Source organism: Palaemon carinicauda, chromosome 31 (assembly GCF_036898095.1).
Source record: "Palaemon carinicauda isolate YSFRI2023 chromosome 31, ASM3689809v2, whole genome shotgun sequence".
Taxonomy (NCBI): domain Eukaryota; kingdom Metazoa; phylum Arthropoda; class Malacostraca; order Decapoda; family Palaemonidae; genus Palaemon; species Palaemon carinicauda.
In genome coordinates, this window is record NC_090755.1 from 78,284,644 (window position 1) to 78,345,163 (window position 60,520).

The window sequence follows — 60,520 nt, forward strand, 5'->3', positions numbered from 1 at the left end:
TTTCCTATTTGCACACAGTAGTTTCAGTCAGCCAAGTAAGTTGTCTTTTAGGTATTCAAAAGATTGATTTATGATACCGATGGACCGTAGATCATTTAGTAGTAGTTCATACACAGCTGTATAAAAAAAAAAAAACAGCACTGAGATCAAGTAATATTGAAAGAAAACATCTATTTTCATCCATCATTTCCATGTCATTTACAACAAAAGAGATATCCATCTCTGTAGAGTATGATTTTCTGTAAGCAGACTGGTTGTCTGGTAAAGCTCCTATTTCTTATAGCTAACCAGTTAGTTGTCCAAGAATTGCGTATTCTAAAACTTTTGAAATAAAGGACAGATTCAAAATAGGTCTATACGAACTTAATTCCTGATAATCTAGAACACTTTTCAGAACTGATGTAACTATAGGCATTTTCTCGGATTTGGAAAACTTACACTCACCGATGCTTGTATTTGTTATTCTTGTAATTATCTTGGGAAGAGTAGAAAAAACTTTCTTTCTCCAGCTACTTCAGATATTGGTATTGGTTTTATCACACAGTTTTTTTCTCTCTCTCGATAATCCTGGTGACTTCATCCTATGTGATATTATTGAATCTCATTCATTTTATATGTGTATCCGGTATAGCATTAATCTGATGTTGAATATTTGTAAATGACCTAGTTATATTTCCTTTTTTGTTTTAAAGGTTTCAAGAAAATTATTTGCTAGTTCCTGGTCACTTTGCCCCTCTAGCAGCCTTTTTTTTCATTTACATTTCCCATTATACCATTTAGGAGACGATATAACTCATTCATGTCTGCTTTTCCTATGATAATCATCTCAATGAGTATACTGAATCCTTCAAAGAAAATGGTATTTGTTCTCGGAGGTTTGTAAACTGTTACAATTGATATTGTTCTTTTATATAAAGTTTATCTTTATATACAGTATTCAAAGCTTGTTACGCTAGTTCTCTTTATCATCTTGAGATTTGAGGAGCTCTTAAGGACGAAGTGCCAACTCACCCACCCCAAACTTGCCCTTCCCCGGAATATGAAGGAAAACATGTGTGCGGGGGGTCATTTCCGCGATCTTAGCTTTGTCAAAGTTATTTAACTGTGTTTCAGATATGCTAATATGTAAAAACATTTCTTATTTATCAATTCTTTAATCTGAATAACCCCATTACCAACAGATTGTATATTTACATAGTCACACCCTTAGTATCCCACGATATATAGCCTACTGTATATATCCAGGCACCACTAAATTGGAATTTCGTAAGTAGGTCTGGCAATAGTCTCATTAAATATTCAATTATCACCCAAAAGAAAGGTTGCTAACACTTTGATAGTGGCCCTGAATTATAAAAAGATATAATGACTATACTTGGGGGCTATAGATTTGTTGATTTTCACTTTCCAGTTGTGTAAATTCTTGTCAGATAGGAAATGAGTAATTATCCCCACGCACCTTGACTCCAATATGTTCTTTGAACATTTCAAGATATAAGTTCCATATTATGACCACTTGAGGCCATTTTTATTTCATGGAAAATATTAGTCATATGTGTGACAGATTGTATCACTAATATTTATAACATTCTTCTATTAAACACGAGTTCACAATAAACCACAAAATTCATTTCAAAACATTTTTTTCACACATATGAAGTGTTTTTCTACATAAATGTTTATTTTCATTACAGGGATCTCTCCTATATTCATACTGAAATGTGATTAATTTTCTCATTGCCTTATCAAACTGCATCTCCAGATTAATGTTAAATCATGATAAAGGTACCTTGTTACTAAGAGCTAAAAGTAAGGTAACAAACTTCACGGTGAATAGAAGCCGTTTTGGTAATGAAATGTTTCTATATAGTCTTTATATTTCTTACATGTCGAATAATTGACAAAAGTGTCTAAGAAAAATATCTCCAGGGTCATTTAGTTAATTGTATGGAACGTCAATGAAAAATTAAAAGGAGCCATTTGACATAAATAATACTGTACAATAAGGATTAACGCTGATGGTATAAAAGATAAAAGTATTTAAAGACTGAATGACTTTAAAAGAAACCTTTATAGCTTGTATAATCATAATAAGCGTTTAAATATAAATAATCATGAAATAAAAGAAAAACTAATGGATTGAAAATAAACTTTGGAACTAGTTTTCTTCGCGCAATGTGAAAGTCATCTATCAACAATCATGGCGGATAACCATTGTGCATTGTGGCCCTAGAGAAACAAATATTCTCTTGTCAGTGATTAAGAGTTTCTCTTATCAGCATGACCGTGGAAATAATTTGTCCATGAAGTATTCATTGATACAAATTGCTATCTTGACAAATATAAAGATGCCATATATGAGTTGGGGACAGTGAAATGTGGATGTTTTGATCGGGATTTGGATCTGGATTTTTCATAATTGAAAAAAAAAGTGTCAAGGAATACTGTTAACCATAGCTTTGCGAGTGTCCCGTTTGGATTTATAAAGCCAGCAAGATGTCTTCTATAAAGCCCACCAATAAGAAGGAACACCAAAAGATGAGGATTCGGGCGTTTCCCGTAAGTATACTCGACGTGGGTTGACCAAGTAGGCCATTGGAATAGCCTTGGCAGAATTTAAATTTCTTTGCGATCACTATTTTAGCCTCTTAATTAAATGGCCCAGACGTTATCATTTACCTTAGTGGGTTAAGTTACTCGAGTTTAATGATACTTCCGCCCATTGACATTATTTAGGGCTGGATATTGCCTATAGAATGATTTATTAATTTCTCATCTTTTATTTCCTTAGTTCCTTTCCTCACTGGGCTATTTTCCCTGGTCTTATTGCATCTTGCTTTTCCAACTAGGGTTGTAGCTTGGCTAGTAATGATAATATAGAATTTTATTGTACAGTCACGTTCATAAGTGATGATACTGTGTACTCTTACTATTATAGTTCTGGTCGTGATACCTGATATGTCTTTATCATATATAAAGTTGAAAAGGGATAACTAAAATTATATAAATGCTTTATTAATTATGAATGGTTTCAGTTGTCAAGCGCTCTTTAAGAATCAAATGTTAATACTAGGTCTGGGCCCATTGGTCGGAAAATAAGTAATAGTATAGAACACCACGCTCTCCATTTACTCCAATATAATGCAATCGTGCAGTTCTCACCTTTTTGCACAGTAATTTGGTGGTTATTTAAATTCTGGGAAAGCAATAATTAGCAAGATAAGTTGAAGACGGGAGAAGGGGTTATAAAAAGAAAATAGCTCTGTTTCCTCACTAAACGACATGGAACTGACGTCAACATAGTCAACCAAGCAGATCGTGATGCCAGCGTACATAAACAGAAGTTCGTGATGCCAGCGTACATTTGATACACTGTACTGTATATTCAAAATATACTTAATCAAGAATTGTGATAACTCAAAAGTGTCACTATTTATAAATTGCATATTTTAAGGACACTTTTGAGTAATTAATCCATTTTTAATTGTATATTTTGAATATACAGTAAATCAAATGTACGCTGGCATCATGAACTTCTGTTTATGTATGCTGGCATCACGAATTCTGTTTGGTTGACGATGTTGACATGTCAGTTCCAAGTCGCTTAGTGAGGAAACCGAGCTATTTTCTTTTTATAACCCCTTCCCCCCTTTTCAACACATCTTGCTAATTATTGCTTTCCCAGAATTTAAATAACCCCCTAATTACTGTGCAAGAAGGTGAGAACTGCAGGATTACATTATATTGGAGTAAATGGAGAGCGTGGTGTTCTATACTATTACCGGAAAATATTTTACACAAGAACCTACGTTACTTGCATATGATGATTATTAATGAAAATATATTTCTAACTTAATTATAAAGAATAAAAGGAATAAAGACTCGATAATTCACTTTAGCAATGATCTAGTAATCTTTTTTTTGAGTAGTAATTTGTGGTCGTCCGTTTCAAGGCCCATTCCTGAGATTTGTGTCTCAGTTGGAATGTTTGATCCACCTGAAGGCTGTTGTCTGACTGGTCTTTGGTTTATAGCAAATTTTAACGGGAACATATTTCTTTGCATTTCTATCATGACTTCATATAGCTACTTAACCCTTTTACCCCCGGGGTATTTGGAAATTTCCCACCCTTGACCCCCAGGGGGTTATTTTTTTTCCAAGCACATTTTGCAGTATATTTTATTTAAATTGCTCTAACAACCTTAATTTTTGTCATAGAGAGGTCAGGTTGGTCTCATTCTCTTGGAAAATGCCTGAATTTTCTCAAAAAATTATCAAAAAATATGAAAAACTAATTTTTATAGCATTTTTTTGCAAGGACGTACTGGTACGTCCATGGGGGTAAAGGGATGGCTTTTGTGAAACGTACCAGTACGTCCTTTGGGGGTAAAAGGGTTAAGTATCCTGTCCTATTGCTGTAGAATTGATGTGGTGTTGCCGTGATGTGCCATTATCCAAATATCAGCCATGCGAGAAGTAGACTAAATACTGAATGTTACTGTATGTCAAGTGACAAGTTGCAGCATTGTTTCACGGCTTTTCAGGCCTGCCAACCTTTCGGAGTCAGGGAGGCAAATTTTTTTGTGTTATTGTTTAGGAAGATTGTGTTGTTGGCTGTATTGGTTTTAATGTTCACATTTCAGAATGTTTTGTTTTATTTCATGGTGCAATATCGAAAATGGTGAAGTTTTTATCGGTGAAGATTTTTCTGCATTTCACATTGGATATATTCATGATATATGTACTGTTTTGGTGCTCTTGTAATTCAAAAATATTATAATAAAAAATAGGAATAATTCTTTTCACGTTTGAACAATAATTAAAGTAGACAGTCGTCACCCATGAATATTATTGTACCATGACACAAGTATTCAGATAAACCATGCAGTGTTTAGATATACGTGGATATATTATGAATATGGGTTTGTGCACCATGGAATAGTTATATGGCTTTACCCTTTTACTGATTAGATAGACTTGTCTAACTGTATTATGAGTGAGGGTTTGCACAAGCTATGGGAAAAAAATTACATTGTTTAACCTGTGCACTAGATATACTTGGATATACAGTGCTGTATTATGAGTATTGGTTGTGTAAAGTGCGGGAAAAGGATTACATAGTTTTACCAGGGCACATTGTAGATATACAGTACTTGGATATATTATGAGTAAGAACACTGTTTCCTCTGTCAGTATAACTAACTTCAGAGTGCTGTCGGCGAGTATGTAAATATTTATTAAAAGATGAAAATTTTTTTTATATGTATTTATTTTTAAAAAGAGGGAAGGCCAAGGTTTCTTTTGATATATAAATCTAAGCAGTGCTAGGTATAGAAGTGGTTTAAAAATCAAAATTAAATTTGACCCGCCAGAAAAAACTAAGCCCCTCGACTTCATAATTCTCAAATTCCTCTTCAGACTGAGTTCTTATTTGTACCTTAAAAACATAGATTATGTCTTATTACATCATCGACTGTATTCTACATAGCAAGACGTCACCCAGAGGTCATAGTTTTTAACATATGATTATCCATATTTTACTAGGACTAGCATTTTAACAAAACTAGAATCAGGTGACAGTTTTACTAGGAAACTAACACTTCAACACTTTTCACATAATTTTCACTGCTAATTTATTCAATATTTTGGGAGCAGTGGAGGCATGTGAACCTTCAACTTCTAATGCGGTTTCTCATTTACCATCTACTTTGACATAAATTTCTTTGGATTTTCTCTCAAGTTCTTGTCTCAATTGTTATTTAAATTAGAAATATTTAGTTATGCATTATTGTGATAACATCTAAAGAATAATAAACACTGCCAAGATCACAGTGTTATCAAAAGTGAAAGTGACTATTTGCCCCACCTGTGATTCCAAGTGCCGACTTGATATTAATGAAAAAGCATTTTGGTGTGACAGAAGGCATGTTGCATTAAAAAATAAGAAGAAAAAAGGTGTAATTTCTACGATTCCATTTTTAACGGAACTTGGTTTGAAAAGTCTGATATAGAATCTAATTTGTTTCTTGTATATGATTATGTGGGTGTTGAATTTAGTTATAAATTTGTTGAAAATTATTTAAGAATTTCTCACAAAACTATAAATGATTGGTGCTCATTCATCCTTGGGGTTATTGTACAATGGGTATTGTGTCAGAAAGGTGAAGCTCACCTTCACCCTCCAACCTAAATAGCCTAAGTACAGTACACAAAGGGTTTTAGGCTGTCATATTTGACATGGCTGCGTAGGGGGGTGTCGCAGGAGCGAAGCCCCCCGCCCTCCCTGCTAGGTAAGGATACGGCTACTAGGTTAGGTTAGGTTAGGTCAGGTAGTTTGGTTAGGTTATCTGTTGGCCTTGTTTATTGCTAATTCTACATGAGCCATTATTCGTATGTTAACGTATTCTTTAATTCATTCCCCACCCGAAAACCCTGTTTTCCCACTGGGGTCCCCCAAGATTGGAAAGTTAACAAATAGGCAAATAATACTGTTCCTTCTTAAAAAGAAAGGTCAGCTTTAGTTAAAGCACTAAGTAATTCATCAGAAAAAAAAAAAAAAAATATCAAAATTATTAGTGGCGGAGCTAATGTATAGAATTGCCAACAAACATTATTTGTTAAACTAGTTAACTTGGTTTAAGTCATATCATTTGATCAGTGAAAAGTGTACTTGCAGTAAATTCATAGAAAAACATGGGGACATTATTTTTAAGAGAAAAAAAAACTTTAGATACTGTAAATGATATGCTTCATACAAATTTAACCTTTATTTCCACTGAAAATAAGCTGTTCTACCGTTATGGGCCCCCCTTCTTAGATCACTAACAAAAGTAAATCACAATAAATCCTTACATTCTGTTGTAGTAAATCACAAATAATTCCTTACATTATGATTGAGACGTGGAAGGTTGGGGTTCATCGGGGTTTCCTGCCACCTGGTGTTGATGTGGAGGATAAAGGCGACTGGTGGTGCTGAAGAATTGGTGCAGTAATGAGGCCTTTGGGTAATGTTGGAGTGAATAAAAACCTGGAAAAATACTGACGGAAATGATTCGAATTTATTACCAGGCCTTTCGATCCATTCCTTCACTTCCCTCCACAGGCGTTCTATATTCTGAGTATGGGTACATGTGTCTGAGGGGTTGACAAAGTGTTCCGAGTGATACATGGTCTTGTGCTAGTAGCTCAGCTCTTGGAACGAGCTGTAGGCACCTCACTTGTCACTCATACTGATAGGCCTACTACCTACCTTAATATATATTTGTATCCAGGGAATAAGGGTAGCAGCATCCTTTTTCCAAAGTAAAGGTTCGAGTAAGGAAAATAAAAATAACTATTTTGACATAAGTTCGATCCCCCCAAACACCCATATCGAAATCAAACGGCTTCAGCGGTCGTACTTGGCCTTAAGAGAGGGAGATTTGTCAATCTCCACTATTAATCATCACCAACAATAGCCTCTTAATTATTAAAAAAAAAAGAAAATGTTACCTTAGAACTGAAACTCGTCCGGTCAACACTCGTATTGGGAGAAATATGGAGGCTTTTGTTGATTGTTTCATGGTCCGAATGTTTGCTGAGCCAGTGGTTTACAAAAAGAATTGGTTTTCATGGCTTGAAATTGGCTTTATTGAGGAACGTTCCTTTATACGCACTAACACTATACCCACACCTATGTCTCATTTTTGTCTTGGCAATCGCACTTGAGACACTAATCTTTGTGGGATAACACAATGAGCTTTTAAAAGATTATCCTATATACAGTACCATGAGTGCCATGATAATCGCCATGAAACTTGGCTATAGCATCGAAGTAGCCAAAAGAGCAGCCATTACACTTTGCTACATTGGACTCCATGACTGACATCCAACAGGTAACAGGTACAAAGCAACTAAAATCTTGTGGTAAGTAAACTGTTGCGTCACCACTGTCTATATCACACTCGCATACATAATTGCCAAATATGGTAAACATCGCCATATGTGCGCAGAAAGTATAAACTCTTAATGGAGCAACAAGGAGGAGGGTTTGTGCGCAGGAAGTATAACCTCGTAACCACGCAACCAGTAGGATAGCTTGTGCGCAGAAAGTATCAACTCCTAATCGCCCAAGAAACCAAGAACAAAAGCACAAACGGGAGCAGAAATATCTGACTCGCAATAAGTATTTCAAGGGAAGAGGATCCCCATATTTTGTGCAATTTTTCATGGATTAATTATGCGTCCCAGAGAATAAAGGGATTTTGACGAAGGAAAAATCTATTTCTGGGAAGAGGCCTGTGACAGCCGGTGAAAAGGTCCTTCTTTACACTTTTCTAATATAAATCTTCCAAATATACTAGAGAAAGATAAAAGCATGGAATGCAGAGGTTACTACCCTCGCTCGATCACCTTGGGGGTGTCGTGTATTTAACAAGGGCGTGTGAAAACCATTATTCACAGGCTGTCTTCCATTTAGATAATCCCTTCATCAATGGGGAGGGCCGTGACAGGCCCTAGAGAACACAATTGGACTACCCCACCGACACCTACCACGCGCGCCCTCTAGGACATCCTTCTGTTTTGAACTTGCCCGCTAAGTCGATAAGTGTTTTGCTCAGTGTTTTTCGCAAGTGATTGTCGTTAATTCAACATGACTGACGTTGCTACTTCACCTTTACCAATGTTAAGTACCATAGAAGAAAAGGTTTGCTTCACTATTATTTATTGGTTCGCCAGTAAATTTTCCCCACCTAAAACCCCTGGTTCCCAGTGGGTGGCCGCATTACTGTAAGGTATATTAGGGTACAGTATATCTTATCAACTTCCATTAACTTCATTTGCAAGGGAAATAAGGGTTGTTTTTGAAGAAATGGAGTTTTTATATAAATACCCCAACTTTTTATCAGTAAAGTTCGTCCCATGTATTTTTATAATAATACTGTACCGTACTTACTACTTACCTTTTTATCATTCATGAGGTTTATATGTCAGAGTGCAAATCATAACATTTCAATGATTGCTAGGAAATAACGTGATACTGTACTTAAATTTCCTTAGATGACCGTGGAGGTAGCAGCAGTAGGGGATTCAGCATTATGAAGCTTCATCTGTGGTGGATAATGTGGGAGGTTGGGCTGTGGCACCCTAGCAGTACCAGCTGAACTCGGATGAGTCCCTGGTTAGGCTGGAGGAACGTAGAGAGTAGAGGTCCCCTTCTTTGTTTTTGTTTTGTTTTGTTTCATTGTTGATGTCGGCTACCCCCCAAAAATGGGGGAAGTGCCTTGGTATAGGGATGGATAAGACGAGACACTTTCTGGGATGTGTCAAGGGATTAACTTTTTTTGTAGTTAGACTAGTTAGTATGCCATTGCTTCAGGATTTAATGCATTTTGACTGCAAAATTAAGTCGTCCAGTGAACTGTCAGTGTTGACTAATAGCCAGTGGTCTATAGGTATCTCCAAACTCATGTTTTCCTTAAGGGCTCCATAATTTTTAGATATTAGAATACAGTATATAATTTTTAGATATTAGAATACAGTATAGGAAGCATACAAAATAATTGTTTAAAGGCCAGAGGCAAGGGACAGTGACAATGCCCTATATAGTAGGACCATGCCATAGATACTGACCACATATACATATGATCAGCAGCCAAGCCCCTTCACCCAAGGAAGGACCAGGGTGGGCCAGACAATGGCTTCTGGTGACTCAACAGGGAGACCTATAGCTCACAAGGATGTTGAGGTTGCAGACACTAAAGAAGTTATCGAGTTTGAACGGGGTTCAAACCCCAGGCCGGCGATTGCCAGGCAGGGAACTGTCCAATAGGCCACCACACCTATTATTAATGGGGAAAATGCACGATAAATGTACTTGGGATATCAATAGTTTATATCATTATATCGCCTAATTATTCTACTGGTTAGTCCTTCTAGATACAGCTATTTTGATGCTCAAAATAAAACTTTCCTGTCATCTAGGTTAATGTAATCTTTGGTCTCAGACGTCAGAATCTCTATGTTGAACAACTTGAGAAAAATTGTTGACTTGACTATCAGCGATGGTAATTAAATTTATAAAACTAAAATAACGGTTATAAAATAAAATGGTTTTATATTTGGGAGATATAATTAAAGAAAGTCTAGTTTCTCCTCATAGCCTACTTGGAATTGTACAAAGCTTGTCAAGCATGCTATGGTTGCTGACTGTTGTGGATTAGAGTAAATCTATTGCAGAAGTACAGTAGCTTCCAACAATATGTTAGACTAGGTTAGGTTAGGTTTCCAATCCAAATAGGCTAAGCTTAAATTTATTTTCCAAATCAACTGGGATAAGCTATACCAGCCACAGCAATCTAAAGATTTTGGGTTGGGGGAGAAAGAGAACAAATGAAATCAGTGATATCTCCATACTTTAATTTTGTGATTGTACCAGGGGCTACATCCCTCTCTGACCCTTTCCCCTTAACCTAACCTAAACTAGTACTCTCACCTTTTATGTTCTTACATGTTTGCTGGACATGTTTTTGTTGTGGGAGAAATTGCAGGAATTAGGAAATTTCAAAGTTGAATGACATTGTGTAATGAATCAAATGAAAACTTAGAGGGAAAATGTGTATTTTTTTCAGCCTGTGGTATTCTTTAAATTGTTCCTGCACCAGTTACAAACCTTTCCGCTCTTTACTATGGAGATAAATTTCGACGGCAGCTGGAACTAGTTGTTAAACTTTTAGCGAGGTCTTACTCCTCTACGCTGGTTAGCAGTTGGGCTAACAGGAAGTAGACGTACCACCCTGCTCACACATGCAGTACAGTAGCCCACACAAGCCACTTTGCATTTTGGCGCGGAGTAGAGCAGATGTTGGTTCTCCGCTTTATTTGGTGTAACAACCATTATAAAGAACCAACTGGCCTAAAATTTTTATTTTCCTTTTTCTTCAATACCGAATGGTTTCCGTAAGTGTCACAGTTTACTGTAACTTTACTTCTGCTCTCCGTTGTTCGTATAGCTTTGGTGTACAGTAGTAATGTGAGGAGAGGCAGATTGAGGTCCTTCGGGGTTTCCAGTCAGGGGAAAATTCCTTCAGGGAACCCAGAAACTAGCTTCTGCTAAGTTTCACAGGCAACACTAGATGCCAACCTTCAACTTGAGCTCTGGTTGTTGACCGGAGGCATAGAGCGTTGCTCACAGTTCCCCACCAATTGTTGGATAACTTCCCCTTCTCATGGAGAATGAACCCTCACCAGGTGTTGGGCAACTTTCCCTTCCAAGGGAGAGTTAACCGTCACCAACCATTGTCCAGCAATCTCCCTGCATATGGGAAGAATAGCCGACGGCAACATAGAGGTTAATCGCCTTTTCTCGCCTGCTGGAGAGATTTCCCACTTGATGGTATCCCCTCCGAAGAATTCCTCCAATGGGATTTGTTTCGTCCATTCCCCACAAGTTCTTCGGAGCTTGACAGAGAAGGAGTTAGGCGATTGCTTAAAGTGTCTGCTCTTTGCCATCATACCCTCAGGGTACAAATCAAGTCTTGTGAGAAAATTCCCTTCGGCGTCATTGCCACAGATACTAATGCCTGCTGACTGCTTGCGGTTTCTGCCTCTCCCATCGTGCCCCAGGCTATAACAAAGTCATGTGAACAACATCACTTTGGGGTCATTGCCGCAGTTGGTGATGCCTGCTGACCGCTTGCGGTCTCCGCCTTTTACATTGACGAGTCTCGTAGACGCACAACAAAGCTCTTGGAGCTTTATGAGGCTAAACCCTTTTCAGATCTGTGCCTCATGGTTTGTAACTTCTTACAAGGGAGAAATCTCTCGTAGGATATATCTCTTTGGGGTTATTACCTACATGGTATCTTTTAGAGACAAAAAATCTCATGGAGCTTTACGAGGCCAGTCCCCTGGAAACTTGTGCCTCACGGTTTCAAACTTGTACGAGGGGGAAACGTCTGTTCTTTAACAAGAGAATGACAACTTAATGCCCCAGCTCTCTTAATCCCCTTACTTAGTGAGGTTAGAGGGCGAGGAGCTCAGAGTGCTACATTTACGAGCTTACCTACTCGCTCGCCCTCACTGGGAGTTGAGCTCTCTCACACAGCTACGCACTAGAACCATCTCACCATAACGAACAGTTGATGGAGTATAGTGCTCAACCACAGCTACACGCTATTTCCCCCTCTCATCACAACATACAGTTAAGCGAGTTCAGTGCACACTCATAATTACATGCACTAGCCATCGTAGCACTTAATACTTCACTTGCCATCCTAGCGTCTAATATCTCACTCACCCACGTGGGACTTTTTGTACTGAATAGCACTCAAGTACAGTGAGAACAGTGTAAATCTCACTATACAATACATCTTATTATAAATGTCATCTTACTATGAGTACTGTTAATTAGTAACTGCGAGTGTTAGCCCACTAGACAAAGAGAGATCATGCACAGCCTTTGTTGCAAGCACGTGCTGATGCGCAAGCTTCCACATCTACGCAAGTGTCTCGTCAGCTTGCTAATGTTCACCAATGCTCACTAACGTTTGCCAGCAATCGCTAACGTTCACCAGCGGCCCCTATGCTCGCCAGCGTTTGCATCGCTAGCCCTTGCCTCTAAAAATAAGGAATGCGCAAAACCTTACTTGCCAACCTCAGGGTTCCTTGCAAGGGTTTAGGTTCTTTGCATGCTTAGGCTAATAACCCTAACATGCAAGGCTATTCATTTCGTAAGAGAAACCATACCCGACACTAGGGAAAGGTGCTCGGGGAACTCCCCCTCTCTGCCGAAGTCTGCGCAACTATATGTACTCGCTAACGACTACCACCACTACTACTACTACCAACTAAGTACCATGTCATGGGCGTTAGCGATCAGTCGCCTCCATCTCTCTGTGTCTAACCATTTGTGTCTCTTGATTTGGTATATAATTATCCTAGAAGCTAACACCCTCATAATAAATGGTAAATGAAGGACATGAGCTACTTTGGTTGCGCATGCGTACTCGCCATACGCCGAGCCTCATTAGACGAAACCCTAAGGGGTCATTGCCACAAGTGAGGATGCCTGCCGAATGCTTGTGGCTGACGCATGGCGCCATTGTGTCCCTAGGGTACAACGAGTCTGGTTAGACATAGTCCTACCCAGCTATTGCCACATAAAAAGATGCTTTTTGACTGCTTGTAGCCTTCACCTCCCGCCATTTTTCGGAAATGAGACTTGGGAAACATAATTCTCTGGGCTTTGAGGTTTTATCTCTGACTTCTCTCTCCCAGCGAGTTAGAGAGCTCAATAGTATGTGATGTCAACCTCACCCTCTCAGGCCCTCAAGGCACAGCAGTCTCGTGCAAAACAATTCTTCGAGGTTATTCTTTTATTCCCTTACAGGGAGGTTTGTCCCACCCACAAAGTGGGCGGGCTAACATCTGTTGTTAACAAGACCTGATAGCTACTCTAGCTTTGCATATATATTTTTATGTCCTTGTTCTCCCAGGAAGTGGGAGTTGGGGAATGACCAGGTACAAAAAGCATAGCCAAGTGAAATCTTACCTAGAGGAGTCACATTGCATAGTTTCCACACCTTCGCACAATTGCTGCGGCCATCATCTCTCATTGGGAGTTAGCGAGGTTGTACGGTTTACTCTTCCACAGCTCGTACAAAGCATAAGAGTCACACCCCGGGTCCATTATCCCTTATCACTTAATCAATGTTTGGGTTCCCCCAGGTCCCTCAGTGTGAGGCACCTCGTATATCCACCAGAGAGTTGCTAATGCATCTTCCAGTCTTGGATGGTCTGGGATGCATCTATTTTTGTTAACCATACAAACCTAAACTTCTTTATACTGTACATGCTGGCCTGCGGTCATCTACGCCCAGGAAGTCCTACCTGTAATTGCAAAATGGCTCGTGTGTGCCACTGCGTGTGTGAATTTGTTGGTGGGGTTACCTTTCCGTGAGGAAGATCTCTGTATTCTCACCCTTGATGAACGAGCTCATTGCTTGAGGAAGAGCTCGTGGTCTCCTGTGATGAGCTTGATTTGCTCACCCTTGCAGAAGACCTCATCGTGCGTACCTTTGAGGAAGAGCCCATCGCTCTCACCCTTGAGGAAGAGTCCATCGCTCTCAACCTTAAGGAAGAGTTCATTACGCTCACCCTAGAGGAAGAGCTCATTATGCTTGCCTTTGATGAAGAGCTCGTTGCACTCATACTTGAGGAAGAGCTCATTATACTCTACCTTGAGGATGTGCTCAATTCACTCACCCTTAAGGAAGAGCTTATTATGTTCCTCCTTGAGTAAGAGCTCATTGTACTCACCCTTGAAGAAGAGTTCGTCCTCACCCTTGAAGAAGAGCCCATCGTTCTCGCACTCAAGAAAGAGCTCATTACACTTGCCCTTGAGGAAGAGCTCATGACACTTGCCCTTGAGGATAAGCTCATTACACTCACCCTTGAGGAAGAGCTCATTACACTCACCCTTGAAGAAGAACTCATTTCACTCACCATTGAGGAAGAGCTCATTATACTCGCCTTTGAGGAAGATCTCATTACGCTCACACTTGAGGAAGATCTCATTACGCTCACCCTTGAGGAAGAGCTCATTACGCTCACCCTTGTGGTAGATCACATTATACTTGCCTTTAAGGTAGAACTCATTATGCTCGCCTTTTAGGAAAACCTCATTATGCTCACCCTTAATAAAGAGCTCATCATACTCGAGCATAAGGAAAGGCTAATTATGCTCTACCTTGAGGGTGAGCTCAATTCGCTCACCTTTGGGAGAGGGCTTTTACACTCATCCTGTAGGAAGAGCCCATTGCATTCGCACTCGAGGAAGAGCTCATTAGGCTCACCCATAATGAAGAGCTCATTGTAATCATACCCGAGGAAGAGTTCATTATGCTCTCCCTTGAGGATGAGCGCAATTCGACCACCCTTGAGGAAGAGCTCAATATGCTCTCCCTATACAAGCCCAATTTGCTCACCCTTTAGGAAGAGCTCATTGCAATCATTCTTCAGGAAGAGCTCATAACACTCATCCTTCAGGAAGAGCTCATTGCACTCGTCCTTCAGGAAGAGCTCATTACACTCGTCCTTCAGGAAGAGCGCATTGCACTCGTCCTTCAGGAAGAGCTCATTGCACTCATTCTTCAGGAAGAGCTCATGGCACTCATCCTTCAGGAAGAGCTCATGGCACTCATCCTTCAGGAAGAGCTCATGGCACTCACCCTTCAGGAAGAGCTCATGGCTCATTGCACTCTTCCTTCAGGAATAGCTCATAGCACTCATGCTTCAGGAGGAGCTTATTGCACTCATCGTTCAGGAAGAGCTCATATCACTTATCCTTCGGGAAGAGCTCATTGCACTCATCCTTCGGGAAGAGCTCATTGCACTCATCCTTCGGGAAGAGCTCATTGCACTCATCCTTCGGGAAGAGCTCATTGCTCTCTTCCTTCGGGAAGAGCTCATAGCACTCATGCTTCGGGAAGAGCTCATAGCACTCATGCTTCGGGAAGAGCTCATTGCACTCATGCTTCGGGAAGAGCTCATAGCACTCATCCTTCGGGAAGAGCTCGTTGCTCTCATCCTTCGGGAAGAGCTCGTTGCTCTCATCCTTCGGGAAGAGCTCGTTGCTCTCATCCTTCGGGAAGAGCTCGTTGCTCTCATCCTTCGGGAAGAGCTCGTTGCACTCATCCTTCGGGAAGAGCTCGTTGCACTCATCCTTCGGGAAGAGCTCATTGCTCTCTTCCTTCGGGAAGAGCTCATAGCACTCATGCTTCGGGAAGAGCTCATAGCACTCATGCTTCGGGAAGAGCTCATTGCACTCATGCTTCGGGAAGAGCTCATAGCACTCATCCTTCGGGAAGAGCTCGTTGCTCTCATCCTTCGGGAAGAGCTCGTTGCTCTCATCCTTCGGGAAGAGCTCGTTGCTCTCATCCTTCGGGAAGAGCTCGTTGCTCTCATCCTTCGGGAAGAGCTCGTTGCTCTCATCCTTCGGGAAGAGCTCGTTGCTCTCATCCTTCGGGAAGAGCTCGTTGCTCTCATCCTTCGGGAAGAGCTCGTTGCTCTCATCCTTCGGGAAGAGCTCGTTGCTCTCATCCTTCGGGAAGAGCTCGTTGCTCTCATCCTTCGGGAAGAGCTCGTTGCTCTCATCCTTCGGGAAGAGCTCGTTGCACTCATCCTTCGGGAAGAGCTCATTGCACTCATGCTTCGGGAAGAGCTCATAGCACTCATGCTTCGGGAAGAGCTCATAGCACTCATCCTTCGGGAAGAGCTCATAGCACTCATCCTTCGGGAAGAGCTCGTTGCTCTCATCCTTCGGGAAGAGCTCGTTGCACTCATCCTTCGGGAAGAGCTCATTGCACTCATCCTTCGGGAAGAGCTCATTGCACTCATGCTTCGGGAAGAGCTCATAGCACTCATGCTTCGGGAAGAGCTCATAGCACTCATCCTTCGGGAAGAGCTCATAGCACTCATCCTTCGGGAAGAGCTCGTTGCTCTCATCCTTCGGGAAGAGCTCGTTGCACTCATCCTTCGGGAAGAGCTCGTTGCACTCATCCTTCGGGAAGAGCTCATTGCACTCATCCTTCGGGAAGAGCTCATTGCACTCATGCTTCGGGAAGAGCTCATAGCACTCATGCTTCGGGAAGAGCTCATAGCACTCATCCTTCGGGAAGAGCTCATAGCACTCATCCTTCGGGAAGAGCTCATTGCACTCATCCTTCGGGAAGAGCTCATTGCACTCACCATTGAGGAAGAGCTCATTGCGCTCAGTCTTATGGATAAGTTCATTGCGCTCACCCTTGAGGAAGAGCTCATCTCACAAACACTTTAGGAGCAGGTTATTACGCTCCTCCCTTGAGGAGGAGCTCATAACACTCTCCCATAAGGAAGATCTCATTTAACCCATAAGGAAGATCTCATCTCGCCCATAAGGATGATTTCTTCTCACTCACAAGGAAGAGATCACATTCACCCACAAGGTAGAGCTCACTACACTCGCCCTTGATAAAGACTTCATCGTGCTCACCCTTGAGGTATATCTCAGAGCGCTTTCCCTTGAGAAATAGATTATTGTGCTCATTCATAAGGAAGAACCCATCTCTCTCACCCTTGATAAAGAGCTCAGTGCAATCACTCATAAGGAAGAGCTCATTATGCTCACCCTTCAGGAAGGGCTCATAATGCTCACCCTTAAGGAAGAGCTTATTATGCTCATACTTGAGAAAGAGCTCATTATGCCCATCCTTGAGTAAGAGCTCATTATGCTCATCCTTGAGGAAGAGCTCATTATGCTCATCCTTGAGGAAGAGCTCATTGTGGTCACCTTTGAGGAAGAGCTCATTATACTCACCTTTGAGGAAGAGCTCACTATGCTCACCTTCCTGGAAGAGCTCATTATGCTCACCTTTGATGAAGAGCTCTATGCTCAGCCTTGACGAAGAGCTCATTATGCTCATCCTTGACGAAGAGCTCATGCTCTTCCTTGACGAAGAGCTCATTATTCTCACCCTTGACGAAGAGCTCGTTATGCTTGTCCTTGAGGAAGAGCTCATTATGCTCAACATTGAGGAAGAACTAATTGTGATCATGCTAGAGGAAGAGCTCATTGCCATCACCCTAGAAGAGCTCATCACAATTTCTCTTGAAGAGATCATCGCAATCACCCTTGAAGAGCTCATTGCACTCACCCTTTATAAAGAGCTTGTCATGCTCACCCTTGATAAAGAGCTCATTTCACTCGCCCTTGATAGAGCTCCTTGCACTCGCCCTTGTTAAAAATTTCATTCCACTCGCCCTTGATTAGGAGCTCATTTCACTCACAATTGATAAAGAGCCCATCGTGATCACCTTTGAGGAAGAGCCCATCGTGATCACCTTTGAGGAAGAGCCCATTGGACTCACCGTCGATAGAGTTCATGGCACTTACGCTTTATTCAGAGCTCATCACTCTCACCCTTGATAAAGAGCTCATTGCACTCACCTTTGATAAAGATCTCATCATGGTCACTCTTTTTAGAGAGCTCATTGCCCTCACCCTTGATAAAGAGCTCATTGCACTCGCCTATAATTAAGAGCTCATTGTGCTAACCTTTGAGTAAGAGCTCATTGTGCTCAACTTTAATAAAGAGCTCATTGCAGTCCCCCTTGATAGAGAGTTCATTGTGTTCATCCTTGAGGAAGAGCTCATAGCAGTCGCCTTTGAGGAAGAGCTCATCACGCTCTCCCTTGAACTCGCCTTTGATAAAGAGCATATCACCCTCACCCTTGATAAAGAGCCTATTGCACTCGCCCATGATAAAGAGCTCATCACGTTCAGCTTTGAGGAAGAGGTCTCAGCGCTTCCCCTTGAGGAAGCGCTCATTCCACTTGCCCTAAGGAAGAGCTCATTGCACCCACCCTTAATGAAGAACTCACCGCGCTCACCTTCAAGGTAGAGATTATCGCACTCACCCTTGGTAAAGAGCTCATCGCACTCTCCCTTGAGGAAGAGCATAGCGTCCCTACCCCTTATAAAGAGCTCATTACACTCACCCTTGTTAAAGAGCTCATTACACTCACCCTTGTTAAAGAGCTCATTACACTCACCCTTGTTAAAGAGCTCATTACACTCACCCTTGTTAAAGAGCTCATTACACTCACCCTTGTTAAAGAGCTCATTGTGCTCCCTCTTCATAAAGAGCTCTTTTCACTCCCCCTTAATAAAAAGCTCCTCATGTTAACCCTTGCGGAGAGCTCATCGTGCTCTCCCTTGAGTAAGAGCTCGTTGTGCTCTCCCTTGAGTAAGAGCTCGTCGTGGTCTCCCTTGAGTAAGAGCTCGTCGTGCTCTCCCTTGAGTAAGAGCTCGTCGTGCTCTCCCTTGAGTAAGAGCTCGTCGTGCTCTCCCTTGAGTAAGAGCTCGTCGTGCTCTCCCTTGAGTAAGAGCTCGTCGTGTTTTCCCTTGATGAAGACCTCATCATGCTCTCCCTTGAGGAAGAGATGATCGCACTCACCTTTGATAAAAAGCTTATCGCACTCACTCTTGATAAAGAGCTCATTGCACTCACCCATAAGGAAAAGCTCTAAGTTCTCCCTTGAGCAAAATCTCATTGCACTAGCCCTTGATTAAGAGCTCATCGTGCTCACCCTTGAGAAAGAGGTCATAATTTTTCACGCATCGCACTCACTCTTAAGGAAGAACTTATTGCGATCACTCTTAAGGAAGAGCTCATCTCAGTCACCCTAAAGGAAGAGCTCATTATGCTCACCATTAAGAAATGGCTTATTGCACTCACCCTTAGGAACTAGCATATTGCACTCACCCTTAGGAACTAGCTTATTGCACTCACCCTTAGGAACTAGCTTATTGCACTCACTTTCAAGGAAGAACTCATCATCATCAACTTAAAGGAAGAACTCTGTACTCACCATTAAAGAAGAGCTCATCACCCTTACCCTTACGAAAAAGCTCTCTATATGCTCACAATAGTAGCCTTAACCTTATTAGGGTCTCTTCTATGTAAAACACCTTAGGCCCTTTATATGCCCATAAGAATGTTTTTAAAATTCCAGAATTTCCGGGGTAAACTATAATACCTATGAAGCACAACTGGCAGGTTGATAATCTTCAAGAATCTACCAGTTACTCTTGTCTTAGAATACAACGATACCTTTCATTTACAATTCATTACAATGATTTATTTTTTATAACATTAACATTTACTATTCTAAAATAGACCTTATTCATAGGCCCTATTACATATAGATAAATTTAATCTACATATACCAGCACACCCTGGTGTTATGACCATTCTCAGGACAGGAATGTGAAGGTAGCTATGCACTTTGTGCCACCTCCAAGGAGACTTAGAGATGAGTTCTCAAACCTTGTGTTGGCAAAATAATGAATAAAAACCATTGGTTTCCTAGTAGCAGATAAAAGGCCCCACTGGCTCTTGGATCTTCATGTACCCTGTATGAGGCATCTCCAACCTAGCTGGATCTTTGCCTTCACAGGGACTGTGGTTTTCATCCTCTTAAGCTTCAATAGCTACTCTTGTTTCTTGTGATTAACCTAATTTCTTACAATGTACAGGTACATTAATGTAATTATTACACAAAACCATTTTTTATTCAGATACAAACCGATAAGTCATAAGTGGACACTCAAAGCGGTATAATGCTGTTAGTGTACATCGTTGGGTGCACTTTAGCTATTTGAAGTGTTGGCAAGCGTTGCACTGTAGTAAAATGCGTTGGTGAGTGTTACGTGGGTAATCGCTTCGTTAAAGTACCCCAGGCCTCGGGGGCGCAGTGGTTAGCTTAACAGGAAGCTTCTCAAAGAAGTCCTTGTCCAGTTGTAAGTCATCGCAGAGAATTTTTAGCTGTAGAGTGCCACATGGCTAAGCCTTGTGAAGGAGAGAACGAAGGCATCCAATCTCTACCAGCCAAAAGAAAAGTGACATGGTTCACTGATCAGTGAGTAGATATAGGTGGCTGGGTACCCCCAGCCACCCTCCTACCTACCCACTACAGTGGTTAGGTAGGGTTGCCACCTTGCATTTAAAGTCTAATGGCTACTTTCCTGCTTTGCTGAAAGAATATCCTCATAAATAACTCCGGCTTTGTATTAGTTAGGGAAAAATACAGATTATCTCCAAATTTGTCATTTCTATCACTCTAACCTGTAATTGTTAAAGTGATTTTATTTTAAAGTGCTATTCTGATGTAATTTTTTCTCTCCTAGATGACGATGGATGAGCGATATGTGGAGAACATCTGGCAGTTGCTCAAAAATGCCATACAGGAAATTCAAAAGAAAAATAACAGCGGCCTTAGCTTTGAAGAGCTCTACCGAAATGCATATACTATGGTATTACACAAGCACGGGGAGAGACTTTACACAGGTTTGCGGGATGTTGTCACGCAGCATTTGGAAAATAAGGTTTGTAGGATAATTAGTTTCTTTTATTTTGACTTTTATATTCATTTCATAGTGATTAATAATACAGTACAGTTATGCATTTCATGTTTTCATTTCAGTATGGTATTTAAAGATGTATAAAAAGTTTTTAATTTTTCAGGAGTAATTCATTTCATATTTTTATATGAATTGTTCAAAATTCAATTGTAACTGCAAACCTAACTTTTAAGAAATATTACAGCCTCATATTTATTGGATAAATGGAAAATCCCTTATGTTTAGTTAAAGTAGACCTATTGTGCTTCCGTAGATAATGATAAAAAACTATTAAACGTTCCTGATAATTAGAAAGCTAATTCATACGGCTTTCAAGGCTAACTATACTTAAGTTCATGGTACCTGTCTCCAGTACCATTTCTGTTCAAATTCCAATTTATTTGAGGGACATGGGAAGGTAGAATTATCCTTGACAATTAAGTTTTACCCTTTTTGAATAAGTTTGTAGGGTAATTTCTCCAGAATTTATTGTTACATCTTGTTTGCTTTTCAAATGCTACTGCCTCTGAAGAGCATAAATTGTGCAACAGTTGTCTGTACTGCCTCTTCATTTCCAATATTTTTATGTAGTTTGGGGATCCTTAAAGAAGCTACAACCCTAGTTTGAAAAGCAGGATTCTATAAGCCCAGGGGCTCCAAGATTGAAATTATCCCAGTGAGGAAAGAAACAAGGAAAAATTAAATATTTTAAGAACAGTAGCAGCATTGAAATAAATATTTCTTACATAAACTATAGAAGCTTTTACAAAACAGGAGGAAGGGAAATAAGATAGAATAGTGTGCCTGAGTGTACCTTAAGCAAGAGAACTCTAACCCAAGACAATGAAAGACCATGGTACAGAAGCTATGGCACTACCCAAGACTAGAGAACAATGGTTTGCTTTTGGAGTGTCCTCCTAGAAGAGCTGCTTATCATAGCTAAAGTCTCTCTTCTTCCCTTACCAAGAGGAAAGTGGCCAATGAATAATTACAGTGCAGTAGTCAACCCCTTGACTGAAGAAGAATTTTTTGGTATTCTCATTGTTGTCATGTGTATGTGGACAGGAGATTACGTGAAGAATAGGCCAAACTATGCGGTGTATGTGTAGTCAAAGGGAAAATGAACCATAACTAGAGAGAAGGATCCAATGTAGTACTGTCTGCCAGTCAAAGGACCCCCATAACTCTCTAGCGGTAGTATCTCAATTGGTTGGCTGGTGCCCTGGCCAACCTACTACCTATAATAACTGAAGTATGTAACATTAATACCATTATCTTAGTAGATATGGGAATTTTAAGAAGAAAACTTATTTTCTGGTAGGATTAGATAATTTACTCTTGGTTTCTTGAAAGAAAATATGGTTTGGAAGTACAGTATCTAAGTAGTAGGCTTCAGTAAGGTATTGGTTTGTTGTTATGAAGGGAATTAGTTTTTATAAAACCTGATATCTTTAAGAATTCATGAAAGATACTTGCCATTAACAGTAATTTTGCTTTTTTTCTCCAAAGGTTCGAGCTGATGTTTTAGCTTCTTTACAAAATAACTTCCTTCTCACTTTGAATTATGCTTGGAATGACCATCAAACATCAATGGTTATGATCAGAGACATTCTCATGTACATGGACCGTGTTTATGTACATCAGAACAATGTTGATAATGTCTACAACTTAGGGCTAATTATTTTTAGAGATCAGGTAAGTGTGGCTAAACTTGTTTTGGGGTTCTTAATTATTATTTATATTAGAAAGAAATGTAAGCAAGTTCTCTACTTCAAGATATTTATGATGTAAATGGCATGATGAATATAACAACAACGATGTGATCAAAGATAATTTTCTACCAAAAACAGTACTGCCATATATAGTTCTATTGAAATCTTGCAACTTGTAGATTTACAACTTTAGAGAAAAGCTGTGTTTTATCTTTATCAAAGTATTTTGCTTTACTCCACAGATGATAGTTTTTTGCTTTGTACTTACAGGTAGTAAGATATGGTTGTATACGAGATCATCTAAGAGAAACATTACTAGACATGGTGATGAGAGAACGGAGAGGTGAAGTAGTAGACAGGCTAGCTATAAAGAATGCTGCCCAAATGTTAATAGTCTTAGGTATTGAATCTCGTGCTGTCTATGAAGAAGATTTTGAGAGGCCTTTCCTTGCTCAATCTGCAGAATTTTACCGGGTATGTACCTAATAGGTTTTTGTATAATCAATCCCTTATGCTTGAAGAATTTCTTTTCATGGAATGTAGTTGAGCATTTTTGCCTCACTTTCCAAACCTATTTATTTTATAGGTATATTTTTTTCACGCCTCGAGAGATAGAAATTGATGTATCAAAATTAATGTTTTGGTCATGAGAGTGCAAGTGGTAGTTAATTTTAGCAAATTGACTCCTGAAACTTTATCTTAGACACAGTCTTCTTTTCCTTTTACTATGGCTGATTTATTTGACAGTATTTTTGATGTATATAGAAAAGGAAATTTAAAAAGTTCTTTATATGAAATGCAATTCCTGCTGTTAGTTTTATACTAATGTCTTATTACTTGGAATTGTAAAAGAGGGCTGGATGAGTATAGCATTTTGATTTTTATACTGTAGATCTAGAGTTTGTGATGAGCGAGTAGCCTAAATGTATGTTGAATTTCGTTCTATTTTTTTCTGTTAACATTCATATTTAATGAACTGGGTTACATCTGGTATCACATATAGTCAAATTTATTACAGTAAGAATTTACCTTCCATTAATCCTACATTTCCCCATGTCTTTTTCATTGACAGATGGAAAGTCAAAAGTTTTTAGCTGAGAACAGTGCCTCCGTGTACATCAAGAGAGTAGAAGCGCGGATCATGGAGGAAGCGGAACGAGCAAAGCATTATTTAGATGAATCTACCGAAAGACGTATTGTAGAGGTTGTAGAGGAGGAGCTTATCAAGAAACATATGAAAACTATAGTCGAGGTAAATGTAACTTGCTTGGCATGAATTTTGAATATGTGTGATTATGCTTTTTTCTGAAAGCCATCTTGTTGATTTGATTAACCAGATCATTGCATCATACATGGAAGAATACGGGTGCGTCAATTTTGAGGTCAGAATAAAAGCTGGAACCAGATAAAGATTTTGGTAAACTCATAGGAAAGAGAGCAGATCGAGTGCTTCAAAAGCTACTCCAAAGCAAATTTGATTTTAATCTTAATAAAATGTGTTGGTATTTCAGATAAGGGGTTGGATAAGATTTGAAGATATTTCAAACAGTAATTTAACTAGATAACCTGCCTTATAAAACATTTTAACTCAAAATAGGACCAATCATAATTAAAGTTTAGTATAAAATTTTAAATTTTTCTTTTTAAAGAATGTTGGTATCTGGTTTTGTGTTTGTTTTGATTTTGAAATTTCCACTTTTTTTTTTTGTACAGATGGAGAACTCTGGAGTTGTTCACATGCTCAAGAATAATAAAACTGAAGACCTTGCGTGTATGTATAAATTAATGTCACGAGTGTCAGACGGTCTCAGAGCAGTTGCGGAGTGTGTATCGCAGCATCTGAGAGAACAGGGCAAAGCACTGGTTGCTGAAGAGGAAGGAGGCAAGAATGCCATAACATTCGTTCAAGTAAGTTATGCCCTGCTTGGGTACCTTTACTAATAGGTGCCCGGCATCATTTAAATCCTTTGGGCATGATTGACTTAATCTATGTCTGAATATTTCTACTCCCTTCGATGCTGTTGAAAGTATTTTACAACAAATTATCAACAGTTGTTTTAATGTTTAATGCTTATGGAAATTTTTACAATATATATATAGTATAACATATTGTACAGTACTGTACAGTATGTTATTTGAAAGTTGTTGTTTAGGATCATAACTCAAGACCTCTGGCATAGAATTTTGGACACTCGGATTACTGTATTGCAATTTTGGCTAGGATTATGTCTATATTTCATGTGTCAAGTAGTTTTTTAAAGATTTTTTTTTTTTCATTGTTAGAGAGTCCTTTGTTCCGGCGCAAATATTAACCCTCCGCTATTTATAGGGGTATTACCTTTAGCGTAGCTGAAAGACGAGACAAGATAATTTTAGTGAGAGATAACTACCCCATCTGCTAGAAGGGGGTTGGGGGTGGGGTAGACTGGCTACCACACTCACTCACGCCTCTTGAGTAAGTAACCACTTGGCTTTTTTGTTCGGTAGACTGCGGACATACTGTCGCTCTCTCCCATCTTTGACTTGCCTGGATTACTCTTTCTCTCTTTCTCTTAGCAGAATTTGTGTGCATCTGGTGTCCCAGTATGCATACTTGTCCAGGTCCCGAGGGCCGCTCCTGCTTTACTTTTATGTAGTTTGTTGAGACTGATCCTCACTTGCTGTGTCTGGCTTGCCGGGGCCATCAGTGTTCTAAGAACGACACCTGTGATCAGTGTCGGGAGTGGCCTTACTCCTAGTGGGAGAGCTTCGGGCACCGAAAGAAGGCTAAACGTGATTCTTCGCCTTTTGGGGTCATCCTTGAAGTTGAAGAAATCAAGGTTTTCTTCTTCTACTCTCCAACCTCTTTCCTTAGCTCCTCCTCTGCTGGTCCCTTCCGGAGAATGGCCAAGTAGCAGCACCGGCCTTGTTACCCCAGGTCATCCTTTTGAGTTAGGAGACGGCGTTGACTTCCCGAGTGAGTCGGCTCCTTCCCTTCCTCCACGGAGCACCTGTTCATTTATCGATATCATGTCTTTTTGGCCATTGCTTGGCGTTGATGGTTCGCTTTTGAATTCCTTCATTTGGGAGTGGAGAAAAGGTGTTCTTCTCTTTCCTCTGTGGAGGGTGATCCTCCTCCTGTGGGCGCAGGCAATGCAGCCTGTCGGCCAGACTTTGAGTCTGTGTCCGGCAGTGATGATGTTACTTATCCACCAGGGGCGGTGGCAAAGCATACTCCGAGGCAGGTTTTCCCTTCGGGGGAATACGTCTCTCGTTTGCGAGAGAAAGCCACCACTGGGCATCGGCTGCCTCGTTATGCTTATGCTTCTCTTCCTGGGGCGGAGGTAGAGCACTGCCTTAAGTGAAGTTCACCTTTGGGTAAACAAACGTTCCCTTTGTGGGAGGTAGCTCTCGAGCTGGAGCAGTCGCCTCACCCCGGTGGTTTCTTCGTCCCCGAACGAAATTCCATCTCTGTTTCTGATTGCAGAAGGTTTCCCTCCCCAGGGTAAACATCCTGCTAGGAGAGATTCCCACCAATACTTCCAGTCAGGGGCTTCCAACCCAGAGACAGCCGTCGCCCATTTATTAACACCCAAACCCTCTCCCAAAGGGGAGGCCTGTGCCAATTTTGCCTACAGGTAAGAGGGCTAAGATTCTTTTAGAGGTTTCAAAGCCCAGGAATCCGTGCTATCCCAGCACATACGGAGTCTGCGACCCCCCATGGCTGCAAGTATTATTTAACCTGGTGTGGCAAGCCGTGATGTGGGTCACCCCTCGTTGCCAGTCTGTAGGAGGCACTCCTAGGAACCCTCTGTTGCTGCCTCTCCTCTGTCCAACTCAAGGAGGAGTTCTGTGGGTTGTGCTTCAGCAGTTCCCCTTTGCAAGGAGAAGCCTATCTCTCCTCGCAAGAGGGCACGGGAAGAGAACGCTCCTGAACTACAGGGTACCCCCCCCCGGCAGTTCAAGATCCCATAGGCCAAACCAAAAGTGAAGAGGAAGAGCATACGTCCTTCTCCCCCTAAGGAGGAGAGGGTTACCTGGACTCCTTCCGTCTCTCTCCGGTTGAGATAGTGCCTAAGGAGGTACGCCGTCAGCCCCAGTGCGACATAGTTTATTCTCCTGTGGATCCCTATCCGTTCTGCAGACCAGCTGAGTCCGTAAGGCTTACGGTGATGGAGGAACTTCTGCCTCAGGACAGAGAGCCAAAGGATTTATTTACGATCCCCTAAATCCTCGGCCAGACATCCCCTACCTCAATCTGAGAGGCAAAGGGAAGCAAGCACGTCCACAGAAATTATCCTCATGGAGATCCAGAGGGAACTCCCTCCACGGGACGACCTGCTCCAACAACCTCATGCCAACATTTACCACAGAGCTGTTGCTTTGCTTCGGCTTCACACCTGAAAACTGTCCAGCACCTCCTCACACTCTCCTTAGAAGTCCTGCCAGAAAGCAAAGTGGTTACTGAGTCAAGAGATGTGAGTGAGCTGGGTAGCCAGTCTATCTTACCCCCACCCGCTAACTAGCGGATGGGGTAGTTACTCTCACCAAAATTATCTTGGCTCATCTTTCAGCTATGCTGAAAGTAATACCCCTATAAATAACTCCGGGTTTGTATGCTACAAAAAATACAAATTACCTCTTAATTTGTCATTGTTATGTATTTACGCAAGCGCATCTAGTCTCCTACACTACCCTTTCCTAACCTGGGAAGCTATTCAATTATAGTATCCTTTATACAGTAATTCCACTATTTCATATGATTTTCTGAGGAGCAGATTGTTTTCTTTTAAACCGTATGTTATTCATATGTGAGAGTTTGCTGCATGTCTCTCTAAAGTAAGTATTTATTTCTTTGTCTGCTCTTTCATACATTAATAAATTTTTTATGACTATGCTAAAAGAAGTATAAAGTCTGACGATAACTAGATAGGCCAAAAATATAAAAACTTGCCTAGAAAAATACAGACACAAATATATAATGTTAGCCAACTTGGTTTGTGTGCATGCATTTGTTAAATTAGCGTATATACGTGTTCTTGGGGTGCAATATTTTTGTATTCAAGGGAAGGGCTCACCACTTTGTCCTTATTGACAGATTTTTGTTATTCAAACATGTAAAAATAGGGAATTTACAGCTTACAATCTGTAAATCTCCTGTGGTTGTAATACGTAATTATACATTTAATTGTAAGATGGTTGGATGGGTTAATAAGCTTATATCTTCTTGTAGTTTTCAGAATTAGTGAACAACTGAGAGTATTGTACTGTCTATAGTCCAGGCTTTTAGTAGTTTTAAGTTTATAGGCATAAATAATTAGGCTGAGTTATGCTCAAACATTTTCTTGATGTTATGGTAGCAAAGACTTGCAGTGATTTTGCTTAAAACAAAGCTTGAAATATTAATTTTCCTTTGTGTCTTATCTTGAAATCTTGATGGGTTATTTATTAATTTTAATTTTGTTTGATGCTGAATGGAATGTATATTACATTTTAGAATATTTATTGTTATTGTGTAATCAAATGTCAATGTAAATCTGAGAAATATAGTTTAACTAGTAGGCCATTGTCATGCTTTGCATTGTAATGTCTGTATTTGGTTTAATGTATACTGTCGTGGATACCCATGTCCTTATTTAAGTGTTTGCATAGTGAAATGTTGCAGAATTAAGAACATTAATGCATTTCTTGTTGCAGCGTATTTGTTCCTATATGTATACAAACCCAAGTCTTATTAAAGGACTTGGGTTTATATAGTTAGGAAAAATGCAAATTAAAAAATGCGATGTTTATTCCATTTTTCCTCATTTTTCATTTCAGAATCTATTGGACTTAAAAGATCGGTTTGACCATTTTCTACATAATTCCTTTAATAATGATAAGATATTCAAGCAGATGATCGCAGCAGACTTTGAATACTTTATCAACTTGAACAGTAAATCTCCGGAATATTTGTCCCTGTTTATTGATGATAAACTAAAGAAAGGGGTTAAAGGGGTGAGTATTATGGTTGTGAAGCAACAATATGTGAATTGAATTTTTTCTGTAATAAAAGAACTTATTTGTTATTGTGCTTAATGCTTGGGGGAGGGGTCTAGTTTGCCGAGTACTGAGTTTCTTGTATGCGTAGCTATTTTTGGTTCCCGAAGGTTATTATTTCCTTACTTCAAATAGTGGGCCTCCTTACTCTTCTTCCACTTCATCTCCATTGCTATCCTTAAATTAAGGAGTCAATTGCTTTGAAGCTTCCAATCCAACTATTTTTATTGAAAGCATTTTCTTCTGTCAAATTCTTACCCTGGTTTAGGCTGGAGGAACGTAGAGAGTAGAGGTCCCCTTTTTTGTTGTTTCTTGTTGATGTCGGCTACCCCCCAAAATTGGGGGAAGTGCCTTTGGTATATGTATGATGATAACATTTTATCTCCCTTTTCATTGTTGTTTAAAGTCAGTTGAGAAAAAGTCATGGAGTTGGTGTAAGAATCATAGTGGTATAGATTGAAAAATGTACTTGATTAGGTGTGTGGTATGATTTTGAGAATGTAAACCCTACAAAATAAGGAGTGAATGGGAAAGAGACATGTGACTTTAAGAAGTGAGGTTTGTTGATTTACTGAAGCAGTTATTTTGACTCTACTTTAGAATGACCCTAAATTTTAGATTTTTGAGAGCTATTAGGAGGGTAAATGATGAAAGTCAATGTGCTATATTTAAATGAGAGACTGGATTTAAGAAAATTTGTTGGTCAAATAGTAGCAGTTTTTGTTCATTGATGGTGTAACAGTTGAAGGGGTAGTTTAGCAGAGCAGATTAGCAAACTTGCATCAACTGCCAGCCAATTCAGTGGCTACTAAAATACTCGCTCAGTTTTGCTAGAGAAAAATTAGGATTTGAGCCAGATTTTGTTCCTAGGCAAATATTACAAAACCTCGTCATCTATATGGTTTACACTCTATAATGGTTTTGCTACGATTATAATTAAGAAAATGTTTTGGGTCTAGCAACATTGTATAGTTGCCCTCTGTTCCCACTTAAGCTGGGTAGGCATGTAGGAGCCTGTGGCACAATCCCCACTTCACTCTTGGTCTCTGTGAAGAACGGACGTCTGTTAGACTGCTGTTCACGCTTTGCTTTTGTGCTTTTCCTTTCAGCTTCTTGTGATCATGAGTGCTTCTAAAGCATGTATGAGAACCTTCCCTGGCCTTAAAGGTTGTCCTTGTGACACCTTCATGAGTTTGGCGGATGAAGATCCACCATCCTTTTATGTCCTGCATGTTGAGGTAAGAGATGTTCCATATATTCCCCTTGTGAGATTTGTAAGGAATGGTCATCTTCCTAATGGGAGAAATTCAGCAGCTGTCTTAAAGAGAGAGAAATAAGGGATTGCACCACTTTTGCGTCTTCCTCCAGAGAGGGCAAGAAGCAAATTTCTTTTTTTAGATTATTGGAGTTCCCAGAGGCAGCAATAATAAAGGATGGATGCCACTTTATTAAACAGGAATTTGCAGGCGAGTTATCTCCAATTACAATTAGTGAGTTGGAGAATTCTCAGAGTGATTATGACCCTTTGGTTTTGGCAATTAACCAAAAAGAGCTGGGTTCATTACAGTAACTGCTAATTTCTCCGAGTTTTTAAATCCTATCAGATCACCATCCCCACCAGTGAGTGTGCTAAGCTCGAGGGATTAGCTTTTTATTTCAGAAGTAGGAGAATGAGATTTCTCATCCATGGTGCCAATTTCTCCCATTAATATAACACTCTAACATGATTCTTGCACCATTCGGCAAAAGGTTTATATTATTCCCCAGTGAGATCCTATATTGATTTGTGCCTACTAATAACACCCAAAAGCCCAAATGGTAAATTTTCCCCTAGAGATGAAATTATTAATGTTTCCCATGGAAAAGCATCAACACTTCCAGATTTCTCACGATGGGTTAAAGTGCTGATGAACACGCCTCTAACAATAGGCGGCTGCCGTTTCAAGAATGCCAATTACGTGCCTGAGCGTGTATGAGACAAATCACCAATTAGATTGGTATATTCCTTCTCGGATATCAGAGAAGAGAGAGGAAAGATGATGTTGAAGGGAGAGTTAAAAGTTCTAGTCTATCCAAAGCAAGAGCTCTGACCATCAGGCCCCAGTCTTAGAAACAGTTCCTTAATTCTAGAACTGATTGTTATTAGGTCCCGAATACAAATTGCCGAAATGACAACAGAAGCAACAGGTGTTACTCCTGTAGAAGTTTCATCATTTGAACCCGGGTAGGCATCCTAATTTCTAAAATCATGAACCTCATACATTGTATCGACGGGGCAAACCTCCACGTGGCCAAGTAGCAGGAAGGCTGTGCATGATAGGTTTCTTTCCAAAACCACATAATGCTTGCTATAAGTTTAATGTCTCCATCAAACCAGGCAAAAATGCTTTGGAGCATATTAATAAGCAGATCTGGGGTGCAGAGAACTCTCTAAGATCTTGTCGGTTGATGAAACTGCTACCTACGGCTTTAAACAAGTTTATGTGTACTGTACATAGGCCCACATCCTAGTCCACTTCCAATTGACCTGGATGTGCAAGCTTGACACCAGGTATGTCTAGTAAGAACTTGATCACCTTTCTGCCTCCCTGTCTGCCACAGAGTTGCAGAAATTGGAACAGCAGCTATATTTGCTGCTCAGGCTTGCTCCTGGCTAGACCATTGGTCAGAAGCAGGCTCAATAGTTTGCAGTGTCATTAAATTTCCCAATTCTCTATATGAGAAAGATCTTGTCAGATCGGGTCAGATCTGGGGCAAAAGTATTAAGAGTCATTCTCCATCAACAGCCTTTATCTGGGGCAACTGCATATTAAAGAGGAGATGCAATAAGTGCAAAGTTCTTAAAGCACATGACTTAAGATTTCTTTAACTTGAAGGAACTTTAATTGGTATTGTAGTATTGTAAGATTGGATATTGCTCCACTCAATTCCACTATTCCACTGACTGCAAACTCTCTGTTGTCCTACGGGAGGAGAAACTGTCACTTTGGTAAAAGGCTATTTAGCCATAAGCCAGGTTTTCAAACTGAGGGGAATTGATCTCTCCTCAATGTGGGAACTTCACCATTGATTAAGAGTTTTGAACAGTCTTGCCCACCTCGTATACTCAAATTTCCTCCATGGTGTGAGATTAAGGTTTTAAGGTCCATAGAAGTGGCACTTTACAAACCTCTCCAGAAAGCTTCAGATATAGACATTACTCTCAAGACGGGCTATCTTATGTAGTTTCACACTCCAGGCAGTGGAAAGATCTGTCGTCCTCTTTTGTTCAATTGTTTATTGCCAAGACCCAAAATCCATCAAGTAGTGATAGTAGATTTAACTCCTTCTCCATCTCCATGATCAAGGAAATAAATGATGATCCAGACAGTCTTACTTTATCCTGTAAGGGCAGTTTGTCTCGGCCTTAAAAGAAATGCTCCCTTACATCTGTCGATTCCTAACTTGTTCAGAAGGACAAGTTAAAACAGGAAGGGTGTAGCAAAATATACTTTATCGTTCTGGTTATGTGAAGTCATTCTTAAAGCTTATAGCCTAAATCTTTGGGAAGAACACCGACCGGGGTTCTCCCAAAGGTCATGACATACGCGGTGTTACTGCAACCTTAGCGCTCCACAAAAACCAATTACTAGCTCAAGTCCTTAGTGCTGGTGTTTGGAAGAGACAAAACAGTTTCACTGCACATTAATTAAAAGACTGCACCCACAGATAACTGGAAACTTTCTCTTTGGTCCCAGTGGTGGCCGCACAACATATAGTCTGAGACTTATGCCTTTGCAGGATGGCTAACTCTGTCACAATCATCATTATTCTCTGCATGAGTGTGTATGAGAGTTTAATGAATGTTTTCTTTTTTCTCTTCTGAACATCCCTTCCTGGGTAGTTTCAACATAGAGACCACTTATGCAGGTAAGAATATTTGTGACTATTTTTCAATTTTGAATATACTGAATTTTTATAAAAATGGTTCATACAGTTTCACAAACTTGTTGGGGTTGTGACAAAGTCACTTGTCTTTTGTTCATGACATCTCAACCTAACCTCTTGCAAACTCCCTATTTTCCAATGAGACTTTCCTTCCTCCTAAGGAAGACATTTAAAAGATGCGGGTTTGTATTTCGCGTAGGAAGAAACTACAAAATATGAAGACCAAACCTCATCCACCCCTCAAGCCTCGACCACTTGTTAGTTATGCGAGTCCCGCTGACTCAGCTGGTGAGATGCTGGTAACCAGACAATATTAAAGAATCCCACAATTTCTTTAATTCTGGTTGTACCCAAACAACAATGGAGTAAACTCATTTAAATGACTTGGATTTTTATAGCTAGGAAAAATACAAATTCTTTTGAAAAATTTGTAGAATTAAAGTGTTTATCACATTGAGGAAATAAAGGTATGAAATTATATATATTTTTTTTTTGAGTATTGCACAAGTTTGATAAATCGACTTTATATTTGCAGATGACAGAAGCTGAAATTGAAGCAGTGCTTGATAAAACGATGGTGCTTTTCCGTTTCCTGCAAGAAAAAGACGTATTTGAACGTTATTATAAGCAACACTTGGCAAAGCGTCTTTTACTGCAGAAGTCTGTGTCCGAAGACTCTGAAAAGACAATGATAAGCAAATTAAAAACAGAATGTGGTTGCCAATTTACTTCAAAGTTGGAAGGCATGTTTAAGGATGTTACCATATCGAATACTATAAATGAAGAGTTCAAGAATAGAGTAAATAGTGCAGGGGTAAGTCGTTGAATTGTTAGGTTGAATAAATAAGTTAGTTTCGTTTTTTAAATTTATAACTTTCCATTAATTTTGTGATGTATAATAAGACTTGATCAATTGAAGTTTAGGGTACCTTTGGTTATTATAAGGGTATGAATTTATTTTTCAGACAAATTTATTCGGTGTTGATATATATGTAAGAGTTTTAACGACGGGCTACTGGCCTACACAGTCTGCCAACCTTAAAGCCAACATTCCTATGGCTCCAAGAAGTGCCTTCGAGGCCTTCCGCAGATTCTACCTCAACAAGCACAGTGGCAGACAACTTACGTTACATCCTCAGTTAGGGTGAGTACATAAGTATCTATAGGTGTTTTGTAATAATTAATTTTCTAAGGTCCCTCTATGTCAATAGACTTTATCCTTATATCCAATTGGGGTTAGCACTGTGAGTTACTACTGTAGATAGTTTTTGAAACTTTTCCTTGGCCCCTGAGTGTATCCACTTATTAGTAATTTACTTTTGTTGCCATTTTCTTCCTTCCATCTTTCCTATTCATGTCACTTAACTTATTGGACTATATGTTTCAATTTCATAATACTCTTATCCTACCATCCTTTATCTTGAAAAGTAGTGTCACAATTTATTAGTTGCAACTGTGGAACTTAGTATTTACAGTACAGTAGCAGCGTTTGCCAATGGAAATTATCAGCATCATATTTTAAAATGCTTAATAGGCGAAGTAAGAAAATATCAAATTAAAAAGTGCTTTATTTGTCAGTTTCATTTATGTGGTTATATGTTCAACTTTGTTTATATATGCATAAACATTTGTTCCCACACAAATACAAACCATCGTCCTTTGCTATACAGTAGGAGAATGGATAATAGCGAAGCTGGAACACAGCAATTAAAGCTTATAAAGAGGTGTACACGACCGACAGTGGGTTATCTGTCGGTAGTGGGGAGGCAACAGTTCCCCCCTGGTAGCTCACTGTCAACTCGCTTGGATTTCAACCATTGGAAAAGACAGATATCTCTTTATGACTGGAATATTTGGCTGAATTTTCTCAATTTTTTTCTTTTTTCTTTCCAGTGTATTATGTAGTGTGACTGCTTCTTCATCATGCCCCTGAATATGCAGATATGTCCTATAGTACCTCTGAAGACCTGCTGTACTTTTTTGAGCAGTATTGAGGTTAATCCCCATAGGTTATGCCGGTCTTGTAGAGGCCATTTGTGCACTCAAGTGATTATTGTCAGGAATCGGAGAAGTTAGTCGGGGATGAAAGTGAAGAATGACTAGCCTTTTCATACCTTTCAATCTTCCACCTCTCTTGAAGGCACAGCCTAGAGTACTTCACGAGCTGGACTTTATATTGAGTTAGGTAAGATCATTTGGCTTTCAGCTACCTCGGATGTAGACACGGAGGTCCTTTTCCCACCCTCCCTACGAGGATTAAAGTGGCGTTTTCAGGTAAACCCAAATATCTTCAAGGATAACTCTGACAAGCTCAGTTCTTTGTTTGCCAGGTTATAGCACAAAGGTTTCTAGCTCAAGTATAACTTTTGAAGGCATGAGTCATGACACCCACAAGTGTTTTGGGGTTTACGTGGTTAAAGTTGAAGTTGCGGGTTTTAGGTCTCCACAGAGACGATTTGCATCGTCCTCCTCGGGCGACCATTAGCCAGCAGGGACTATCACTAGTCCCCTCTAACCTCCCCCCCAGGCGCCTACCCTTGGAGTACCCCCCGGTAGAAGGTCTCACGGTATTCGCGTCCCAGGCGGGGACCGAACTTGGGACCTCTATAATAGAGATCCGCGAAGCTACCAACCTTGCTATCCGGAGTAAGGGACCTTGACAATGCAGATATCTGATTCACCTGGTTAGTTTCCAGCCACTTGGAACAGGGACTTCTACCCACCTAAGAATGAGTCTCCTATAGTAAAGGACAATGTTTTGTATTCATATACAGTATGAACAAATCAAAATATTTTAAGGTAATCAGTATTTTTCCCAACTATACAAACCTTAGTTCTTTACTCAAACTTTCCTACCAGAACCAACTCCTGGCTAAGTTCCAGCTGCCATCCAAGCGAGTTGTCATTGAGCTAATGGGGATCACTATTATTATTATTATTATTATTATTATTATTATTATTACTACTACTACTACTACTACTACTACTACTACTACTACTAGCTACGCTACAACCCTAGCTGGAAAAGCAGGATGCTATAAGGCCAGGGCCCCCAACAGGGAAAATAGCCAATGAGGAAAGAAAACAAGGAAAAATAAAATATTTTAAGAACAGTGACAAAATTATAATCAATATTTTCTATATAAACTATAAAAACTTAACAAAATAAGAGGACAAGATATAAGTTAAAATAAGCATGCCTGAGTGTATCTTCAAGCAAGAGAACTCTATCCCAAGACAGTGGAAGACCATGATACAGAGGGTATGGCACTACCCAAGACCAGAGAGCAATGGTTTGATTTTGGAGTGTCTTTTCCCACAAGAGCTATTTACCATAGCTAAAGAGTCTCTTCTACCTTTACCAAGGGGAAAGTAGCCACTGACAATCACAGTGGAGTAGTTAACCCCTTGGGTGAAGAAGAATTTTTTGGTAATCTCATTGTTGTCAGGTATATGAGGACAGAGGAAAATCTGTAAAGAATAGGCCAGACTATTCGGTGTATGTGTAGGCAAAGGGAAGTAAATTGTAACTAGAGAGAAGGATCTAATGTATTACTGTCTGGCCAGTCAAAGGACCCCATAACTCTCTAGCGATAGTAATAGATGAACCACCTGTCGGTTGTTTACTCTTCATCATAAGTTTTAATTGCCATGTTCCAGTCTTGCTGTTATCCATTCTCACATAGTACGTAAAGGACTAGGGTTTGTATAGTTAGGAAGAATACAAAGTTCTTGAAAATTTGTGATATTTATGCATGAATATCCTTTATTTTTACTTGCCCACTTTAAAATGTTACTGTTTGCAGTACATAGAAGTCAGTACTGAAAGTTCTGTACAATCATCCGCTCTGCCCCCCCCCCCCTCCCCCCACATAGGTTATTGCCTACTGCAGTTACATGTACTTTTAATCAAGTCCATTTGGTCTCATCTTTTCAACTTTGCCTTTCCCCAATTTTTTAATTCTCATATAAAGACAAATCTTTCAGGGTATTATAATGAATGATTTGGTAGACTATTTCATTATAGATATGTGTGCATAGTGTTATACCTTTTATTTTGAATTGACTTTTTTACTTTTTCCTTAGTAACTATAACAACTTTCAAGTTGTTCATGCAGCCCTTTTTACCTCTTATCAACCCAGTTGTTACGATGCAAAGCAACTGTTACGCCTCGGTGTCAGACACTGCATAATATAAGAATGCAAGGATCCTATCCATATTGAAGAGTCCATGACCTGCATATATCGTGTCACCATTACTTAGCAGCTATACAATTTTTTATAAGGTGACTTACCAACTAAAAATCAAGTCTATAAAAAATTTAACTCTTTATGAAAGTCATTTCGCACCTTTTTCATGTTTTCACCAACTAGAAATTGTCAATAAAAGAATTGTAGTTTTTATAGTATTAATAATGTTTTCATGCTATGGATCTGTTATTGTGAAAGCCCCCCTCCTTGGATTTTCAGACACATACTGTGTTAAAAATTGCCTAAATATCACATGTTAGAACATACAAGATGAATAGGACTGGCTTCATAATTTTTGCTAATTGCAATGTCATTCAATGGAACCAGTTTGTAGTCTTCATCTAATAATGTCACTTTTCATGTCAGAGCTATTTGCAATAAATGTTTTCTGATAATACATTCCATCACGGTAGTTTCTCATTTCTAGTTATAATGAGAAAAGTATTAATTCTTTGAATTATTGTGAAAAGAATATTTTCTCCGGCAGATTAAGTTCGCATTTCATAAGGTTAGTATGGTGTTGATTTTTTTCTTTGGTCTTCTAAACCTATCATCCTTTATTTAGGTATTTATTAAGTCCTTATAATTAATTCCTAATTTTTTTTATGCTAGGTCAGCAGATTTGAATGCTGTATTTTATGGTTCAAGAAAAGAAGAAAGTGCAAGTGCAGCTTCTAGCGTAGTCGTTCCACCTTTGCCATCAGTTGCGTCTGTTCCCACCGGGGATCCTGTCAGTAGTGTAGCAGGAATATCCTCTTCGTCCTCAACAGTGCCAGGTACCACCAATAACAATGGCATGGTGCCATCGCCAAGTATATCTGGTGCTGCAACTCCAACTAATGGGGCTCCTGCTTCATCTGCAGCTGTTGTCATGCCCCCGGGTAAACCATCAGGACCAAGAAAACACATTATTCAAGTTTCAACTTACCAAATGGTCATATTGATGTTATTCAATACTAGAGAAAAATTAACATATGAGGTATGCTTTTATTTATATCCTTATGCTTAAAGTATTTGTACTGTAAAGTTAAGTCAAATACACGTCTCGATATTTAGCTATATTGGTTTTTATGATAATTTATGTTCTTACAATTACCACTTTGTTGTTCTTTTTTTTCATTTTAGGATCAATTTTGATATATTGTTTTATTAGTGTTTCAATCTTTATGAATGTTTTTTTTTTTTCCCACAGGAAATACAGAGTGAAACTGACATTCCGGATAGAGATCTTGTGCGGGCATTGCAGTCATTAGCGCTTGGTAAGCCAGCCCAACGAGTTCTTGTCAAATCTCCAAAAACTAAAGAAATGGAAGCATCACACGAGTTTACAGTTAATGACTCTTTTACTTCTAAACTATATAGGTAAGGCTATAGTTAATCACCCATAGGGTTTTTATCTTGTTACTCTGAGCTTCTGTTATGAGTGTGAATTGTGTGCCTGTTTGTAGTTGTGAGATGTAAAGCCTCTATTTTGAAAGATGTGAAATGTCTTGTTTAAAGAACTCCATTTAATTTTTAATTCAGTGAAAGTACACAATTTTCTTATATACTCAATTGGCTGAGGGAGTGTAGATACAAGTTTGTTCAATGAATTGAAAATTTGATTATACCTGATAACAGAAGTTGAAGATTTGGTGGAGGTAGTTTAGATGTAAATTTGTTCAAAAATTGCAAATTTGCCTATTTGATAACACAAGTCGAAGAGTTATGAAATTTAATATGTTTGTTTGTACTGATGGTAAAATATACAACCAATTTATTGCAGGGTTAAAATACAGGCAGTTGCTGCAAAAGGAGAAAGTGAGCCAGAGAGAAAAGAAACCCGGAGTAAAGTGGACGAGGATCGTAAGCATGAAATTGAAGCTGCGATTGTCAGGATCATGAAGGCCCGTCGACGAATGACAGTAAGATTCATTCACTGTTTCAGTTTTATGTCGAATAAATTTCAGTACTTAATGGAAGGTCAATTAAAAACTGTGGAATTGATTTGCTACTTGCTTTTGTTTTTCCAAATAGTAGGTGCTCAATTTTACAGAATGGATTTCAATATCATTCTATTTTATCTTTTGTTATTAAAGTAATTTATGCAAGTAATGGAATTTTTACAAAGAAAAAAAACTCATGCTTTTAAGCAAACTCCATCAAATCTTGGACCATATTTATAATGCATGGTAGTGAATCAGGAGAGTTAAGCTCTTCATGTTCTGGTAGAGATGAGTTCAACACCAGAAATGTAGAAAAAGTCTGTAACCACAAAGTCAACACTTTCACTATTGATCACTAGTGGGCCGTAGCCAGGGCTAGTTCATTCTCAATTTCCAACCAGCAGATTACTAGTAATTCATATTTCTGCTGTCTAATGTACTTAGTACATATACAGTACTTTACTAGTAATCCTCGAGACAAGAACTTGAATGTGCAATAAATGAAATATGTTTTAATTCCTTTTGGGAGTATTTTATTATATACAGTATAAACTGAAGGAATTCCTGATATAAAAGTAGGATAACTCCCCAAATTTTAACAAGATCAACTAGCTGAAAACAATGGAGATTTGGAGTTGGTAGTTGTAATCTGATCTTGAAAATTGTCAATTAAAGCACCCACTTTTGGAACACTTCTTGTTCCTATGTAGAGAACTTTTACTTATTCAAATTGAGATGATTATTTGGTTTTTAAAAACCAATTGAAGTATTTTTAGTTTTCAGTTATATCAATTAACCCTTGAAATGCAAGAATTTGTTTTTCACATGGCAATTATGTTCATACTGATGCCTAGTTTAATTTTCTATAATCTCTTTTAGCATAACAATTTGGTTGCTGAGGTTACTGATCAGCTCAAGTCCCGCTTCTTACCGTCCCCAATATTAATCAAGAAAAGAATTGAAAGCCTCATTGAGCGGGAATACTTGGCCCGTACACCAGAAGATAGGTAAGTTGAAGCAAAGAAAGTTTTTACATTGTGATAAAAATTTTATTTTCCATCAATAATTGATAATAATAGATAAGCTAGGTGAAAATACTTGTGGTTATTTAAGTTTGAAAATCTTGACCTGCTGATACTGAGTGACCTTTTGTCATGGGTAGATAGAATAATATAGGAAAGAATGTTAAAACATGCGAGTTTTCTTTCTATATTTCCTATTGTTTCTAATTGGTTGTCAGTTGAAACGTCCCCATTTCATTAATCAATTCACAAGAAACTTACGATCCTCGTGGGGATCGAACCAGATTCTTGTGAATTGATTAATGAAATGGGGACGTTTCAACTGACAACCAATTAGAAACAATAGGAAATATAGAAAGAAAACTCGCATGTTTTAACATTCTTTCCTATATTATTCTATCTACCCATGACACCTTTTCATACCACTTGATTCATGTACAGTACCATCTTTCATAGTCTTATAGAAAGATATCCAAAGTAAACTGTCATACTGTAATTTTTGTCTTTCTTCATCTCAGAATGTACTTTAGCTGTGAGTAAAGTGAACAGATTTTGTTGATTAAATTTGATTTATAAAATGCTCTTATAAGACCAGTAAGTTCTGTGCCACATTCATAAGATTATCTTTTCGTTTCTTCACAGGAAAATCTACTCTTACGTGGCGTGAAGAGTAGGTTGTATAATGTGGAGCATAGCCAAGGCTGTGAAATTTTCCCTCCTGGGAATATACGGCTGTGCAAGCACAGATAGATAGGGATGCAGCAAACTCAGCGGCTCCAAGAACAGTCAGTTCAGTAGCGATCCAGTTTTCCTCCCTTCTGTGCACTCTGCACCTCTTCGGATTATATCACTCTTCAGCATAATGTGACACAAGGGTGAACAGGTGATCTTTTGGCTTTGGACTCGCATCATGAGCGCACACACATAAGTGTACTTTAGGCAAATAATGTAATAGGTCTTGTTCACCAGATACAATATGGAACAGGTTACCGATAGCCCCTTTACATCTGATTGCAAGGTGACAAAAACATGTAATGTGTTGATAGTGATTTTACCTGTGAAAGACAGTGACATTCTTGCAGTTCAAATAAAGTGCTGGAAACTGAAAGAAATGAAAGATCCCATCTTTTTTTATTTGTATGATTAGAAAATTTTGATGTTTTGAGGCAGCTCTGTCCACGTGAGACTCCCTATTCACAAGATGATGATAGCAAAAATATACTAATAAAAGTGGAGTAATGCAAAAAAAAGTAAAAAAAAAAAAAAGTGCAATGTACAGTGATGAACCGCTTTCTTGCTTGGTCCCGACTCATGCAAAAGTGAGTGTTGTTGTCGGCGCTCAGCTAATAACAATTATAGACTTGTATCGATATTTGAAATTTTTAAAAAATCATCTTTATTCGCATCTTTGTCAAAACATTTTCATGGGTGGAAGTTACGCCTCTGCTCTTCAAGAGAATCTCTTGGTCATTCCCACACTTACTAGTCTTGGCTTATCCATATACTAAATGTGGTTATGCAAAGGTTCAAGATGTGGGAACAACTGAGGATTCTGTGTCACAACTCGGTTTTCTATGGCTCTAAGAGCCATATTTTCTCTTTTTTTTTTCTTTCTACGCAGGCAGAGACTGTATTTTGTGAAGATGACTAGGAACTTTGATTAAATTTTTTCTTAGATGGTTCACAGGTCATTTTGTGGAAGATTGGAGGATCTTCCTATTTATTTCCAGTGGGAAAGATTTTATTGTGTTGTTTTCAGAATGCAAGGTTGTGTGTGGTAGTTGGTGTCTGGTTGAAAAATACTGTGAAATTAGATGTATTAATTATATTGTCTGAGAACCGTGAGTATATGAAGAGGAAATTTTATAGTAAATTTTTAGTACAGTATTCTTGTTTGGTATTGATAACCCAATCCTAAGGAATTTGCACTAGTATGAAAGTGGCTATACAGTACTGAATAAGGTAGAGCAACAGGTATTGTTAATTACTGTATTTGAATGCTTTATTTTCCCTTCGTAATTTTTATTCAAACTTAGTAGGATATTGGAGATGGCAAGAGAAAGGTTCTGTGGAAGGTAGAATTGGGTGATCTCCATTGCTAAGACATTCAGGTTAACGAATTGGGTAACGTTGGGGATTTTGATCAGTGTTATCTGTATATAATGTATACATATATTGTTATGGGTTATCTTCTGTAGTTGTATCAAACCCTGATATATAATAATACCAGTTCATGTAGTGAACATGAAACACACTCAGTCAAACCTTGTTCAAGAAAAGTACATCTCTCCTATAAGTATGCCAAGGGACATTATCAGGTCTCACTCTTAATTCGTATGAGGTGTGTTAGTTATGCTGATTAGTGAATTTTCTTAGATTTTTTTATAGTTAATATTGCCAGCAGGATCTTGTGCAAAATTTAGTTATGTGCTCCATGAAACTTTAAAGGATTTCTGAAGAGCATTTTCTAGCAGCCAAAACTTTTGCAGGGTCCTTGCATCTAAATTGAGTGCCTAAATAGGGATACAGTACCGAGACGTGAGAACTCTGTGGTATTTTATTGATCAGCCTCATTGATGAATTAAGTTTGAGACGGGTATATTAAATTTTTTCTATACTGTTACCATCATCATCAAGTTGTTTTTTTTCTTTTTTAAGGGTTGGTATTTAGTCTGTTTGCCTGCTTTTACATTATGTTCTATCTCTTGTAGTAAAGATGACTTTCTATTGTTTATTCAACGTCTATCCTCCTCCTCTTCTGTTCTGGTGTTCCTGTTCCGGTGCCCCCGTTGTCACCTATTTTGTATGCTGTCTTTGGACATTGAGGATTACAAGAGTTATGTAATTTATTATTCCATTAAATGAATGTCAAAAGAGACCAGGTACTGTTGTTATTTGCCTATATGGTACAGTTTACTTGAATTATTAAGAATGCAACTGTTTTTTTCAGCATTGATAGCCAGTAATGCAATATTTAGTGATACAGTACGGTATTAACTCTGTGAGAAAGTGGTGAGTACAGTAAACAAGTTCATTTTTGTCAGAGTGCTAACAGTACAGAGGTTATTTACTTTTTACCATAGTTTGCAACAGATTTTATAAAGAAAAAAAAAATCCACCTGTAGCAAATTCTGATTACCTCTGAGTGAAAGGCAAAGATTAAACTCATTCTATATCATTTGTTATTATTACCAGCTAAGCTAGTAATGAGAGGTTTGCTTACATAGGTGTACATAATTTGTTACACCTATCCAAATCATTTTTTTTTTCATCAATAGAGGAACTGTAAAATGACTTATATTTTCTTGTGAATGTTATAGATATAAATTCATATTTGTAGATGTAGCGCCTTCCTAGATAATATGCTTAAGGAGAGGTGAATATTGGAGCAAAGTAAAGTAGGAGAAGTATGACAGATTAGTGGAATAGATAAAAGAAATGCCTGAAAAGTACAAGGCAAAAGGCAATGCAGCTAGGGTTGAAGGGATAAGTATAGTCTACAGTGCACTGTGAGTGGTAGCCATTCATAGTCTTGCAAAATTGAAACAGTGCATTCAAAGAACTCACTTCTGAGTGGACAGAAGTTTTCTTCCTCTGTGAATAAATAATAGGACTTTATTGGAGATTTAACATCTTGGGGAAAAGTGACTGGCATTTTCTTCTATTACTTAGACCTTTGTCACTACCCATCTCACTTTATTTTCACTTGACCATGATAGTATATTGTATCTACTGCATTATAGCAAGATTAATTTCATCTACTTCTTCGTTATTTTATCAGTGTTAGTATTCGAATAATTTGTTTTGCTAAATTGTTACTCAGCGATGCATTGGCTTCCGGTCAGGTGACTAATTATCATTTAATGGGAAATTTAATTTAAAGATATTTCAATGAGTGGACATTTGACCAAAGTGATAATCAGCTCCAATTTTATATTAATCAAAGGTTGGGTGGTTGATTGAACCTTTAATAGCCACTTTTGAAACTAAACCAAGAGAAGGCAATGTTTTTCATTGTATTATTTCTATGAGCAGTAATCTCTCACTATATCACTTGTTTATCTATCATGCCTTCTGTACATTTCGGATTCTTTAATTTGTTATACAGTTTGTACCGGTAATCTACATGCGAGTTTCTGCTGCCTGATACGTATAATTTTTTTTGTAGATTTTCAAGTATTTATGTGGCAAAAAAAAGCATTTGTGCACCTAAATATTAATACAGTACAGTACTTTAATAAATAAAAATACAATTCAGTATTGGAGTGTATAACAGTTGATAAAATGTGTAGTGTACCGTTAACAAATATTGTGCAAAGAATTAATCAACTGTATGGAAAATAAGGCATGACCCAGTCTTAGTTTGCCCAGAATACTTCATACCTGGCATACTATTGGCCGGTAAAGTAGACACGACTATTCAGAGCATGCTGTTCAGTATCTCGGGTGCTGATTGGGTCAGTGACTTTAGGGCCACTCTTCAGCCTACTGTTGCTTTGAGTACCCCGTCATTATTCATTTTGCTTTTACGCATATGTACACAATATCATTTCGCTTCTTTAACTATGTTGTGCGCTTTTTTTTGTATGAATTGCCTTCAAACCCTACCATGCCAGCCAAACATCCTGACCCCCTTCTATAGCTTCTGTCAATATAACAAATTGTCATTTGACGAGACAAACTCCTCAACATGCTCTATGCGGACGTAGGCTGCCATCACGTCACCAGTGAATCCACCATTCACTATGTCAAGAAGGAAAAAAAGAATATAAGGGTGGTGGAACTTCCTGCAATAAGGTCATCGCAATACTGGAGTCTGCATTAGACCTTTGGATCAGCAAATGCAGGAAAACATTTCACTGGTTACCAACACCATACGTAAGAAGACCAGGCAGCTGTGTGGCAGTGACAAGGCCCAGAGCCTGGACCATCAATGGCATCTCCCACCAAACAAACTAAATTTAATTCCAGCAATGGCAATTGGATAAATTACCAGAGAGATTTAACCTCAAGATTGTCCCCCTGCGTGGAGATGCTGCCTCTGCTGACAAACCTGCCACTAAGGAGTACATGAGCAAGACATTTTAGATCATTATCAAAGAAGGGGCTCTTTGTAAGAACAGCACTTCAACTATGAAGTCAAGCTTCATCATGTTGAAGAAATCTTTGATTTTTTAAAGCTCTTCTCCAAATGGATGATACTGGAGGCCTTGCAATTGATCTGTCGTATGAGGGCTCACAGATGGAATTTTTACTGCCAAACACTACATCACAGTGCACTATCATGCATTTAAGGCATGGTGAAGGCTGTGGACTCTGATGATAGCTTATTGCCGAAGAAGTATGGGAATGGGTATACCATTACAATGTGTCTTTGGGATACTCGAAAGGCCATAAAAGAGATGAAAAACAAAATACTAAATGCTTACTGGAAGAAATGTGACCTGAAGCTCCAACAATTATAATGGATTCTCATCTGGTGAAATCCACCAGTCTACAGTGGACAAGGTATGATACAATCCAGTTTCACATTAAAAATTATATTAACAATTATAGAAGTAATAGTAATGAATTGCACATACTATACACAATATAATAAACTCTTGTAAACTATTCAGCAGCTAGAGGGGCACTCCGTAGACACAGACTTCCGCCATGGTAGCTTATTTCGACCTTGACCTTTGACCTTAAATTATATTAATCGTGGATTTTCCTACCCAAATATGAACCAAGTTCGAAGTCTCTGTTACAAGGATGTCCAAGCATATGGCTGATTATGTAATATGGAAATTTTGTTCGTCCATGACCTTGACCTTTGACCTTCCAAAATTTAATCATGTCCAGCTCTTTACACAATAGTTTAGAATCCTTGCAGGTTTCATTACCTTACAATTAAAATTTTGGGCCAAATGATTAATGACTGGTGTTTGACCTTTTGCTTGACCTTGACCATTGACTCGACCTTGATCTTCGACCTTAACGTATTAATTGACGTGGATTTTCATACTCTCAAATATGAATTAAGTTTGAAGTCTCTATGACAACGATGTCCAAACTTATGGTTGATTATGTAAATTGGACATTTTCTTGACCCTGACCTTTGACCTTGACCTTCCAAAATTTAATAAGTTCCAGATTTTTACACAAGTTAATCCCTGCAAGTTTCGTTACGATCAGAAACGAGGGTAGGAAGGTGTTCACTAACTAACACACACTCACGCAAACAGGGGGTAAAACATAACCTTCAGACTTCGTTGGCAGAGGTAACTAGAGGGGCACTCGGTAGAGCGCAGACCTCTGCCACGGCTGCTTTTTCTCCACCTTTTGCTCGATCGTGACCTTTGACCTTAACATGGATTAATTGGCGTGGATTTTCATACTCTCAAATATGAACCAAGTTTGAGGTTTCTGTGACAACGAAGTCCTACATGAATTGGCCATTTGCTTGACTGTGACCTTGACCTTTGTCATTTACCTTCCAAAATTTAATAATTTTCAGCTTTTTACATATCAGTTAATTCCTGCAAGTTTCATTACTCTGCGAATAAAATTGTGGCCAGGAAGCCGTTCACAAACAAACACACACAAACACAAACAGGTGGTAAGCAAAAACTCCCTCCAACTTTGTTGGCAGAGGTAATAAACCTATTTCATAGCAATTTTAATTACGAAAATTATTAAAAGAAGCTCATACACACAGCAAGTTTAAGTAGTACAGTATTTGATAACATAAAATGAATGATAAAAAAAGTACACTTCAGTTATAAGAAGTCTCTCTGAAAAAAGTGTAAAAATATTGAAATGTTATTCGTATTTGATTATCTTATGCTAGAATAATTTTCTTTACAAATCATTTTAGTTTGATGAGGACAAATTTGAAATTTGAATTGAAATAAAATTTATGACAAAGTACTCTGTAACTTCCTTATTTGTTTATGAAAAAATATGCACTTTTTTGTGATAAAACTTTCAAGTTACCATCACATGAGGATAAATATATTTTAATTGTACTAAACATTCCAGTAGAAGAGTTATTCATCAGCAATTTGCATGTTTTTATACAGTTTTTACCCTTAAGGGTTAGTGCTGTCAATGTACGTCACATGACGGACTTCAGTCATTACTTGGTAAAGTCTTCACAGTATTCTTTTGATACATAGCTGTACTTGGTTTAGTTTAAAAAGTCCCTATACTCGATTTTTTTAATGAGGCGCATTTTCACTGACTCAGCGGTGCCCTTTTAGCTTGGAAAAAGTTTCCTGCTATCTGATTGGTTAGAATTATCTAGTCCAACCAATCAGCGATCAGGAAACTTTTCCGAGCTAAAAGGGCATCCCTGCGAGTCGGTGTAAATCTGCCTCACTAAAAAGAATTGAGTATAGTATCCATGATCTGTATTCTCTACAAGACTTATCAATTCCTTATCCATAGCTTTGCTGTTTCTTAAATTCACCATATGATAATTTTCTTTTTTCTATCTTATTGCAACAAACATTTTACTTCTAAAGAGTTACATTCCTTGGTGTTGTGATTTTCTGCACACTTTCCGCACTATCATCTGTCTTAAGCTTGTACTGTAGTCTTTTTCAAGACATTAAACAACAAATTCCAGAAGATTTCTTCTGAATAAGCTATTAGTAAGTTTGATGCTATTCTGTATGGTTTAAATATCTCTACCTAGATTCAAATACTGTTTAGGTACTGGTAGTAGGCATTTTGTACTTGATTCATTGTTGAAAATAACTAGCAAAGGCTCCTTGTGAGGAACAAAATTACCCTATCACTTCGAACTAAAAACTATGTTGTAAAAGATGAAACATGAATAATGGAGTTCAACCGTTGCATAGCTTCTATTGTAGCTAAGCCATTTTATGATGGCTATATATGTACTGGCCTATTATTATTATTATTATTATTATTATTATTACTTGCTAAGCAACAACCCTAGTTGGAAAAACAGGATGCCACAAGTTCAGGGGCTCCAACAGGGAAAATAGCCCAGTGAGGAAAGGAAACTAGGAAAAATAAAATATATTGAGAACAGTAACATTATAATAAACATTTCCTACATAAACTATAAAAACTTCAACATAACAAGGGGAAGAGAGATTAGATATAATAGTGTGCTCTAGTATACCCTCATGCTAGAGAACTCTAATCCAAGACAGCAAAAGACCATGGTATAGAGCCTATGGCACTACTCAAAACTAGAGAACAATGATTTGATTTTGGAGTGTCCTCCTGGAAGAGCTGCTTACCACAGCTAAAGAGTCCCTTCTACCCTTACCAAGAGGAAAGTAGCCACTGAACAATTACAATGCAGTAGTTAACCCCCTTGGGTGAAGAAGAATTGTTTGGTCATCTCAGTGTTGTCAGGTGTATGAGGACAGAGGATAATCTGTAAAAAATAGGCCAGACTTTGGTGTATGTGTAGGCAAAGGGAAAGTGAACCATAACCAGAGAGAAGGATTCAATGTAGTACTCTCTGGCCAGTCAAAGGACTCCATAACTCTGGTGGAAATATTTCAACGGGAGGTTGGTGCCCTGGCCAATCTACTACCAAAGACTAAATCTAGGATAATTTTACTTGGTAACAAAACATTATCAAAATGGTAAAGCAAGAGAAACCAAGTCACACTTGTGTTAATGTGATATTCAACAAGTGTATCTCATTTATGGTGTAATTAGATGCATCTCGTTAACATTAATCAAGTGTGTAACAGTACAGTATATCATACCTAATGAGAATTTTATGTGTATGCTGTTATGATACTACAGTATTCAACATCTTTTCATGCTTGCATATGTGATGAATATTTATACTATACATTATTTACTAATTCATTGTGATAATTAACAGCATATAAAGAATAATTGCCTGGGAGAGTACCACACCTACTACTGTCTATTGTAAACTTTACTTAAGGGTCTTTACAGCATTTTTTTTTTTGGGGGGGGGGCCTAATGGCTGCTCTTGCTTTATTTATTTCTAATGTACCCCAGTTCCTGCTTCCTTTCTTCAATCTTGCAACCCAAACTGTAGGATATTTCCCCAGTTGCACAAGGGCACTGGAGTTCGAGATCCGCTCAGGTTCGATTGTTTCTAATGGTGTCTACAATCTCACCATCCATGTGAGCTAAGGAAGGGGGATTGGTTTTGGGGAAGGCTATAGGTCAACCTCCTGAACCATCAATGCCTGGCCCTCCTTGTTCTTCTTAGCTTTGGAGGAAGAGTGGGCCTGGCCACTGATCATATGTACATTTATTATTATCATTATCATTATTATTATTATTATTATTATTATTATTACTTGCCAAGCTACAACTCTAGTTGGTAAAGCAGAATACTATAAACCCAAGGGCTCCGACAGGGAAAATAGCCCAGTGAGGAAAGGAAATAAGAAAAATTACAAGAGAAGTTTAAGAACAATAATAGCATTGATATCTTTCATCTTTCATATATAAACTATGAAAACTTCAAAATAACAAGAGGAAGAGAAACAAGATACAATAGTGTGCCCAAGTGTACCCTCAAGCAAGAGATCTAAGGCCAAGACGGTGGAAGACCATGTTACAGAGGCTAGGGCACCACCCAAGACTAGAGAACAATGGTTTGATCTTGGAGTGTCCTCTAAGAAGAGTCTCTTCTATCCTTACCAAGTGGAAAGTACCCACTAAACAGTTACAGTGCAATAGTTAACCTCTTGAGAGAAGAAGAATTCTTTGGTAATTTCAGTGTTGTCAAGTGCATGAGGACTATTCTGTGCATGTGTCAGCAAAGATGAAATGAGCTGCAACCAGAGAGAAGGACCCAATAACACTCTAGTGGTAGTATCTCAACTGGTGGCTGGTGCCTTGGTGAACCTACTATCTATAAAACAGTATGGTCAGTCTTTAGGGCATTGGTACTCTACCTTGCCTCAGACATTTAGGAGCAACCTTTAGAGAGGCCTCAGTGAAGGGCTTTATAGCCCTAATTCATGAACTCAATTTATGAAAAAAATAATTTTGTGCACCATTGGTTTGTGTTTCTGCATCATACTGTACAGCTAGTAGGTTAAATGCCCCAGTGTACCATAAGGTAGGTGTAAATGTACAGTACCATCCATAGATTAGTCTAAATTATTTAGGTAAAATGCCTGAAAAAAAATGTCCCAGGAAATAGGCAAAAATGTCTCTTGAGGACAGTGTCCTCAAGTACATATTTCCCAAAAGACTGTATGTCACTCAGAGGTTGGATATAAGCGGCAAGGAAGAAATGGTTTGAATTTTGGTGATTGAAATGCCAAAATGATAAAGTGTGAGGAAACTACAGGTATCTGATATTTCACTAATAAATTGATGTTATTTGTTATTCTACAACACTTAAGAAATTAACAAAATAGTCTGTCTTTGCTTTTTCATCATATTTTCCCTGTTAGATCCCATGGGTTTATAGCATTCTGTTTTTCCAATTAGAGTTGTAGCTTAGCAAGTAATAATAATAATAATAATAATAAATGTATGGGACACCAAAGTCCCAAGTGCTTAGGACCTCAAAGGGGCTTAATCTGGCCCGGGTTCGGAATCTTCTGATTTGAAGAAACTTTATTGACATTCAACACCATAAACACAAAGTAAACTTACATATGACCTAATTTACATAATTATGATAAGATACTATAACCGGATAACAAAAAGAATAGCTTTGTAATATAAATTATAAGGTGGCCGTTGCAAGCACAGCACTGTTCAACTTCGTACTTCGTATTAGCAGTTTCAGCAGTATCTGCAAGTGGTTATAGAATCGTATTCATAAATTGAACCAAATGACTATACTGGTTCCATATGGTGCAATAGGTTTTTGAAACAACTAGGGTCAAAACTCCCCTAGTGCGAAACGACTGTAAGTCTGGACTATGGACTGGCATAGAAATGCCATAAACCCCAGGGGTTCCGTTAGGCAGTGTCAGGAGGAGGTAACGCAAAACAAATAATATGAGTGCCATTAGCCAAAGGTTAAGCTGTGGATTTCTGAAATTGTCTCTGAAAGGCAACAGCAAAAGTCACATTGATTTGCAATAAGTATTCATTATGTTTTTGTGTGAAGTTCATGTTTGTTTGTGTACAGTATATATATATATATATATATATATATATATATATATATATATATATATATATATATATATATATATATATATATATATATATATATACATATATATATATATATATATATATATATATATATATATATATATATATATATATATATAATGAGTGTACATATGACATGTCTGAGGCCTTTGTTCTGCAGTGAACTAGTAGTAACAGATGATGATGGCGATATACAACATGAAAGAAAGATGATGATGATAATATACAACATGAAAGAAAGTAGTTGTAATAGCAATATACGAAAGGAAAACACGTAAAAAGATTCCTTCAAAAAGATCCGATAGAACCTTAAAGTGTGAGAAGTTGGTGACCGTCAGTATAATTTAAAGGAGATACTGTAGGTGGTTTTAAACCAAAATTTCTCAAAGGATCGAAGGAAAGGATCCTACCAACAACAAATATATATTTTTTTTGCAAAACTGTACATTAAAAAAAAAAGAGGATTGGGGAGTTAGGACACAGGTTTAAAATGGAAATCTTTTAGCGGCAAGATAATAGAATTTAACGGTCTGTCTGAACACAAATATGACAAATTGGTCTGATAAGATCGTGGGAGGGAAGTACTGAAAATCACACCTTCAAGTCCTTTACATGTAGATTAGGCCTAAGATTAGTAGATACTTGCTGTATAGGCCTACATGTCCAACTAAATCTGCTCTCTTTCATGGATTGTTTTTTAACTATTTAACCGTTCAAGGAAATTGGAATGGATAAAGGTGAAGATAAGATGGCAGGTTTGCTTAACTCATGGAAAAATTGACTTAGAAGATATCTATCTAACTTGACTATGGTACAATTACTTGCCACTGTGATAAACGAGGCTATAGACACATTGATTAGATATTGTGTGTAACTAAATAGTATGGTGTAATACATACATATATACCTAAACCCACAAATACACATTATATATAGCATTGAGCCTCATGATGGAGAAGGCCTGACTTAGAATTAACTGCATGCTTAGTATTACGAACAGGATGGAACTATCCAGGAAAATCTGAATGTAAAGAATGGTCAGAATTATGAAAAATCTTATGCAACATGCATAATGAACTAATTGAATGGCCGTGCCAAAGATTAATATCTAGATCAGGAATAGGAAATCTAACAGACCGTAAGTTCCTGTCCAACAAATGAAGATGAGAATCATCAGCTGAAGACCAGACAGAACAAAACTCGAAACAAGATAGAATGAAGGAATTAAAACACTTCAGAATAGATTGATCACCGAAAATCTTAAAAGACTTTCGCAATATGCCAATTTTTTGTGCAATTGAAGAAGACACAGACCTAATGTGTTTCTCAAAAGTAAATTTGCTGTCGAGAATCACACCTAAAATTTTAAAGTCATGAAAAGTTAAAGAAACATTACCAATGCTGGGATCTGGAGGTTGAGGAGCCATTGTCCTTGACCTACTTACAATCATACTTTGTGTTTTGTTAGGATTCAGCTTCATACCCCATAATTTGCACCATGCACTAATTTTAGCTAGATCTCTATTAAGAGATTCAGCAACCCTAGATCTACATTCAGGAGATGGAATTGATGCAGAGAGAGTAGCATTATCTGCATATGCAACAAGATTGTTTTGTAGGCCAAACCATATGTCATGTATATATGAGATGAAAAGTAATGGGCCAAGAACACTACCCTGTGGAGCACCAGGTATCACATTCTTTTACTCACTATGATGACCATCAACAACAACTCTTTGAGATCTATTACTTAAAAATTCAATAATAATGCCCAGAAACGACCCACCCACTCCAAACTGTTTGAGTTTGAAAAAAGGGCCTCATGATTAACACGGTCAAAGGCAGCACTAAAATCAAGGCCAATCATACGAACTTCCTGACCACAATCAAAGGATTTCTGTACAGCATTTGAGATTGTAAGAATGGCATCACATGCTCCATGGCCTTACAGAAACCAAATTGCAAACTAGGGAACAGATGATTACTTTCAGCAACCCTATCAAAACGTTTTGCCAAAAGACGTTAAAAAACTTTAGATACTATGGGTTATGGAAATTGGGCAGTAATCAGTTTTACTTGAGCTACCACAAACACATTTACATAGTGTAGTAATATTACCAATTCTCCAACAAGTGCTAAAAGCTCCTTTTCTTGCTAACGTACACAAAATAACAGATAACTTTGAAGTTAAGAAATCTGCAGTCTTTGTAAAAAACAAAAGAAAAATACAATTTGGGTCTACACCTCCATAAGCATCAAGGTTCATCAACAGAACTTTAATTTCACAAGATTAAAAAGCTAAATTAGTTAGTTTAGCCTCAGGAAAACAGGAATGAGGAAGTTTGAGTTTCTCATTACTCTGCTTACTGTCAAAAACATCGGCCAACAGGGTTGCCTTTTCCTTTGGACAGTGAGTGACTGAGCCATCTGGTTTAAGTAAAGGTGTAACTGTTGCCTCTACACCAAGGAGTGCAAATTTAAGGGTAGTCCACCACTTATGTTCCTGGGTTGTACCAGAAAGGGTTTCTTTTACGGTTAAATTGTATTCCTTATCAGTTGAAGCATAAACTCTGAGAAAAAGCTCTAAGATGTGTATAGTTAATCCAGGTCAAATCTGATCTGTTACCTTTCAAAGATGATAGGCCACCTGCTTCTCCAAATAAGCACATCTGCAATCATCATTGAACCATTGTTTGTCCTTCACTCGGTACCTGAGCACAAGAGAAGGGATACACCTATCAATTATGGTGACTAGATTCTCATTCAAAGGGACAACAGGATCAACACTACTATACAATTGTGACCAATTCAAGCCCAAAAGATCAAGCAAAATCCCATTCCAGTCTGCTTGAGATTCCATATAAATCTTACAAGAGTATGATACATCAGGGACAGGATACTCAATCTTCACTACTAATGAAATAAAGGCATCATCAGATGTCCCGACTAGAGAACCAACCTTGTTATAACGCCAGGGGAGTCAGTATATAGGAGATCCAAGAAGTTTCCAGACCTGTGGGTAGCTTCACTCATGATTTGCTCACAGCCTGATTCTGAGGCAAAGTCTAAAGCTCTTGTGTGTGTGTGTGTGTGTGTGTGTGTGTGTGTGTGTGTGTGTGTGTGTGTGTGTGTGTGTGTGTGTGTGTGTTTATATACTCAGTATTGAATACCTCCATAAGGTTTATTCCTTAAATCACAATGTGGCACATTTCTTTTTTTATGCACAATCACTGGGCGTCGAATGGCTTCACCGGTCCCAGCGCCGGGTTATATAGCCCAAATCAGACGCATAACTCCAACTAAATTAGATACAGTTTCTAGACAGTGAACAGTATTTGCATCGAGATTAGTCCCGAGTCACAACGATACCCGAGACGGACTTTCTCTCTGTCATTTCCTCCTCAACCAAAAATTCAAGATAAAATTACATTCTTGCCTTTGGGAGACAAGAATGCCCATCCTGACGAAGGGGTGGAAAAAAACCAGAGTGAATAGCCTACCACCACTACTAAAGTAACGTAGTTACGTACTATTGCCAAGATAACGAAACACCTGACTTCCTATTACTAGCGTATAGTAATAGCGTTTGCGTAAGGGCGAGCAATTATAATACAGAATTGAATATTAAAGTGAAGAATCTTCGGATATTTCTTCTGCACCTGTTGGATTTCAGAACAAATCTGAGGAAAAATCACGTGCTGAAATGACGTCATATAAGAGAGAGAGAGAGAGAGAGAGAGAGAGAGAGAGAGAGAGAGAGAGAGAGAGAGAGAGAGAGAGAGAGAGAGAGAGAGAGAGAGAGAGAATCTACGGATATTTCTTCTGCACATGTTGGATTTGTAAACAAATCTGAAGAAAATTACGAGCTGATATGACGTCATGAGAGAGAGAGAGAGAGAGAGAGAGAGAGAGAGAGAGAGAGAGAGAGAGAGAGAGAGAGAGAGAGAGAGAGAGAGAGAGAGAGAGAATCTACGGATATTTCTTCTGCACATGTTGGATTTGTAAACAAATCTGAAGAAAATTACGAGCTGATATGACGTCATGAGAGAGAGAGAGAGAGAGAGAGAGAGAGAGAGAGAGAGAGAGAGAGAGAGAGAGAGAGAGATAGTTTCCCTTGTGGCCGCTAGATGTCAGACTAACGCAAGAGATCGATCGACGGCTTGGGGGAGTACCAGTCTCTCTGGAGGAGTTAGATTTAACCCGGCTGTGTGACTAGAAGTGCGTTTCTCTTGTTTCCACTCTTAGTGAACATCCTGCGCCATTCCCCTGGCCTGTTGGAAGGTAAGAGTGACCAAACGGCGTGGCTGGTGTGAGATGAGAGGGTGGACAGTCACGCTTTTGAGGTGGGGGGGAAAGGGACGGAAAAAGTTCCCATTTTTTCCCCCTCATGAGATAATGGGGCGCGCCACATGCATCCGAGCAGTAAAAGCTGTCTTACCAGACAACAACAGCAGCAGAGGATCTCGCCTTTTCGTTCCTTTACACCTCTCATTCGCTCTCTCTCTCTCGGGGCCCCTCCTTGTTACCATCCTCGAGTCTTCTTGACCCCCCGTGACCTTATACTATTTACAGACGATCTTAAACCCGTGGCGATTTGCATCTTGACAACCTGCGCATCATTGCGATTAGAAAGTAGCATTTTTAGTAATGTTACGTCTCTGGGTTTGTTTTATCACATAATCGCTAAATTTACCTTATTCCGGCCCGGTTCACCCCCCTCCTCAATATCACCCCCCCTCCCCCTACTCCCCTTGCTGGCCATTTGTGCACCTGACTTTCCGACACTTACCTGCTTTAAGATTTGATATAACAGATGACGACTGCTGCAGTCGGCGATTACTATGGGGTCTGACTGATTTTGTAACGTATGGTTGTGTGTACGTGTGTGGCAGGGTTTGGACAAGCCTTGCTTTGCAAATGGGCGTGGCTGGTAGGACATCTGAGGTAGTGGTCATGCATGCGACAGTCAGACGAACCGCTAGTTATACATAAGTACTGTTTGATTAGTTGTTAAGTTAAACATTTGGGCTTTTCAAGATGTTAATGTACAACATACTGTAGGCCTATTGATTCCCTAGCTCCCTTTTAGTGTACAATACATACTTTTTTTTCCATTATTAAAGATAAGTTATTCATAGCACGCGAATAACACGTGTAGGAAATACTGTGCATACAGTGACATATGGTGTGGTAAACGTAGCCTTGGTGCAGAGGCTATAGCACTACCCAAGACTAGAGAACAATGGTCACTTTGGAGTGTCCGTCCTCCTAGAATAGCTGCTTAAGATAGCTAAAAAGTCTCTTCTACCCTTACCAAGAGGAAAATGGCCACAACACAATGAACATTCATGATAAACATGTCTGACAAACCTAATGCATATGGAACACATATCTATGTGAGAGACATGTGTCGGACATGACGCATGCAGAAAGACATAAAGCTGATAAACACGATGTATACAGAGTAACACAAGTCGGGAAAAACTTAACACACGTAAAATGTCTGCTGAAAATGGTGCTTAGAGAATGACATGTCTGACAAGGTTGACTTTACAAGACATATCCGATAAACTTGACCATACGGGGTGACATATGTCTGATAAACCTGACTACAGGATGGCATATACATAATAAACCATACACAACGTATGACATGTCGAGCATACAGACTGAAATATATCCAGTGAACTCATATAAAATATGTAATAAACTAGACATACAAAGTAGTTATGTATGGCAAAAATGACTCTCATTGTATGGCATATGTCTGACGAGAATGACATGTCTGACTAACATGATACTTGTAGGGAGACATGTTTGACGAACATGATAATTGTGCTTACATACTTACATGGGTAAAGCATGACGTACACAGAATGATGCGTGACATTACAGGCCACATACAGATCGTATGTCTGAGGAACGTGATGGACTTGTACAAAAGAACGCAAGTCTGAGAAACAAGAAACGGAAGAACATCATAGTCTGACAAACACAGGAAAGTACAACATATGAATGATAAACATGAAACAAAGGACATATATCTGACAAACCCAAGGCAGAATGACACATGTATACCAAACACGGTGTATACAGACAAACGCATGGCATCCATCTGACAAACACAGGAAAGTTCAACATATGAATGATAAACATGAAACAAAGGACATATATCTGACAAACCCAAGACAGAATGACACATGTATACCAAACACGGTTTATACAGACAAACGCATGGCAAGCAAGCATATTGCTTGCAACATACTGTCGCCAACATACTCTTGCCAACATACTCTTGAGTCGAGAGACACTCATTATTATTATTATTACTATTACTATCCAAGCTACAACCCTAGTTGGAAAAGCAAGATGCTATAAGCCCAGGGGCTCCAACAGGGAAAAATAGCCCAGTGAGGAAAGGAAATAAGTAAATGAAGAGAACAAATTAACAATAAAACATTCTAAAATAAGAAACAACGTCAAAACAGACATCACATGTGCAAACGAACTTTTGTAATGAACTGTGAGCTCAGACAAGCATCGACCAATCTTTAAAAAAGAGTCGAGCGTAACTCTGGGATAGCAAATATCCTTTAATAAGTAATCAACACGATCTCTTATTACGACCACGCATAATACCTCTAACCTTCAGCGTAAAGTTTCAAGGTTTACATTCGTTCATCCCATAAAAGTTTTTTATAAAATTTGCAGAAATTCTTCCCTTAATATTAATGGGCTAAATTTCGATCTCGAGGGAAAAGATTCTTCCTGGAAAACACAATCGATTTCGTAAGTGCGCTAGCAACTCTTCCCTAAAAATCTCAATTTCTCAAATTAGTCTTCGACAAACCTTCCTAAAGAACGATCACCGTTAACAGCTGTTAGCTTGAACGTACCAGTATACATTTCATAAAAAAGATATTTCCTAGTTATTAACTAAATTAATATATCTTATCAAAGTAATTAGTGCAAAATGGCTTATTGTATAGGCGAAGAGTTATTTTATGGGGGGCAATGTGTGTACGCCATTGCCTGCAACAAGATAATTCGTGTTGGGCGAGGCCGGCGGTGAGGTGGCTTTGTTCAATAAGGCCATGACGTAACATATTCGGGTTTTATAGTGCACCCCCCATTAACGCCGAGGGTTTGAGATGTTTATTCCTGGGGATGTTGTATTCCATAAGTCAATACTATGACTTTTAATAATGATCGTGGATTATACCTATAAATTGAGATAGAAATTTCAGCAAGGACGGACTTATTGATTTGAGTGGACCTTGTGAATAGTTTTTGACAATTCTCTCTCTCTCTCTCTCTCTCTCTCTCTCTCTCTCTCTCTCTCTCTCTCTCTCTCTCTCTCTCTCTCTCTCTCTCTCTCAGGAAGTGACTGCAAGCACCATTTTCTTCTTTACTGACAAGTATTGATCATGACCTTGATTGTTCATATGGGAACACGTCCATTTGAATAATCGAAACCACGTTTTGGTTGGAGTAATTCATTTGGTACAATATCTTGTTCGAACATTTGACTAGATTATAATGTTTAACGATTTATATTATATCTAATTATGTAGTGGATTAGTCTAGCAGTTTAGGCACATTTTCATGCTTGAGGGTACACGCGGACACACCCTTTTCCAATTAGGGTTGTAGGTTAGCTAGTAGTAATGATAATATTAGGAGAGAGCTTGCTTTAAGCTTATTTCTGCATTGAGAAGAGTACGCTGTGTCTGGGACTATACATTTCCCGAATGGAATGCATAATATAATTCATCTTGTCAAATGTATCAACACTTGTTATAAATTATCTTCTTAGCACAAGAGATTTTCACATGTTCATCATATTGGATAATCTATTATTGCAATTTGTGCGAGTCAGCAAGGCTCAAGTAGTTTTATTTTGGGATGGGGTTTTTGCCTCCCGACGATCAATTGTAATGAGGAGGCTAATATTAGGAAGTTTCAACAGGTGAGATGCTCAAGTGCACTGACAAGGGTCTTGTGAAGTCGATACAGTGCTCGAGAAATTTTTGCGACCAGAAGGAAGGTGTTGGCCTGGGCTTGGCGTCTCTCATTGAGCACTGATGTTGGCCTCCGGTGAATTTATTTTGTTGCTCTGCGTACTGTTGTTGGCCCGTGAATTTACTCTGTTGCACCAAGTACTGTTGTTGGCCTTCTATGAATTGTACTCTGTTGCTCTGGGTACTGTTTGTCCTCCGTGAATTGTACTGTACTCTGTTGTTCTGAATACTATTGTTAGCAGTCTGTGAATTGTACTTTGTAACTCTGAGTACTACGGATTTTTTTTTCTTTTTTGGTGAATTTACTCCTGCATTCACATTATATCATGTCTCCTGGTTCATGCCTTTTAGGTCGTGCATATTGGTCCATGGTGGGTTCATGTAGGGTTAGTTCATTCCCCTTAATATATGCTTACTGATTCATTCAGGGATATGTCATGGTTATTGGTTCATGCAATGTTAGCTCATGCTTATATTTTATTGGTTCATGCATGGTCAGGCCATGTATCATGGGTCATGCAGTGTAAGACCTTCACGTACTATGGTTCATACAAGGTCAGGCCATCATGTATCATGGTTCATGCATGGTCACGCCATCATGTATCATGGTTCATAAAAGATCACGCCATTATGTATCATGGTTCATACAGGATCATGCCATCGTGTATCATGGTTCATACAGGATCATGGCCATCCATCATAGTTCATGCAGGATCAGGGCCATCCATCATGGTTCATGCAGGGTTAGGGACATCCGTCAAGGTTCATGCAGGATTAGGGCCATCCGTCATGGTTCATACAGGGTTAGGGCCATCCATCATGGTTCATGCAGGGTAAGGTCCATCCATCATGGTTCATGCAAGGCCAGGGCCATCCATCATGGTTCATGCGGGTCAGGGCCATCCATCATGGTTCATGCAGGGTCAAGGCCATCCATCATGGTTCATGCAGGGTCAGGGCCATCCTTCATGGTTCATGCAGGGTCATGGCCATCCATCATGGTTCATGCAGGGTCATGGCCATCCATCATGGTTCATGCAGGGCCAGGGCCATCCATCATGGTTCATGCAGGGCCAGGGCCATCCGTCATGGTTCATGCAAGGCCAGGGCCATCCGTCATGGTTCATGCAGGGTCAGGGCCATCCGTCATGGTTCATGCAGGGTCAGGGCCATCCATCATGGTTTATGCAGGGTCAGGGCCACTCATCATGGTTCATGCAGGGTCAGGGCCATCCATCATGGTTTATGCAGGGTCAGGGCCACTCATCATGGTTCATGCAGGGTCAGGGCCACTCATCATGGTTTATGCAGGGTCAGGGCCACTCATCATGGTTCATGCAGGGTCAGGGCCATCCGTCATGGTTCATGCAGGGTCAGGGCCATCCATCATGGTTCATGCAGGGTCAGGGCCATCCATCATGGTTCATGCAGGGTCAGGGCCACTCATCATGGTTCATGCAGGGTCAGGGCCACTCATCATGGTTCATGCAGGGTCAGGGCCATCCGTCATGGTTCATGCAGGGTCAGGGCCACTCATCATGGTTCATGCAGGGTCAGGGCCACTCATCATGGTTCATGCAGGGTC

The 60,520-nt window shown here is 39.0% G+C and overlaps 3 protein-coding genes across 3 annotated transcripts in view; all 3 read left to right on the forward strand.

Annotated features, from left to right (window-relative positions):
• Window positions 1–2,171: 2,171 nt before the first annotated feature.
• On the forward strand, window positions 2,172–42,653 carry Cul3 (cullin 3). The gene is made up of 14 exons (XM_068355456.1): window positions 2,172–2,559; window positions 20,708–20,905; window positions 22,430–22,615; window positions 22,903–23,106; window positions 23,705–23,884; window positions 24,346–24,540; window positions 28,432–28,608; window positions 33,113–33,391; window positions 33,543–33,721; window positions 37,441–37,807; window positions 38,021–38,190; window positions 38,594–38,732; window positions 39,633–39,760; window positions 40,418–42,653. The coding sequence occupies exons 1-14, from the start codon at window positions 2,497–2,499 to the stop codon at window positions 40,440–40,442; spliced, it is 2,490 nt and encodes an 829-aa protein (XP_068211557.1). The 5' UTR covers window positions 2,172–2,496; the 3' UTR covers window positions 40,443–42,653.
• Window positions 42,654–55,042: 12,389 nt separating this feature from the next.
• The window catches only part of LOC137624801 (uncharacterized), a 125,612-nt gene continuing 120,134 nt past the window's right edge, over window positions 55,043–60,520 (forward strand). Inside the window, exon 1 of the mRNA XM_068355754.1 lies at window positions 55,043–55,195. The gene's annotated coding sequence lies outside the window, so the exon portion shown is untranslated. The remainder of the gene's footprint in view (window positions 55,196–60,520) is intronic.
• The window catches only part of LOC137624799 (uncharacterized), a 1,053-nt gene continuing 347 nt past the window's right edge, over window positions 59,815–60,520 (forward strand). The window contains exon 1 of the mRNA XM_068355752.1: window positions 59,815–60,520. This exon is cut by the window's right edge and continues 347 nt beyond it. Within this exon, the coding sequence (XP_068211853.1) occupies window positions 59,815–60,520 (706 nt within the window).

Coding starts and splice junctions, on each gene's coding strand:
- Cul3 (XM_068355456.1), top strand. CDS start 2,497: ATGTCTTCTATAAAGCCCACCAATAAGAAGGAACACCAAAAGATGAGG. Junction 24,541..28,431: donor ATGCCATAACATTCGTTCAA/GTAAGTTATGCC, acceptor TTTTCATTTCAG/AATCTATTGGACTTAAAAGA. Junction 37,808..38,020: donor GAGAAAAATTAACATATGAG/GTATGCTTTTAT, acceptor TTTTTCCCACAG/GAAATACAGAGTGAAACTGA.